The sequence below is a fragment of the Hemicordylus capensis genome, chromosome 4 (assembly GCF_027244095.1).
Source record: "Hemicordylus capensis ecotype Gifberg chromosome 4, rHemCap1.1.pri, whole genome shotgun sequence".
Lineage (NCBI taxonomy): Eukaryota > Metazoa > Chordata > Lepidosauria > Squamata > Cordylidae > Hemicordylus > Hemicordylus capensis.
The window spans coordinates 155,407,151-155,478,574 of NC_069660.1; the positions used below are offsets into that span (position 1 = coordinate 155,407,151).

A 71,424-nucleotide genomic window follows, 5' to 3' on the forward strand; every position below is an offset into this window, starting at 1 on the left:
GCTTCTCCAAGATAGGGCTGAGAGAGATTCCTGCCTGCAACCTTGGAGAAGCCGCTGCCAGTCTGTGAAGACAATACTGGACTAGATAGACCAATGGTCGGACTCAGTATATGGCAGCTTCCTGTGTTCCTGTATTCGCTACCTTTGCTTCAACAGAAATATACTCTCCCAGGATTCAAGGTGCTGCTAAATTCCAGACTAGTGTTGTAACTGCTGTCTTATCCATATCTCTTGTGTGTTTTTGCTGGTGATGACTAAGGCCCATATTTGATCCAGGGGCACTACTTGCTGACCCCAGTTGCTAGGATAGTCTTCTAGCCTCCACTATCTCTGCCCAGCTAAACCAAGAGAGTGTAGATTCCACCTTTTTCTAGGGATAGCAGGGGAAAAATACAATTTAACAGTGTCAAAATATTTAATACGTGTTACACACGTAAAGACTTACATTTTCATACAAAAACACAAGAGAAAAAACACTGTACAAAACCTCCAAGACAACCCTTCCTCCCAAGAGCCTTTATACAACAAAGACTGGGAGTTATGAGAAGCCCCAGGGAACTTTTGAACCATAAATCTGTAAACACAGTTAACACAACAGCACCATATAAATTCAATCTAGTGGTTTAGGATCTTATTATCCCTTCCCCTGCCCCCAAATGTAACCTTAGGGTTACAACAAACTTCCCAATGCTTTTTTTTTGTGTGTGAACATGCTCTGTGAGGCATGAGAACAAGGATATGACCTTCAGAACAGCTACCACTGCGAGTTGTTGGGATGGGGACAGAGAAGAGAAATAAGGAGGGGGAATTCTGTGCAGGATTCCTTTAGACAAGACGCCAACAAATTGAAATGCTTTCATCCAAGCCGCAAGACTTGCAGCCAAACGAGAGAAAGTACAATAGTTTAAGTGCCGGATCCTGCCCTGGTCCAGCCCCAGAGCAAAAAGACCCCCGCAGCTCCCACACACAACACAAAAACCTCATTGGGAGAAGAGGAGCAGTGCATGCAGAGTCTCCCTGCCTCTATCTGACATCAACCAAATCTGCCCAGAGCAGTCAAGTTGCTTGTAATTCGATGCTAGCCCGCCCCAATATCTCTGCGCCTACTCTGGATCAGCGTCCTGTTGTTGCCCTCTTGCTATGGTCCCAACATACGCAGGTGAGGAGGCCGGGTAAGTTCAGAAAGCCACGATGGCCGTGCTCCAGGGGCTGAGATTCCGTAGCATCGACTCGTCGCAGCAGATCTGCCCGGGCTCAGCCTCCGCTGGTACTGTTGCTTCTTCCTCGACCTCCTGCCGTCTCCGCCGCTGGCGACTGCCGCTCCTCCCGCCGCCCCCGCAAGAGGACTTTTTGGTGAGCAGTCCCGAGAAACTGGAGCCGAAGATGCTGATGAGGCTGGCCACGTTGCCCGTCTCCATGTCCTCCTCGGCCACGGCTTCTTCTCTGCGGGGCTTCTTCAGTGGAGAGCTCCCCGTCGTCGCCTCCGCCGCCTCCTCGGCTGCAAGACCGTGCTGCTCTGCAGCGCCCCGCTTTCTGGGGCAGTAAGGCGGGGAAAGAGCCTCCGCCGATCGGCCGCCAACAGCGCCTGCTAAAGAGGAGCAACAACAGCCGCAGCAGCGTTGCAACCTCTGGGTCTCCCAGTCCAGTGGGAGCCTGCGCGGCAAGAGAGAAGCTTGGGGCTCCGAAGGCGGCAGCAGCATCTGCGCGGGCTGCAAAAAAGCCCGGGGAGAAGGAAAGAGGGGCAGCGGGGCGTGCTCGCCTGCTCCATCCCGGAGTGGATCCACACCAGGGCCCGGCAGAGGTGGCGGCGAGAGCGCAGCATGCATGGGAGAGCAGTCCAGTTCACTCAGGTAGACTTGCCGGGCGCTGCGCAAAACAAGCGATACCAGAAGGTTCTTGTGCAGCTTCACGCCGCCGCGCTGGCCTCGTGCGCTGTACATCTTGCCTAGCGAAATACTGACGATGCGGTGGGCCTGAAGCTTACATTCCATATCGCCCGTTCCTCCCAATGCAACGCGCTGCACTTACAAGAAGCGACGGACGACCTGGCTGTTGCTAGTGGACGGCCACCAGGGCGAAGCAAGAGGAGAAAGGAAACAAGCCAGCCAACATCCAAAGCTCGGGGCGGAGAGTAGAAAAGGCGCGGGCGCGCACCCTTAAGCCTTTCCTCTCGATGAGCAGAGATAGCAACAAACCAAGAACACAGCCGAACCGCTCCCCATTCCGCCGCCAAATAAGAGGTGAGTGGCTGGAACGCGCGATTTTTATATTGCCACCCACCCCGCCTTGGCCAATCGGAATTCCAGGCGATACCCGGCTTTCTTGAACCATGTCTCCGCCCACCCGCTCTAGCCGCCGGCGCGCGCTCGGTCAGCCCCGCCCGTCTATTGCCCTTGGCCAATGAGGGGGTGAGGATAAGGGGGGGCGGGGCTCCAACGTTCCTTGCCTCCGCTCACAATTGGTCTTAAAAGAGGCAACACAGAACACACTCGTATCGTAGTGGGTTGTGTTTGTGGGAGGACGTGGGCTTCTCGTGGCGTTGCGGCGAGTAGAAATAAGTTTCAGGGGGTGACTCAAGTATTTACTCAGCTTGCTGAGTCCCACTTACTCCCTAAAATAGCACGGTTACTAGGTCGCTGGGGTGGACTTCGGCCAACGGAAAGCGGTTTTGTTTTTGTTTTGTGGGGGCACCCCAGGCCGTCGGGAGGTAATGGTTGTTGCTTTCTTTCCAGGTGCATTTTTACTTCTGCGTATTTAATGAGCGAATAATAAAGTCATAATATCACCTTCAATACCATTACAATATGTAGCCATCTAATGGCGGAGTGGGGAAATGACTTGACTAGCAAGCCAGAGGTTGCTGGTTTTAATCCCTGGCTATGGGAAACACCTATATTGGGCAGCAGTGATAGGAAGATGCTGAAAGGCATCATCTCATACTGCATGGGAGGAGGCAATGGGAAACCCCTCCTGTATTCTACCAAAAGACAACCACAGGGCTCTGTGGTTGCCAGGAGTCGACACTGACTCCACAGCACACTTTCCCTTTATTTTAAGGTGCTGAAATGGCACAGCGGGGAAGCAACCTGCCTAGAGAACAGGAGACTATTGGTTTGAATCCCTGCTGGTGTGTTTCCCAGAATATGAGAAACTCCTATATTGGGCAGCGGAAGGTGTCGAAAGGCATCATCTCACAATGGTAAACCCCTCCTATATTCTACCAAAGACAACCACAGATTGGGAAGGAAGGGAAGAACACAACAAAATAATGGATTTTGTAGAGAACTAGAGCTTCTGTATTTATTAGTAGAAAATCAGGGGGCATTTTATTCAACTTTATTTTTTGTTTGCTTTGCAACCAGCACCTTAAATTGCACCTGGAAACAAACTGGCAATCAGGGCAGATGGAACAAGAGCAAGGTGGCATGCTCCCAAGGACTAGCTGTAATCTGAACTCTGTACCAGCACTCTGCACTAGAATCAAACTTTTTTCAAGGGCAGCTCCATGCAGATCATGTTACAATAATCAGCCTTTTATTAAAAATGCTTTGCATGAATATGCACGAGTGTGTGTGAAAAAGAATGTTTGTACCTGCCTTGCTTCCTTTGGATCTGCAGGCAGCACAGTTTACACAGCACTCTGAGGTGTGTAGCTCAGAGTATAGCTACTATTAGCCAATAAAGTATGCAATCTTACCTGATCATGACTGGGGTGCTGCTCAGACCCCTCTCTCTGACCAGTCTTAGGAAGGGCTCTTACAATCTCTGCCGCCCCTTTTCTGAGTCTATGTGGGAAAGTCTTTCCTTTAGTTTAACCACTCCTCATTGTGCTACACAGGGAATAAAATCCAAGCATATTTTACAGAGTTCTAATGGGATTGTTTTTTACTGAAGTCTGAAGTATTGCTAATATGCAATAATCACAATCAAAATGTAAACAACATTTGTCTGATTTCTAGAGTATCAAAACCTCATTACATCCATCCGTGACTGGTAGAATGTGTAAAAGTTGCAACAACTTACTAGCAGAAAACCCTTACCCTCAATCATAGAGTTATAAACCAAGGCGTGCACACTGTTTTCTCCTGACAAAGGAAGTAAATAACATGCTAATTTTACCACTAAGGAAGCAGTCATGAGGAAGTTAAGTAACATTACATCCAAGGTCATGCTTATTGATTGAGTCAGCACAGTCATTACAGCTTAACAGTCAGGGCCAGTGGTGGCTGGTGGTTCCTTGGAGGGGGGGCGGGGTTGCACTAGACAGGGCAGTTGGTGGATGGAGCTACAGGTAGTGAGACATGGAGCCAATTGTGAGCAGTTGTGGAGGTGGAGCCAGGCGTAGGCGGGTGCCTTAGCAATAACTGGCAAAGTGTAGATTTGTAGCGGAGTGGGATCAAAATACAAACACATGCACAAGCACAGAATTCTCAATTGCTCATCAGCAGAAATACAGAGAAGTACATAAAACATCAGTTGCTTTATAGTGCTTAACAGGACTACAGTAGTGTGTAGATGTGTATCTAACACAGCAAGATCAAAACACACAGAGGAAAAGAACAGTACAGCCACAAGTAAAGAAAGACCAGCTACAAAAAGCTGCTTCCGTGAAGAGTAAATTTACTCCTAAGTCACCAGGGCAACTCTGTCTGCTTGATTATTCCAAAAATGAATACTACTAATAAACAACCACGACAACAAGAAGAATTCTGAGTGTGCTGAACTAGACTGGACAAATCTGTTCAAATCCCCATTCAGCCATGAAACTCACTGGGTGACTCTGGGACACTTATCTGTCAGCACAACCTTACTCATAGGGTTGTTGGGAGGATAAATGTAACTATGTGCCCCGTTCTGGGCTTCTTGGAGGCAGCATGGGCTATACATGTACAAGTAAACAGAGCCTGGCTACAAAAGTGGAGAACAAATCCATTCTGAAATTACAAGGGCAGATCTGCATGCCTATTTTAAAAATGCATCCATAAATAGAAAAATCCACAGGTTTTTCAATGATGCTTGCTGCAGCTATGAACCATCTCTTATAACATAGAGAACACCATGGGAAGCAAAGATGCATGGGTACACCCTCTCCCTACTCCATGTCTGCTGAACAGCTGTGTGCCACTCTGCACACCTTGGGTGCCCACCACTTAGCCTGGGTGTCCATCCTAGCTAGCAAGCAACAAGTGTTTGTAATAGGGATCACTTCCTTAATCATGTTGGGTTTTGTGTTTATTTAGCAAAGCACCAAAAGGAAGCTACGCACTCCAGTTACAAAGTAGAGTGCCGAGTTTAGTTGCTGCAGTTGTCTAAAGAACACACAATGAGATAGTTGTACTTCACCAATAAATCTATTTAGTTTAGATTTTACGTTTTGGATAGGTAAGTCCGAGTCCTATCTATCAGCTACATAATGGATAGGTATGGCGGGGGGGGGGGAGAGAGAGATGTTTCCATCTACTCTCCAAGAGGAAAGGAAGAGGATTGACTCTCTAGAGCAGGGATTCTCAAACTTGGGTCCTCAGGTGTTATTGGACTTCAGCTCCCATAATCCCCAGCCTCAGTGGCCTTTGGTTGGGGATTATGGGAGTTGAAGTCCAATAACACCTGAGGACCCAAGTTTGAGAATCACTGCTCTAGAGGAAGTACCTGAGAAGTCAAGGCAAGGATCATAGAGTAGAAGCAAAGCAGAGACCCTCACTAACTATCCAGGGATGTACTTAGATTATTTTGGGGTCCAGACCAGCCCTTCCATGATACACCCCCCACCAGCCCCCCCGCAACTGCCAGGCCCCCAAAACCTACTTTTGGGGGGCCTTCTGCTGCAGCTAACCTACATGCCTTTTTTTAAAAAAAAGCTGTTGCATGGCTGAGGGGTGGCTGCCGGGGGGGGGAGCTAAGTAATTGATCTCTTCCCCCCCTCAGCAGCTGCAGCTATGGGGGGAGCGACCACTGGGCACGTCCCCTCTGCCCAGCAGTTGCTGTGAACTGCACAGGCATGCCTCGCAGTTCACAGCAACTGCTGGGCAGAGGGGACATGCCCAGCGGTCGTCGTCGTCCCCCCCCCCGCCACAACCGCTGGGAGGGAGAGGTCACCTACTCGGCTCCCCCCACCGCAGCCACCCCTCGGGAGCACAGCAGCTTTGTTTGTTTTTAAAAGGCATATAGGTTAGCCATGGCGTGGCAGGCAGGCGCAGGGTAGGAGGGCCCCCCGGACCTTGGAGGTCACAGATTGGGGCCCCAAGGTCCGGGGGTTAGAGAGCCTCTGTAACTACCTCTACTCCCAATGCCCCTCGTGGTCATTAGGATAGTTGGTGCAAAAGGTCAATGCACTGGAACTCCATATCCAACAAATGGTTGCCCAATGAGCCATAACCCCCAGGGGACACAGGCACACTTACTCCTGGACTTCTGGGCTGAAATCTGAGGCTTCCACAGCCCCCGGGGGGCCCCAAATTCTCTAGTCCACTTGTCCCAGGTGGTATGTTCACCTGGCCAAGCATGACAATGCCTAATGAGGGGGAGGGCTCCAAAGGCCTTTAGGTCCAGGTTCCAAGAATTACCTAGGTGTACCTCTGAGCTGACATATTAATGTCCAAGATACTGGCTACACGCCAGAGAAAATGCTGATTAGCTCACTGCATAGCAAATGGATTTTTAGAAACTATTTTCCTTCCAACAGACTCCATTACTTCTCTGTACCACACCCACATGGAAAACCACTTTTGCAATTATTTGAAAAGCAGCTTGGACTCAGGAATTTATGCATATGCCCCAAAAGACCTTTCTGGCTTCTTATGCCAATTTCTGTTATAATGAGTCTAGACTTACAAATTGCTATTCCTTCCAATGTTTTATAGCATGTCATTTTGGGAATAGGCCCTAATGTTTTGCATTCAGATCAGAAGAGAAAGCAGAGATTACATTCCTTCCCTCCAAACAAAGAAGCTAGCAAAAGATCAGACTTACCAAGTCAGGCAGCCTACCTACTCTCTAACAAAAATGGTGATTGGAGTCTTCTGAGGAGCTAAAAGAAAAGGACTCCCCCATCCTCTGGACACTCCGATTGGCTGCCTGAAGAGTCAATTGGCCTAGCCCATCTCCAATTGGTGTATAGGGTGGTCCTAGGACCTGCCCCCACACTTTGCAAAAACAAAAGTGAGCATGCTTATTGGCTCCTGTCTAATTATTATTTTTTAATTATTTGTTCTTTGAGGTTGGTGCTGCTGTTGCCCACCTCACAACTCTTAAAGCCCCTGCAGGCAAAAGCAGCAGGGAACAAAAGAGAAAGCAGTAGATACACAAAATGGAGACAGAGACAACATGGCTGGATGAGAAATTTAAGGTGAGCACCACCCTATAGATAAGATTCACCAGTGGTAAGGACCCATTCAAAGATAGGCAAGTCTATGTCCACTAAAATAAATTATCTTCAGGACAACTCACTCTGCATAGGAATGTAGCCAACCAACCAAACCCACCCCCCAAAAATCCAGCACTTCTTGTTAGCACAATTTATATTCTGCTTTTCCCCAAAAAAAAGGGGGGGGCATTCAAAACTGCTCACAATAAAAATCATTATAAAATGCAATTAAAGCTATCATTAAAAACCATCAAAGGATGCCAGCATAATCAAACAAAACAACAATTCCCCAAAGAACTAACAATAATTGAACAGCAGGCAAGTCAAATGCCTACATACAGTAAATTAAAAAAGTCTTAACTGAAATGGCAGAAAACCAAAGGAGATGTTCTTACTGGGATATCTTGCAGGTAGGAAGCAGTGTTCCCTACAATTTTTCATCTGTGTGTGTAATGAGTTTCGTTTGGGTGGCTGTATCAAGGCAGTGTGTGGACATGTGCATTCATTGTTCATAATTCCTGATTCAGCCTGAGTAGGATTGAAAATTAACTGAGTGGACATAAAAAAACTTGTGTGGGCCTGCCTTAGAGAGAACATGTGTGGGGAGTTCTGCCATCTGGCCCTTCGCATGTTCCCACCAGCCTCAGCTCAGCGGGTGGTGGGGCATACAAAAGGACCTTTTCAGCTAACTGTAGGGAATAGGCAGTTCCACACAGCACAAGGCAGCCCTTAAAGGTATCCTGGACCTTTTTTAGGGCCTTAAAAGGTGACAACCAGCACCTTAATCTGCCCTTGGAAACAAAGCAGCAACCAGTGCAGATGGGACAGGTGTCATGCTCCGCAAAACTGTCTCTAGTCAGCAGCTTTGCAATCACATTCTGTAGCACAACCAAGTATTCTTTAAGGGCAGTCTCACAAAGAGTGTGTTTCAATAAAGCCTTGATGTAACTGAGGCATGCGCACCCATAACCAGATCCTCCTCCCTTTTCAGGAATGGGCATAGTTAGCATGCCAGCCAAAGCTAGACAAAGGTGTTCCTGGAGACCACGGCCACCCAAGAATCCAGGAGCACCGCCAGGTACAGCAGCCCCAGACTGTGATCCTGGTTTTTCAAGGAGAGTGCAGTTCCGTCCAAAACAAGCTGAATGCCTATTCTGGAGTAAATTGGTTTACTGATACAGAGCCCTCCTTTCTCACAACTGGTGAGAAAGGGCTACAGGGTCAGTCGGGAGGAAGCCTTAAAAAGCTTACCTCCCCAAAGACGATCGATTTCTGTTTCTTTGGCGGGCGGATTACTAGCTGGGCTGCCCAGAACTCCCATAATGCACTGCAAATAGGCATCCTTCCCCAGCCCAGCAGAGGAGCAGAAAAAATGGGGTTAAGAGAGCACTCACTCTCTTAACCCTGTTTAAGAGGGTGGCTCCAGAGGCAAGTTTGCGGTCAAGATGCCGACAGGATTGGGCAGGATTCTGGTGGTTATTATGAGCAGGCAAAACCAGGCTTGGCTTCATACTTCTGTTTTGGCTGAATTAAGCTTTGGTTATAAACTCGTCCACATTGACTATTATTGATTCCAGGCATCTGTTCAAAACGTCCATGACCTCCTTAACAGAAGAGGGAAAGGTTCACCACAATATTTCTGTTTCTCTTGAGGGTGCCAGAAGACTCTTAGTAGTTTTTTGCAACATACTCACATGACTGCCCCTTCAATAATTTGTTGCATCCCAACACAAATACTCTCTTGGTGTGTTTCCCCCCAGATAAGAACAAGAAGTTTAAAATGCACTGCTTTTCTTTTAAGCTTCTTGTTTTGTTTTGTAATGTTTGCAACTGGTGCCATTTCCCTCCCATCTCTGAGAGATGTAGCACTTTAGGCCATGGAAATGCATTGCTATATACGACAACAGTAATTACTGCCACAACTACTAATAATTGCTGTTGTGCTTGGTCATGTAAACACTTCTGACAAAACCTGACACCATTCCCAGCGGTACTGCAGCAACGTCATAACAACCATCAAGATGTTTGTATATATGACTCCTTAAATAGTTTATCAGGTTTTTCATCACCAGGTGACTCCTCCAAGTCTTCTTAGAACTATTTAGCATGAATCATTATCAGGCATGAACACACAGAAATACAATCAGTCATACAAAATCTTACTACAACCAATCAGGTCTAAAAAAGATGTGGGGGAGAGAATGGAACAGATTCAGAAGCAAATGGGAGCAGCAGGAAAGGTGAAGAACAGATAAGCAGGGAATACACCCATCTGGAGGAAGTGACATACTGTTAACTGCTTTAGAGGAGGAGCCTGAGAATCAGATAACTTTATTCTTAATGTTGGTCTCTTAGTTTGAGGAGGAGAGGCTGTAGTTTGGTGGTAGAGTAACTGCTTTGTATGCAGAAGGCTCCAGGGGTAGGCTTGGGAGAAGGAAAAAATCCTAGTGAACTCCTGCCAGTCAGTATAGAATAGATGGACTAAATGGCATCGTTCAATATAAGGTAGTTTCATATGCTTATGTTGACTGGGTGTGGCAAACCAGTGGTCATGGCCACCTTGGAAAATAATGGTGTGTGTGTGTGGTTTTAACCACTGTGTTTCTTTCTAGATTTCAAGATCACATACAGTCTGTCCAAAGAACATGGAGTGCCATAGAAGACTATATATTTGTAAAACACTTTGGGAACTCTGAAGATAATACAGTAAGTAACTTCTTTTCTAATGCCAGTTTTATCTGTCTCAAAAAGGATTAAGCAGTTTCATGGGGGGTGGATCTATTAAAAGCTAAATGGAACTTCCATGTACACAGGCAGTATACCTTTAAATACCAGATGCTGGTAACAAAGGACAGGAGATGGCTTTCACCTTCTGTGCCCTGCTTGTGTCATTCCTAGAAGCATCTGGCTGTCAACAGTTGTAAACAGAATGCTGGACTGGGTATACCTTGGCCTTATCCAGCAAGGCCATTCTTAATTCTTATGTTCTTATCTTTCAGCAGAATGTCAGAACTAGCCACTGCCATCCATACCTCTTGTTAGGCAAAAGAAACAAAAAAGAGAACAAGCAGAGAGAGACAAAAGGCCATCCTAAAAGGCATCCTGAATTGTGTTTGTATCAGCTTCAAAGAGGGAGGAGACTCAACAGTATTCACCTTAGGGATAATATGGAGGCTCCCCACCCCCACCCCAGACCCCCTGGAGCTGGAGTTATTCAGGGTGAGGCACAACAATAAAGGAAAGTAATTCAGGTTGATTGCCATTTTAGTTGTGCCTTCGAGTCCGGACCACAGAGCTATTTTACTAAAGCAAAAACCTCCCCATGACCCCCACAAAAAACTTATTTCTATCTTCAGCTGGGTAGCTCTAGGTGTGAACAGTGGGCATCTGTTGGATGATGAAAGGAAAGGTTTTGCAAAGCAGCCTACTGTGTTTGGAACTCCTTGAGCCGATCCTTTCCTTTCCAGTCTGTGCATTCATAAGGATTATTGGCCTTGCTCCTGGTAAGAAGACCAAACATTTCCTAGCACAAGATAAAGTGATGAGAGCCAGCCCAAGCCCCCAGCCCCAGCACCTGAGGCACCATTGCCCCACAGTGCCTTAACACATCAAGCCTGCCCAGCAGCACACTAGCCCTTCAGCCGACCACTCCTCCTCCTGTTCCTACTACCTGGATTTTAAAAAGGAAGAGAGAGAGAGAGGAAGGTCTCTAGCCGCCTCTACTCCTCTCTCCTTTGCTTCTTGTTTTGCTCTGGTGCACTGCTGGGTAAGAAAGGGAGTGGTGGGGGGCTGGGTGTGAAGGTTGGTCAGAGGCACGCTGAGGTGACTGAAAATGGATGTGGGGCACCAGTGGATCGCCTCTGCTAATCTGCTGCCCAAGACAACCACCTCAGTCAGTATCCTAGATGGGACCGCTCCAGGGGCGTAGCTATAATTGAGCAAAAGTGTTCAAAGAACACGGGCCCCCAGCTCCTGAGGGTCCTCCAGCTCCATCCCTCCCTATCTTCTTCATTGTCTGCCTCTCTTTGGGGGGCCGCCAGAGAGAGGGATGAACACGGGCCCTTCTCCCCTAGCTACGCCCCTGGACAGCCCTGAAAGAAATGGTGAAAGCTTCACTTGCTCAACTTCTGTGTCAAAACCTTTTGTTAAAGACACAGGAGCAGAGCTAGTCAAATTTTGGGGACCCTAATATAAATTTATTTCAACAGGCACCCTGCAAAGCTTTGTGCAAGTCACTTTATCTTTCAGCCCATTCTACCTCCAAGGATTGTTAAGAAAATAAGAACAGCCCTGCTAGATCAAGCCCAAGGCCCATCTAGTCCAGCATCCTGTCTCACACAGTGGCCCACCAGATGCCTCTGGGAAGCCCACAGGCAAGAGGGGAGGACATGCCCTCACTCCTGCTGTTACTCCCCTACAACTGGTATTGAGAGGCATCTGACTTCTCTGAGGCGGGAGGTAGCCTATAGCCCTCAAACTAGTTGTGCAACTAAAAATGCAGCTCTGAGCTCCTTGAAGGAAGCGTGAGATAATAAAACCAGAGCTAATGCTAAGAGAATAAACTGTGAGCCAAGAAGTCCCTGGCTGAAATTAGGGATGTGCACGAACTGGTTCGGAAGCCATTTTGGAGGCCTCCAAACCGGTTCAAACGCCAGGGAGGTTTGAAGTTCAAAGGCCCTGGGCTTGGCACTTTAAGGGCGGCGGGAGGTGCACTTACCCCTCCCACCTCATTTCCCCTGCAGTGTACCTTCAAGGCAGCAGCGTACCTCCCTGCCACTCCATTGCCCTCATCGGCCGGAACTACCAGGCATGCATGCGCCCGTTGCGTGCGTGTGCGCACATGCACGGCAGATGGGCACACGCACGCAAAGGGCACATGCGCACCCGTTACTTCCGGCCACTTCCAGCCGATGAGGGCAACGGGCAGCAGGGAGGTACACTGCTGTCCCAAAGGTTTTTGGAAATAAATGATGTCGGCGGAAGAAATGCAGCAGGAGGGATAAGTGCACCCTCCACCCACCCTTAAAGTGCCAAACCTGCCGCTTCCGGACTGCCCGGCCGTGGTTCCATGCACATCCCTAGCTGAAATTTTGTTTCTGCATGAACTTGCCTAGATGGCCTTGGACAAGCCACACTTGCTCAGCCTCAGCCCTTCATTTTCAGTACATGGATAATAGTGCTAATGTCTGAGGACCAAACTACCCATGGCATTGAATGTGTCATTAGCCCAGAAGCACTTAGGTCTTTTGGTGAAAAGCAGATGGATCAGGGGCCCTTGTAAACTGTCATGGTGAGGTCCCCTACTTGTCTGCAGCTTAACTTGGAAAAAACTCCCATTCATGCCAGTGAGGATTGTCTAAAGGATTACTTCAATCATGTATGTGGTGTGTTAGAGTTGTTTGATGAAGGAACAGTCTGTGCTGCCCAGTGATGGAGGGACTCATCTGCTGGCAGTTTCCAAACAGGCTGGATGGCCCATCTGTCAGGGATGCTGGACAGATTCCTGTACTGAGCAGGGAGTTGGACTAGAAGACCTCCAAAGTCCATTCTAAACATTTTAAACTCTAAAATTTTAAGAATGCCTTGTACACACTTCTCAAGTGCTAGATGCCCCCTTGTCTGAAGGAGGCAATGGTTAAACCACTCCTTAAGAAGCCTTCCCTGGATCCCTTAGCCATGGATAGTTACAGGCCAGTCTCCAATCTCCCTTGGTTGGGCAAGGTGATTGAGAGATTGGTGGCCAACTAGCTCCAGACAATTTTGGAGGAAACTGATTGTCTAGACCCATTTCAAACTGGCTTTAGAGCTGGCTATGGGGTTGAGTCTGCCTTGGTCAGCCTGATGGATTACCTTTACTAGGGAATCAACAGAGGGAGTGTCTCTCTGCTGTTTTTTTTAGATCACTTGGTGCTGTTCGATACCATTGACCATGGTATCCTTCTGGATCGCCTGGGGGATCTGGGGATAGGGGGCACTGCTTTGTAGCTCCTATCTCTCAAATATATTCCAGATGGTGGAGCTTGGTGACAGTTGCTCCTCATAACAGGAGCTGCTATCTGGTATTCCTCAGGGCTCCATTCTGTCACCAATGCTTTTCAATATCTACATGAAACCGCTAGATGAGGTCATCAGGAGATTTGGTGCAGGGTGCTGATGACACCCAAATCTATTTCTCCTTGACATCATCATCATCAGGAAATTGTATTCATTCCCTAAATCCCTGCCTACAGGCAGTAATGGGCTGGATGAGGGATAACAAATTGAAGCTGAATTCAAGCAAGACGGAGGTGCTCATTGCAGGGATTCAGAATTTGAGGGATGAGTTAGATCTTCCTGTCCTGGACAGGGTTACACTCCCCTGGAAGGAGCAGGTATGCAGCTTGGGAGTACTCTTGGACCCAGGCCTCACCCTCGTATCTTAGGTGGAGGCTATGGCCAGGAGCGCCTTCCATCAGCTTCGGCTGATTCAACAGCTGTGTCTATTCCTTGACAAGAACAATTTCAAAACAGTTGTGCATCAGCTGGTAACCTCCAGGCTTTATTGCAATGTGCTCTACGTGGAGCTGCCTTTGTACGTAGTTTGGAAACTTCAGTTATTCCAAAATGCGGCAGCCAGACTGGGCTCGGGGGTATCCCAGAGATACCATATTATGCCTGTACTTAAACAGTTGCACTGGCTGCCAATATGTTTCTGGGCAAAATACAAAGTGCTGGTTATTACCTTTAAAGCCCTCAACGACCTAGGCCTGTGTTGCCTTAGAGAACACCTTCTGCATGATCCCCACTGCACGTTAATATCATCTGAGGAGGTCCTTCTCCAGTTACCAACAGTACGTCTGGTGGATACTCAGAGGCGGGCCTTCTCTGTAGCTGCTCCTGGGCTGCGAAATGTACTTCTGGCAGAAATCCATGGCTTGGGTTCATTGCTGGCCTTCAAGAGAGACCTTAAAACCTATTTGTTTGGGCTGGCCTTTCAGGGTTTTTACATTGTTTTTATATGTTTTTAATTGTTTAATGGTTTTAAACTATTTATTTCATTTTGTATTGACTGTTTTTAAATGACCGAGTCGCGGGTTTTGTTTTGTCCTTGTGCACCGCCCAGAGTCTTTTGGATGGGGTGATATAAAAATGTAATAAGTAAAGGTTGCCATGAATTTGTGGGAAGAAGAGCAGAAAGCCCTGGGGAGATGGTTGCGAGATTGCCCTTTTAAGAAGGCCAGTGTTTTGGTTCTGCTTCCTCCACCCATCCCCCCCTCCCCCCTCCCCATTTCCTAGACTGATGTAATGCTTTAGTAAGTTTCAGATAGAGTCACATGATTGCTTGTGAGGTCAGAGTCCTCTTGGGTGGCTTTGTTGTCTGTCTGCCTCCTTGACTACCCCTTTGTGAGAGCCAGAGCCTGCTTTTGCTTTGAGTGTGCGTGTGTGAATGTGTCCTATATGGCAGGCTGACATGTGCCAGTGTTTCTTTTAGACAGAGCCTGTGATTGGTTCAGGGCTGTTTCTGTGATTCTGTGTTTCCCTGTCTCTGTGCAATGATTGGTTAGATTATATTACAGTTTGGTCTATGTGTCATCCCCCCCACCACACACACACACACGCTGGGAACGTGTGGCCATCTCTTTCTCCTAGATGAGATTTTTGAGTGGATTGGATTGATTTTCTCACTATATGGCTCTTTTAATGCCTCTGTTCTCCTGAAGGTGGCTTCCCCCCCCCCCTCGGGTCACAGAGGGACAAGAGGGGAAAGGAGGCGGAGGAAAGGGTGGTGTAACTATGCATGATAATCTCTCCATGTGATCTAACCAGTCTGAAAAGGTTTGACAAACAACTAACAATCCTCTCCAGCAGCTCAGCTGCTCTTTCCTAAAATAGCTCCTCGAGAGAGGGAGGGAGGGAGGGAGAAACTGAGACAAAGGTGGCTTTTTCCATTCTTTTTAATTAGATTTGATTTGTTGGTGACTGCAGAGCAGGTGACAGAAGGGGAAGACCTTTTTGCAGACGGAATAAATCAAATCAGCAGGGAGTTATAGCCCCACCTGGAAGGAAAAACAGACAGCAGCGTAAAAAAACTACGAACAGGAAACAGCTTGTGGTGGACATTCACAATTGCAGAAAGGTGTGCTCGTGACAGATTTGTTGTTCTAAATCTGGATTTGTCATCCGTTGGAGAAGTCCTTAGTGTAGTCCTCAGGGGTGAATATTGTTTATCAGGAATGTGTAACAGGGTATCCAGGCTGTCTGAAAATACACCATGGAACTTGCTCACACAGACAGGCAGTCAGCACAACCTTGTCTAGAATCCGTGCAAATGGACTGAAACAGCCTAGTATTAACGATTCTGATCAACAGTATTGTGGGTGTGCTGATGACCTATATACAAAGCTAGTGTGATGTAGTGGTTAGATTGTTAGGCTTGGACCAGGGAGATCTGTATTCAAGGGCCCTTCCGCACTAGGTATTTACTGTGGACACTCACTTCTACATGACATCATCAGAAATGAGTGTGGATGACCATCTTATTCACAATGCTATAAGTATTAACTCAACAAACAGTGCCATAGTCACTCTACAGCACCACAGGATAAAACAGCCCACGCAAGTGCTAGCCAATCTTCCCTCTAACAGGGATCCCCAGATGTTGTTGACTACAACTCCCAGAATCCCCAGTTGCAATGGCTTTGGCTTGGGGATTATGGCAGTTGTAGTCAACAACATCTGGGAATCCATGTTAGAGGGAACACTGGTGCCAGCAATATGCCAAACACCAAACCCTAGAATACAAGTATCCCACATACAACAGAAAACAGAAACCTCATACCATATGCTCAAAGACACACACACACACACGTACGTATACGTACCACAACCCTACTGATACATTACATAAAGGGAATTGCACCCTCAAACACTGGGGTGGAGCAGTGCACAAACAAAGAAAACTCAGAAGTACAGAGCAAACACATGGATCACAAATCCTGTCCCAGTGGTTGTAATGCATGGGGCTTTGTGGCCAGTACATAAATTGCTTTTGTAACTGTAGTTTTTCTCTTCTTCATGATGTTGCTGAAGGAGTAAGTCCTCTGTTTTTGTAGTCACCATCACATAGAAGCTGCAGCAGGAACACAAGATGTGCGCACAAGACTGTGATACTCCTCTCTTCTCCCTGTGAATCAGTCCTGACGCTGTTGCCCGTCAGTGCCCATCGCTAATCCTATGTGTGGCAGCTCTCGCAAGAGCACCTGCCTGGGAGATAGTGATGGGGTCGGGAGACAGTGGCTGCCGGTTGGCCGGAAGAGGTGGTGGTGTGCCGGCCTGGCCGCCAGGAGGAGGAGGAGGAGGAGGTTGGAGGTGGTGGCAGGCCAGCCTGGCCCTTGCCTGGACACCGGAGGAGGAGGTGACGGGCCAACTTGGCCCGGCCACCCGCCCGCTGGGAGGAGGGGGTGGGAGGAGGTGGCAGGCCGGCTTTCCATCTGGCCCGCAAGCCATAAAGCGTGGGGTGGGTGGGAGAGGAAGCAGGCTGGCCAGCTGGTCCGTCAGAAAGCATGGGGAGGGGGGCGAGAGGTGGGCAGCGGGGGGCAGGAGTGGCTGGCCAGAAAGCTGGGTATGGCGGGGTGGGGGAACAGCAGCAGTGGCTGGGCCGGCCGGATGCTCTGCGTCTGGCCAAGCTAGTTATTATTATTATTATTTTAAGAAGACTTTCTGAGTATAATCATTATAATTGTTAATATTCTCAACAGATTTTAACATTCAGTGCTCAGATCCATAATTCCAAAATGATATCATGCCCAAGAAAAGATCTTTCCCAGATTCAGATCTACTATTATTCAAATTTAGCAGTCAATAAAATGAATACTGTTTGAAGTTGAAATCCTACAAATGTTTGTTTCCTTCCCTTCTGCAAGTACATTAATTTAAAAATGCCATGACATATATAGGTGGCGCTCGAATAGTAGTTTCACTCTTTTGCAGGCCACCTCTCTGTATTACAGTGTAGTTATGGGGTGGGGTAGTTTTGGTTATTTGTGGTTTTCTACCCCATGAACTAGCCACCTAATGGAGCAGCGGGGAAATGACTTGATTAGGAAGCCAGAGGCTGCCGGTTCTAATCCCCGCTGGTATGTTTCCCAGACTATGGGAAACGGCCTATATCGGGCAGCAGCAATCTAGGAAGATGCTGAAAGGCATCATCTCATACTGCACTAGAGGAGGCAATGGTAAACCCCTCCTGTATTCTACCAAAGACAACCACAGGGCTCTGTGGTCACCAGGAGTCAACATTGACTCGATGGCACACTTTACTTTTACCCCCACCCACCGAATTAAATTGGTATACAGTTTAAATAGCCACTCTCCTTGCCTCTCAGCTGGCATGTGGGGAGATATAAAGAAGAACTGTGAGAGGCACAAGCTGCTCCATCCACTTCCAATTCTTTAAGCTTCCCCACGTGTCAGCTGAGAGAGCGGCTATTTAGGTTTATAGAGCTACTTTTCCTGTGTCGGCTGCTCCTTCCACTCTTGCTGTGAGAGTGGATTGTTAGCTAAGGAACCTAACCCCATTTGTGGGGTTAAGTCAAGCACTCCAGTATCACAATTTCCACAAACGTTGCCCCGGCCTTATTAGAGGGCCTCCTGGATTTCATTACTTTATCTTTCCTAGCAGTGTACTCTACCTAAAATGACTTTTGCCTGATCAACAATAGGCCTCACCTAGACGTTACTTATATTCCAAGGCACCCCATTCCCCCAGTACAGCAAAGACTGCTGAGCAATTCAAGTCTAGTGGCGATAAAGAAGGCAGATTCCTGAATAGGGAACTTATCTGAGACTATGGATATTCTGTCACATAGAGAGAAACATTTAAAAAACCCAGTTTAAACCATTGTTAGGGCAGAATCAGAAAATAGGAAGTACCATATAACAGAATAACAACATATTGTAGGCAAGGTGAAATATTTACTGATGTGAAAATATCCCCTATTTGTTGTCTAAGGCAATGGAAATCTTTGCTGCCTGAGGCAAACTTGCAAAGACAAGAAGCAGCCCCAGGGCTCTGTGCAAAAACCTAAGCCCAGCAAGCTTTATTAGGTTGATAGAAGTCATCACTCTGCAGAAAGCACCAGGGCAGAGGCCTCGTAATGAGCATCTTTGGCTGCTCAGATTTGATTGTGGAAACAAGTTTGAGATCCCAGGGTGTCTCTATGCAGATTAAAGAATCTCCTCCGCAAAAGGCTGACAACAAAGATGTCCCCCTAATAAGGCCTCTGCAATGAAAAAAGCATTTAGAAAAAAGATCAGAAGGGCCGATGGGATCATGAGACAGAAAGGGCTGCTTGAACTGCTGAGTATGGCTCTGCTGCTTCTGTGATCAGGTACCTGGTGCTATGGCTGGGCATCTTCACGGTTCTCTGCCTCCCTTGTGAGTGTGTCACAATAATGAGCAGAATCCCAACCACGGGAGACTGTCTTTGAAATATTCAGTGTGGCGCCAATTTATATATGTTTTTTTCTGAAGTGAAGAGAGGGAGGAGACAGACTCCCCATCCCCCGCCCGCCTTCCCTGGCCTTATTTAAAAGAAAGTCCTTGGTAATGCTTTAAATGTCTAATAACCTAGTGCTGGGTGACAATAGAACACCTGAGGGAGATGACAGTAGGCCAAGCTTCAGGAGTTCCACTTCAGTTCACAATGAAACCAAATAGGTCTGGCAAAAACCAAACCAAGGAAGCCAGGATGACAGAAGGTTCCATACAAAACAAAGCAAAGGCTCAGCAGTCTTGCTGTTTTGACAAAAAAGGAAACACAAAGCAACATTTTTCTTTTCTTTTGCAAAAGCTGTGGATGTGTGGCTGACTGTGACCAGGGGAAGTGGGCAACCTTAGATGGTGAAGAAGACCAGCACTTTGCGAGGGTGGTGGAAGAGAAGATCAAGCCAGAAAAGGGAAGAAAAAAGAAAGCAGGCCTGGCAGTTTGAATTGGGAGAAGAGGGCAATTTGGGAAGAAACCTGGGAGAGCAAGAGTTTGGCTGCACCTTGTTCTCTGGGAAACTGATGCAGGATTAACAGCAATGCTACCTTCTAAAAGAGTGTATTTCACTATGTTCTGCTTGTAGATTTATAAATATTACAAAGACATTGTAAGTATATAGTGCTCTCTGTTAGGTTTCTTTTCAAATGCTATACTGCCCTGGAGTGTCTTGCTGCTCAGGGAAATAAGGAGTATATAACAACATGATTCGGCATGGAAGCAGGCATGTGCATATGCAACTGATGCGGATATAAATGCACGTGTACATCTTCATCCATGGTGCTCATCCATGACCCACTGAGTAGAATGCTGCTGCTGCTATTATTATTATTATTATTTCTTGTTTACACAATCAGACAGGTGCTATTGACTGGTTTGTTTTATCCAGACATCAAGTCCTCCCCAAGGACCTGGGATAGCTAAATTTTACTATCAAATTGATTAATTATTATTATGAGGAGGAGGTGGAGGTATGTCTTTGGCTACATCTTTTGCTGTAAATGAGGATGTGCATCCCTCTCTGGAACTGCTAGTTGTTGTGCATGACTATGTGACTAGAGCTGGATCGGGGCCAATGCAGATAGAACTGAATAACTGCTGGTGTTTATATTTTCAAAGGGAGAGAAGTTGTCCTTCTATACCCCTGAGGCAGGGCTTTCAAACTTTTTTTGGGGGGGAGGCAAGTGCCACCTTTACAGTTACCACCTTTGTGAGTACTACTGCCACCAGACAGCTGCTTTGGCTGTGCAACAGGAACAGGTGCCTTAATGCACAGTAGAAAGGGAGGTGCTTCACCAGTTGCTACTGCCTCCTGATCTCTTCTTCACTCTGTCTGCACCCTCTTTTTCTGGCCTGTGCCTCTGTTGAAGGGGCAGGTCACAGCTACTTGCTGCCAGCATACCACTGCCCCAGCCATCTCCACATCTGGTGGGGATGGGTGGGTCAGGTGGAGCAGTGCCATGTGGTCACCATGGCAGGAGCCACTGGTGATACGCCCAGCAGGGACTCAAAAACCCTGGCCTGTAGCCTTTAGTGCACCTCTTTCCCCCCCTTTTTTTGTAACCAAGCGTAGTCTAACCTAATGAAGGCTGCATACCATGTCCCCCATTCCATTTTAAGACAATTATAAGCTGCAAAGTAGCTCTATGCAGTGACTCCCTCTAGAATTTCCTATCACTTGAGGAAGCAGTAAGTATTTTGAGTACAAAGATATGCAAGTGTAAGGGGACAAGCTGAAATTTGTTTATAGTACAGCAATGGTCAACAATTTTTGAGGAAGAGTACAGAAGGCAGTTCAAAGCATAGGCAGTGCACACTGCACCTGTAGTGCCACTTGTAGTGCTCACTGCAGGGATTTTGCCCTCCTCCCCAGAACTTTGCATGGTTTTGCCCGTAGTAGAAGGCAGCAACATCATGTGGGAGGGCTAGCAGCAGGACAGGTCTGCACCATAGCCAAAGCTTGTGACTCTTTGCCTCAGCACCCCACTTCTGATATCCATGACGCATACCCATGGTATGCTCCAGTAGTCTTCAAGTTTTTCAAACCCGGAACCCAGCCTGCAACATGATGGGTTCCAGCTTTCATGTTTAACTCATATGTCCCACATTTTTCTTTCCTCTCTCCTTCTTGTTCTGGAGGTAATCCTGATCTGTGTAATACATAATTTTACATAGCCACACACACCAACAGAATCATATTGTTGTTTATTTTATTTATTTGTCACATTTATAAAAAAAAGTTTGATTTGAAAAACACTTCACAATGTTTACTTTTCTCACAAGAAGTCTGTGAGGCAGGACACTACTATTGCAGATTTACAAATATGTTGCAGCAACTAAGGCTGAGTTTAGGCAATCAGAAGCGAATGAGGACAAGGCCCGAGTACATTTAATAGTTGTGTAAAAGCGGGGATTTTGGCAGGTACTGGTTGTCATGCAGGGGTGAGATTCTAGGCTGAGGGCCAAACTGGACATGACAATAACATCGTTTGGTCCTACATACTTTTTTTGTTTTTGTTTTGTTAAAATGCAGACATTGGGAGAGGAGGAATCAGGATTGGGACTGCAGCAGGGATGGGGAGAGGCTTTGACCTTTTCTCTCTGCCATGATGCCAGTCTGCATGGGGGCCCCGTGGCTGCTGATTAACAAAGAAAAATAAGCACACAATGAATAATGCCACGTCTAATTTGGCCATGAGACACAGTGTGACTTGCGCAAAGTAAACTCTTGGCAGAGGTGTGCTTTAAACTCACTTTCTGGCTCTAAATGTTCACGTTGAGCAGAGATGGGGATTTTCAGGAATCTTTTATGAGGAAAAAAATAAATTAAAATAGATTAAAGATTTGCCACCTTTTGTTTTCAAAAATTCTGACATCTCAGGCAGAGTGCCTGTCTGAAAATGCAGTGTGGAACTTTTATTTTAAAGGACTGAAGGGCAAAGTGCCTCTGAACATGTGCAAATGGCCTTCCTCCTTGAGAGAATGCAGGTTTAAATAAATCAGTCTAACAGAATGACTTTGATTACAGGCCAGTGCTCTCCTGCAAATGGTAACATCTGATTAATTTTTTAAAAATTGCTTATAGAGATTAGGGAAATGCCAACAATTTATACTAAGAATGTATAATGTGCGAACTAAGAATTGCACATAGGGAATGCTTCCTTGTGCATATAATGAAAGGGAGGGCTGATTTTCGACTATTCCTGCTTCTCCCTGCAGCCACTCACCATTTCTCCAAAATATACCGTATTTATCCAAACAGAACAAGACTCTGGGTTTTAGACTATCCCCTTAAAAAGTACAGGTTAAATACAGGTTATACCTCCATTTTCTTGAAAGGAATAGGACTCTGAATTTAAGATGACCTTCTGATTCCTAATATTAAAAAACTTGGTGAGGGGGGGACCTAGTCTTGGATTCAGGTAAATACCGGATGTCCCAAAACCCTTAGGGACATATTTGCAAAAGGCACAGGCAGCTCTAGTGGGGAAGAGGGATCACCAAAAATTGCCACTCTCTTCTGGGGACGAACAGAAGCATCTCTTGAGAGCAACTCTTCGTTTGGACATAGGCCACTAGGTGTAAATGTTTAAAAAAACATTTGAAACCCCATTTTTTTACCCAAGCTTTCTCAGGTTTTTAAAAAATACTGTTTGTTTGATTTTATGGTTTTTAAATTATTGCATTGTTTTAACTTTTATATGTGTTGATTATATGATGAACTGTTTTAACTTTTATATGTGTTTTAATTGTTGTTAGCTGCCCAGAGACGTAAGTTTGGGCGGGGTATAAATTTGATAAATAAATAAAATAAAGGTGCAACCCCCTCCCGGCTATTCTGCAAGCTGGCTTTTAGAATGAAATCCCGATTCCTGGCTGGGACAGTCACATTCTGTCCAATGGCAACACTATTAGGCTGTCTGCTCTCCTGGCCATATGAAGCTGCTGGGCTGAGTCGGATGTTGGGTCATCTAGCCTAGCAAGGTCTGCCTCCTCGCAGTGGCTCTCCAAGGACTCCGCTTAGCCCTGCAAACGGAAGCACCGCCCCGCTGGATCAGAGCAAGGGTCCAGGGGCCCAACAACATTCTGTTTCCCACAGTAGTCAGCCAGATGCTTCCAGCCATTCCTGCATGGTTTGTGTGCCATACTAATTAGCACAAACAATAGTACACGACCTCTGAATATGGAGCGTGCGATTAGCATGTCAAGCATGCAGTATGAGACTTCAGCCGCTAGCCCTCTTTCTCTGGGAGTAATAAATCCCCACAGATCTCAATAGTTTTCGCATCTAAATTAGTTATTCAGGATTTCAGCCTGAAAAGTTAAATGCTGGCTTAGAATGAGATAAGAAAGAGATTCCAAGTAGGGTAGGGGGCGGTCCCACCGCGACGCCCTTTTCACGTGACGTGAGGTCCTTGTCTTCTCCAATAGGGAGTCTTGAGTCACGTGAGAGGGGCGCCTATGGCCGAGCGGGCTGAAGCCCGGTGGGCGGAAAGGAAAAAAGAGAAAAAACGGGGGGCGGCTGTGCAGTGACTGCTGCGTGTGCCGGTGAGGGGTAAAGAGCGAGGGCTGGAGAGCTGCGGAAGCTGCAGGGAACGGGCAGCCCAGCGGGTCCTCGTCACCGTGCAGGGGGAAACCTCGAGCGGAGCCGGCGCGGCGAGGGGCGCCCAGCGTCATGTCAATGGAGGACCCCTTCTTTGTGGTGAAAGGGTGGGTGTCCCGCGGGCGAGGAGGGCGGCGGCGGCGGCCTTCGCAGTGGGCTGGGCGGGGGGGGTTGCCTTCGTCCTGATTCTCACCGAGGTGGTCAGCCTGTTTCCGGACTGAACCACTTCAGGCTGCAGAGGAGCATACGGAACTACCCGACAGGCGATCTCCACGCCACACAGGACGAAGTGGGGCGCTTCTTAGACCGTATCACTCCAGACGGGGATCAGGGGTCTCGTTCCTCAATACTTTCTTCGCAAAAACAAAAACAGCTCCTTCTGCTCTTCCCTGTGCTGGTTAAGTATGGCCAAAGAGGGGTGGTGATGTGGGCGGGGGGGGGAGCGTTGAATGGGCGGCGAACATTACAAAAGTGACCCCTGCAGTCTGAAGTAGTGTGCAGTTCATCATTCTGCCACCTCACCTTTGCCTAACGTGAAGCTCGGCTCTTAATATCGAGTCGGGCCCTTGGTTTTTCTAGCTGTTGTCTACTCTGACTGACCGTAACTCTCCAAGGTATTTGAGAAGGGTGGTCCCCACCAGCCCTAGTACTCCAGCTTCGTTACCGGCGATGACCTAAGATATGAAAAGTCTGTACTTAATCCGATGAGCCCGGGCCCCCTGCCCTACTTTTAATGGTGCTCACATATGGGAATGCTTCTTCACTCAAAAAATATGCTGCACAAACTGGACCAGACTTCTTCCTGATCTGCTAGAGAACTAAACATGAGAGAGAGGATGGAAAGAGGATTTGAGAACTACTAAAATTAATTGTTAGTCCTGGAAAGTACTGTTTTATGTTGAGCATGTAATCAATTTATGGAATTCACAATTTTCTGCCAGCAAGCGGGAATGGTGGTAGTAGACTTAGACTTAATTGCCTCTTCTTTTGAAAAGGGGTTGGACTAGTAAGTCTATCATTGACTCTTAGCTATGACAGAGGAATGGATCTTCCATTTCCAGAAGTAGTGTACCCTTCCATACTAATTGTTGAGAGAGATAGCCAACAACAGGATAGCTGTTGCTTTCAAGCTGTACTTGTGGGTTTTCCAGAAGTATTTGGCTACCCACTGCTTGAAACAGCATTTGGGACTAGGTGGACCTTGGTTCAGAGCGAGCAGATCTCTTCATATGAGGTGGGAAGGGAATGAAGGAAGAGTAGCTGTGTGGTGGAGGGAAAGGGACCAGAAGAGACTAGTGGATTTATTAATTATCTTTTAGCACTTAGTGGCACTACTCAGCTATAGAGAAGCACATTTGAAGCTCATCTTTTTCAGTGGAAGATACTTGAGTGTTCTCAGAAGTATTTTATTGAAATTGATTGGACTTTAAGAAGCTTAACTATGGCAAAAGTGTGCACACTAGGTGTTGTAGGAAATTTGACACTTAGTGTGCTCACAAAATAGACAAATTAGTATATACTAACTGAACCCGCACAGAGCATCTGTGTGGCAGTACACTCCCCCCACCTTCTGTCCACTTCCCCCACCCGTTGCCTCTCGCCCCCGCCCCCTTCTGCCCCAGTTGCCTCTCGCCCCCTTCTGCCCCAGTTGCCTCTCGCCCCCTTCTGCCCCAGTTGCCTCTCGCCCACTCAGCCACCATTATTTCTCGCCCACCCGCTCCTCTCCCTCCACCCCCTTCTGCCCCAGTCTCCACACACCCCGCCTTCTGGCCCATTCTCATCTGCTTTCTCGCCACCGCCGCCATTATTTATCTTCTGCCTGTCTGCTCGCCCACCATTATTTCTTGCCCACCCGCTCCTCTCCTCCCTCCCCCTTCTGCCCCAGTCTCCTCTCCTCCCTCCCCCTTCTCCCCCAGTCTCCGTGGCCCCCCACCTTCTGGCCCATTCGCCTCTGCTTTCTTGCCACCGCCACCATTATCCCGCCTGTGCCACTCCTTATCCTCTCTCCCCCGCCCCTTCTGCCCCAGTCTCCTTTCTTCCCCGCCCCAGGCTTGCATCCAAGCCTGAGCCTTGGCATCTTGGGGGACGGGGGGGGGGATTAAGCACTGGCACAATATGACAGCGTCCTGAACCTTCTTTAAGTGACACTAAGCATCTTAGTCCTATGTATAGGACTGAAGTATTAGCTCATACTTAACAGGACGATACCCATAGCTTTTCCAAAGGAAAGACACTCTTTAGTGGTAGGAGGGTACAGTTGTTATCTATCTGTTGATGCCATGCAATTGTTTTCCCACAAAGTTATGACTGCTGTGAGGTGGTATTTTCCCAATACTGAATGCATTGTGTAATTTGTTGTTTTATTACAGTTCTATCTCAACTTTCTTCTGTCATGGAATTCAAGTTGGTGGTGTACATTGTTATATATTAAGAAGCATATATTGCTTCTAAACAAACCAGTTCACAAAGGTGTTTTACATAGCAAAAAGAATAAGAAAATAGTTCCCTGTTCTAGAGATGTCAAATTTTCAGAAATTTTGAAGTGATGAAAAAAACAATTTCCCCCCAGTTTTTTAAAACAGGAATTTAGGGGGAAAGTGAAATATAAGCAATAAAGCAACCTTTACAGGTCTGAAGTCACATTGTTTCCTTAGGAGTATTTATTATGTATAACCTGCTTTGCTCATACCATTGATCATATTTGGTATATTGCATTTAGAAGTATAGTTTAATCAGAAAGTTAGTCCAAATGTTGTAGTTTACTTTTAAATGTTGTTTAATTTTTGTTACAAATGGACTGCAGTCTACTGAACTCCAAATAATCCAGTATCTCTCTAAGCCAGTTTCTTCAATTTTCAACATCAACTTTTGATGTTTGGAGGAATCTGAAGCAAGCAAGAAGCTTAGGAGAGTAAAGGCCAGAACACACATGAATATATTTGAACACCTTTTATAAAATATTCATATTTCCAAAAGAAAATATCCATTTTTTAGAGGAAAACGTGTGGGTGGGTGGGGCAGTTCCTGAATTTTCCCAGATTTTTTCACATCTCTACCCTGTTCTAAAATGGCTCACAATCTAAAAAGGGTCATACCAACAGCAGCCATTGGAGGAATGCTGTGCTGGGTTGGGGGATAGAGAGAGAGAGAGAGAGAGAGAGAGAGAGTATATCCTGCTTTTTCTCTGATGAGCGACAGTTGATCTGCCATTGCTAAATATGAGAGCCACTACTTGAAAAGGAGCCTCTGCTGAATTGGGAGGGGTTACACAGTTTCCCCAGGCAGTCACCTAGCCAGATCAGTCTTCCTAGCCATGCATCTGGTCGCCATTGGTGACCTGATTTTTATGTCCAGGTGACAGGGCTTCTCTCTCTCTCTCTCTCTCTCAAAATAATGGTGTCTCTCTGGCCTGCAGCAGATTGAGCAGCTTTTGCAGTGATAGTGTTCCCAGCAGCTAGCTGATTCTGATTGCCATCTTTTTTTTAGTGTAGAATGCAAAAGGAAATGACCTACTGTCATTTCCTGCTTTATAGATTTGGAAAGGTTAGTACCAGCAGCAGCCGCCATCTGCCCAAAACAGAACTACCGCTTCAAACTAAATCTGCTGCTGCCCAGAGAGAGAGAGCGCACACTCACACACACACGATAAAAGTGAGGTAAGCACTACCACATCTAAGCCCCGCATCCAAAAGCAGGCACTGTTTAAAAAAAAAAAGGAGATTACATTGGGGGAGACCAGAACAGACAAGACCAGATCTAAGCCTACTTAAATTCAGCAAGGTGGTTGTAGCATGGGTCTTCAGACCATGACCTGGGATATGTTTTGCCTGGGGAAAACACAAGTTTATCTCTCCTCTTCCTTCCCATACTGCATCCATGGTTTTATTCCTTGATTAGGTAGAAATTCTGTGGCTGTAGGCACTTTTGCTTAATAGAATGTGGTTTAGGTCATGGGTGAACCTACTCATATATGGTTTGTGACAAAATTAGTGATCCTTTTAAGAAAGGTATTAATAAGCTGGAATGGATTCAGAAGAGGGCATAGATAGTGAGGGATCTGAAAACCCAAGTCCTATGAGGAACAGTTGATGGAACTGAATGTGTTTAGCCTGAAGAAAAGAAAACTAAAGGGATATAAGATGACAGCTATCTTCAAATATCTGAAGGATTATCACTTAGAGAAAGGAGTGGACTTGTTCTCTTTTGTTCCTGAGGCCAGGACTAAAACCAGTGGATGGAAATTACAAGGAAGCAGATTTAGACTAGACATTAGGATGAATTTCCTAAATATAATAGCTGTTTGACAGTAGAACAGTCTGTCTCATGCCGTGGTAGAGGATCTCCTTCTCTGGAGACTAGAGATCTGTCAGAGATGCTGTAGTCGTTTACTGCCCTGAACAGGGATGGACTAGAAAACCTCCAAAGTCCCTTCCAATTCTAAAAATCTATGATTCTATGAAATAGCGGCATGAAGCTAAATTATTTAATGAATCTAGGATTATCCTCTTCACCTCTTCATTCTAGCAAGGGTCAAATTCCTTTTATTTTTTTAAAAAAGGCAAAATTAGGCTAACCTTTCGACATGAATACACTGAGGCGTTTCACACGACCCGTGTGAAGTGCCAGGTGGGGTTTGGTAGGGAAAGCGGGCTTAGCCCACTCTCCCCACACATGAGCAGTTGCGGCTGACACATGATCGAAAGGACGAGGTTAACGGAGCGCTCCCTTCATTAAACTCATTTAGGGGTAGGGGTTTCTAGGCAGGCTAGCCACCAGAGAACCACCGGGCTTGCCCACAAGCTCGGTGGTTCTCACGGCCACGCAAAAGTGGGCTAATGCAGCCCAGCCCGCTTTTGCGCAGATGTGAATAATTTCACTGTATGAACAGTTTGCTAACTTTTGAATGGGTGCTTGTCGAGACTCTAATACTCAGGCTCCAGAAAACTACTAGTCTGATGAGTTAAAAATGATGCCTGAAAAATGAAAAAAGTCCTGATGAGTAATGTACCAATATAGCTCAAAGAACCATCTGATGAGTAAAATATTTTTGCCTGGCTCATGAACTGAGCCAGCATTTCTTGACCCCTGTTGGTAGGTTAGTGATATCTGCTGACTAAGAGCTCCTCCACCCTTCTGCTTGCCACTCAGTCAAGATAATGCTTAACTGCTCCAAAAATTGGCTGGTGCCCAAATTTTTAGTAATCTTAATTCTCAGTGAGTGTGTTACAGTCTGTCACTAGAAAACTGACTTAGAAGAGATGGTCCGTAAAGGGTGTTTGTTTTAATTTAGGTCTTACCCTCAGTTCTGAGGAGCCAAAACCAAAGTTCTTTTGTAAATTGTATACAAACAGCTTGGTGCCATGAATTTCCACCAAACTGATGTTTGATATTTCTTTGAAATTTTGCAGATTATTGCAAAATAGCTTAGAGGGTTAGTTGCCAGGAAAGGGTTTTTTCTATCTGAATAGTTGGTTTTAAAATAAGTGTTCAGAGATGCTTAAATGTATCGGAAAATAGGGGGAAAGACAGTTTTATATGACGGAAGGAACAATGAGGTGAAGTTAATGAATGGGGAAACTCCCCTTCTAACAGAAATGAAGTTTTGAACACATAATAAAATGAGTGCCTGAAGAATACTAACCATACCCACACTTTCCAAGTGGTATCTCTAAGGCCATACTTCTTACAGGTCTTTCCAACACAGAATAGGCTGGTTCTCATGACCAGCAATAGGATACAACAAGCTTCCTACCTGGGTTTGGGAGCTGTGCACACTCCCACTTTGCAATCATGCACTCATAAAAAGCAGGGTAGGATGTGTGTGTGTGGGGGGGGGGGGGTCATAGTCTGCAAGGTTCCCACTGACTAGGGGGACTTTGTCCTACTCAACAGCTGTACCCAGCTGTTTAATAAGGTAGGAGGAAAAGCCTTGCAAGTGATCACTTCCCCCACCTTCTACCTTGCAAAATGGGAGTCCCCTTCGCACACCTGCCAAACCTGAGTAGTATGCTGTCCTGTCCAAATAATCCAACTAGATTAGATGTAGGCTGTAATTAAAATGTTATCTGAAATAAAAGAATCTAGTTGGCGTCCCCCACAACCAATCTGGCCTCCAACTTGGACGACGGCTAGAACGACGCTGGAGGAAGAGCCGTGCCGAATCTGATCGAACACGGGCTAGAGCCCATCTTAGGGACTACTCCGTGGCGGTGGGGGCGGCAAAGAAATGTTTTTTCTCCGCCTCCATTGCATCTGCTCAGTGCAGACAAACAGAGCTGTTTCGTGTGGTAAAAACATTTCTCCACAGTACATCCCCCCCAGGTAATGGGGGAGGAATCATCCACAGCTCATTGTGATCAGTTTGCTTGCCACTTTGCAGATAAAGTTGCTCGCATCCGTGCTGACCTGGACTCCAGAGTTTTGGCAGTTACGGCAGATGTGCCTTTGGTACCATCTGGTCCAGTTGTGTTGGATTCTTTTCAGTTAGTGCAGCCTGAGGATGTGGACAAGATCCTGGGCAGTGTGCGGGCGACATCATGCGCTCTTGACTCTTGCCCTTCATGGCTAATAAAAGCTGCCAGGGAGGATACAGGTTGGAGGTGATCATTAATGCTTCATTAAGGGAGGGCAGGATGTCATTGTGCCTCAAGGAGGCGGTGGTAAGACCACTATTAAAAAAGCCCTCCCTTGATCCCTCCAACCTGGACAACTATAGACCTACATCTAACCTTCCCTTTTTGGGCAAGGTGATAGAGCTTGTGGTGGCGTCCCAGCTGCAGAAGGTCTTGGATGATATGGATTATCTGGACCCTTTTCAATCTGGCATCCGCCCCGGATATGGGACTGAGACTGCCTTGGTCGCTCTAGTGGGTGACCTTCGCTGGGAGCTAGACAGGGGGAGTGCATCCCTGTTGGTTCTACTGGACCTCTCGGCATTCGATACCATCGACCATGGTATCCTTCTGGACCGCCTCTTGAGTATGGGAATTGGAGGTACTGTGTTGGAGTGGCTCCGTTCCTTTCTTGGGGGGAGGGTCCAGAAGGTGGTGCTGGGTTCTGCTCGGTTCCATGGCCATTGGCCTGTGGGATCCTGCAGGGTTCGATTTTGTCCCCCATGCTATTTAACATCTACATGAAGCTGCTGGGAGAGGTCATCCGGAGACTTGGACTGAGTTGTCAGCAATATGCAGATGACACTCAGCTTTATTCCTCCTTGTCACCAGATCCTAGGGAGGCGGTGGATGTCCTGAATTGGGGATTGGAGGCCGTGATGGGCTGGATGTGGGCTAATAAACTGAGACTGAATCCAGACAAGACGGAGGTAATGCTGGTCAGTAGGAGAGCCAATTGGGATGAGGAGATTTTACCAGTTCTGGATGGGGTTGCACTTCCCTTGAAGGAGCAAGTACGCAGCTTGGGGGTACTACTGGATCCGGCCCTGCTTTTGGAAGCTCAAGTGGAGGCGGTGGCCAGGGGTGCCTTTGCACGGCTTCGGCTAGTGTGCCAGCTGCGTCCCTTTCTCAAGAAGGCAGATCTGGCCACAGTTACCCATGCCTTAGTCACATCACGGCTGGATTACTGCAATGCGCTCTACGTGGGGCTGCCCCTAAAGAATATCCAGAAACTGCAGCTTGTACAAAATGCGGCAGCTAGGGTTCTATCTGGAGCTGCCCGGTGTGATCACATCACAGCTATTTTGAAAGAGCTCCACTGGTTACCAGTGTGTTTCCAGATCCAATTCAAGGTGCTGGTTTTGACCTTTAAAGCCCTTAACGGTTTGTGCCCGGGATACCTGAGGGACCGCCTGCTCCCAAGGGTTGCTGCCCGCTTAATGAGATCATCTGAGCGGGCTCTGCTCCAGGTGCTGACAATGAGGGAGGCTAGGTTGTCATGCACTCGGGACAGGGCCTTCTCTCTTGCTGCCCCCAGACTTTGGAATGCTCTCCCAGTGGCCATTCGCTTCTCAGACTCAGTCACAGTTTTTAGAAAGCTGGTTAAATCTTGGCTTTTTATCCAGGCCTCTTTACATGATTGTTTTATTGCTGCTTCTGTGTGTTTTTATCCATGTATAGTTTTCTGTATTTGTATATTATATATTTTAATATCAGATTGTTTTTATATTTTTAGCTAAATACTTTTAATTCATTTTTATTATGTGTTTTAACTTTTGTAAACCGCCTTGAGATTGTTTTTAATGAAAGGCAGTATATAAATCTAACAATAAATAAATAAGGACAGCCTCTAAGAATAGCCTTTTATCTTATGTGCAACATAAGGGTTTTTCCCCCTATGTGCTATTGTTAATCTGGATGTTAATTAATTTCCCCCCAAATACTCTTAGAGGCATAGTAGAGATGTAATTTACTTGCAGCAAGGAGGATAATTTGTAACATACATGTAGACTTAATTACCTCATCTGTTCCCCCTCCCCCTGTTCCCAAGGGCAAAAAACTATGTGTATACTGTGCATGCAACTATGCATGCAACTGTATGCATGTAGCCCTCAGATCACATGATTGTATGTGCACAGTGAAGTGGGGTGTATGTCAGAGAGCTGTGCATGTACACCCCCCCCACACACACACCCCTCTCTGCCATACAAAGAGAATCTGGCTGGGTAAGAGTGGAAACTAGCTCATGCTTTCTGAATCTACCCATCAGTAAAGTCAAGCTCATCATATTTGGGTTCAGGTATATAAGAACTATATACTATAAGTGGGACCTGAAACAAAATATTGCAGTGCATCACCAGCCCTTAAGAGGACTTCCCTCAAGCCTGGAGCAGGAGTCTTAGTACTGTTCATGCCTTGAAGGGTGAGGTCCATGGGGGGAAGGAAAAAGACATCTTTTTCTTTTTCATCCTCTTGAGTGTTTACTGCTTTGCTATATAGTGCTAGGTTTCCTGCTTGCCTTGAACCTCAGCATTTTATTGCTGTGTAGCAGGGAGGCAGTTTAGGAAAGGGAAAATGTGGTGTTCCCCCGCCCCTTTCCTTCTGCCTGAAACATTCCTATATCGTGCAGGTGGTTTGGGGTCATTTTGCATCATGGTACACATACAGACATACACTCATCTTTCCCGCTCCAGGATCCTGGGTTGCATAATAACCTTTCACGCAGAGGTGCTCTGTGGCCACAAACTCCTTATACTCCTATATACAGTTGCACTCATACAAAAAGTTCTTTTGGAATTTTTCTGCAATACAACTGCCCTTTCATTCATGGAAGGAGCTTGCAGCCATGGAGCACCTCAGTGTGAAAGTTTAGGACACAACCCACTTACTATAAGCTGTTAAGGGCTTAAGCAGGCCAGTTTCTTCTCCCCACCCTGCCCTTCATTTTCATGGTGGGGTTTTTTGGTTGGTTTGTTTGTTTGTGGGTTTTTTTGCATTGTAAACATTCCATCTCTGCTACTCTCAGCCATAGACTTAATTGATTGATAGACTCACATCATCTGCATGACTTCCAATTCATTTAGACAGGAATGGAAGTGACTGCTTCCTTTATAAAACAATGGAAAATTCAAGTTCTCAATGTAGCTGTGATTGGGCAACAGCAGTATGACCAGTGTTCTCTCTAATTTTTTTCATTTGTGCGGAATGGGTTATGTTCTGAGCGGCTGTATCAAGGCAGTGTGTGCACACATGGATTCAGATTGGGACCTTCCTGATTCAACCTGAGTGGGATCTAAAATTAACTGAATGGACATCCAAAAACGTGTGAGCATGCGCACATGCACACGCCTCAGAGGGAACTCTGAGCATAACCATCTTTCCCCTCACAAACAAAAAGTAGAAGGTGATCTCCTCCCACCTTCCAGACAATGAAATGAATTTGTTGGGTTTACATTGTTTTTGTATGCCAATAACATCCTCTGAGGTCCTAGAAGCTCTCAGAGCAGTTCTAGGAGTTGTTTTGTTTTCCTTAACACTTAATTTTCAAATGTGTACAGTCTGTACTTCTATATGTATCTGTTAGACCATATTCACCTATATTAGGGCTGCTCAACTTTGGCTCTCCTGCAGATGTTGGCCTACAACTCCCATAATCCCTGGCTATTGTCCACTGTGGCTGGGGATTATAGCAATAGCAATAGCACTTACATTTATATACCGCTTTATAGCTGGAGCTCTCTAAGCAGTTTACAATGATTTAGCATATTGCCCCCAACATTCTGGGTACTCATTTTACCGACCTCGGAAGGATGGAAGGCTGAGTCAACCTTGAGCCCCTGGTCAGGATCGAACTTGTAACCTTCTGGTTACAGGGCGGCAGTTTTACCACTGCGCCACCAGGGGCTTATGGGAGTTGTAGTCCAATAACAGCTGGAGATATAAGCCAGGATCCTTCATTCTTCCTTGCAGGCCCTGTTCTTGGCTGTACTGCTGGCAAGATTCAGTTGGAGAGGACCAGGGAGAGGGCCTTCTCAGTAGTGGCCCCTGTTTTTGGAACACCATCCCAGAGGAGCTTTGCCAGTCTCCCTAATGAGTTTTTAAAAGAGCTCAAAAACCATCCTCTTTCAAGGGATGTGTTTAAATCTGGTTTTAATTGGCTTTCCAGTAATCAACTTTAGTTTCTGTGGTGTTGCTCTTAATTTTGTTGCTCTTTGTCATATTTTTATTGTATTTTCCTTTTTGTTGTAAGCAGCCTCAAGTAGCAGTGTGCTGGAGGGGTGGGATAGAAGTATTTTAAATACATACCTTTGCCTACCTAGGGAATACTTCCAGTATGTAAAAACCACTTTTTTATGTTGGAGTAGTCCTGTTTCACTTCCACTGATAGTGAATTCAGAGTATTTGAGTTCCTATGGGGGGTGGGGCGGGGTGAGAGAGAGATAGAAATAGAAAATGCTCACAGATTGTATTGGCATCTTCCATGATGATGATGATGAAAAAATATATTTCTTGTATCAAAGAAATGAGTTTTTTCCTTCACTTCCAGGGAGGTTCAGAAAGCAGTGAACACTGCTCAGGGGCTGTTCCAAAGATGGACAGAGCTCCTGCAAGATCCATGCACAGCTACAAGAGAGGAAATTGACTGGACCACTAATGAACTGAGGAACAATCTAAGGAGCATAGAGTGGGATCTTGAAGACTTAGATGAAACTATTAATATCCTTTGGGTTGTCAGTCAATTAACTTTACCCAGGAGACCATATGGTTTTGAAACAGAGTTATTCAGTCTAATAAATCAGAAGTCTTCATATACTGTAATTTGTCACATTGGAGTACTGTTTAGACCAAAATGTTTGTTTAGAATCTTACATGGCAAGTTATTCCTTAAGATTAAAAGGTGCATGTTTGTTCTCGTTTGTCTAGTTCAGCATACATTCAGCTAAGTGACTGTGAGGGCTGGCCCTCTGTTTAAGCACCTGTTGCCACCAGTGTGGGATTTTTAGCTTTTTTGACTGGTTCCACATCCAGTCACTGAAACCCCTGTCTCTCAGTTATAACACAAACTCAGTAATGTGGTAAATCAGTAGAGCAAGTAGGTGGGAGGTGGGAACAAAACAACAGATGGAGACAATACAAAAATAGTGAACAACAAGAATAGGTTTACTGGAATATAATCTTCAAAAATAAACAGATTACAGGAACAAACGGAACAATTCAGTTAAACAAGAGTATAATTTTAAAACTATTGGACAGACAAGCTTGCTAGCCATCTAAACTAAGGCCTAGCGGGTTCCAGTAGACCCAGCTCCCTCACTGCTAATTCCCCAGCAGCTTCAGCCCAACCCTACCCAGCTAGTCTACCAACCTTCCAGCCTCTCAGCTCACACAGCAGTCTGCTGTCCCTTTTCTTCAACTCTGATCTCTCCTTTTATTTACTTCTCCCCCTGCCGCCCCCGCAAGAGGTGTACACCGTGATTCCTACCACAGGCAACCAGAACCAGTGGTTTCTTTACATAAGGAAAAACCAGAAGAAATGCATTCTATAGCTTATTTTTAGAATGTATTTTGAAACCCTCTCTAGATTTTTGTACTGCTTTAATTTAGTTATAAATTGAGCAATTCTAATGGTCTCTGTGAAGGAATGAGTCTTTCCCTATCTATTTTGTAAATTATTTTCTTTGTATTAGTTTGTTCTATGTTCCTTCTGGTTCTATAAAGCTCTGCAGGGGTTAAAAGGTTGCAGCCTCCAAATGACAGCGATGTCCAAGGTAAAAAGTTGTTTTGCTGCTGGGTTTTGGAGGGAATGCATCTAATTGTTCTGGTTGGTTGTGTCCAGGCAGAAACCCATTAAAGGCCCCATTAATAATGGTTAGAAGCTATGTAGGAATGTTTCCTTAACTGACTATTCTCAACGCATTGTTGAAGCAAATCCCCGAAAATTCAACCTTGATGCAACAGAACTGAGTGTAAGAAAAGCTTTTATCACAAGCACACGACAAGTTGTCAGGGTAAGTAATTTGAGTTTGTTTGGGGAGGTACTCTGTAATATAGAACAAGAAATTCTAGCCATTTCATAGATCAGTTGGATGGGGGAAATTCAGTTTTCCTAAGAGCAAGTGAGATATAAACATAGTTTGCAATACTTGATTCTGTTCCCCCCCCCAAACCCTGATAAGTGTTTGAAATTGAATTATTTGTTCAATTTTTTAAAAATTAAAGCAGAATTATATTCAAAATATAAGTTGCAAAAAACCCAAGGGCAGGCCCTGATCCAGAGAACTGCACAACTTGTTCCATGCACACAATAAGGCTTTCGACTATTTTTGGTAACAGCAGTCCTTCACTTCCATCTGCACTGCAGGGCAAAACTTGGTGAGCTACAAAAGTTATTAGCAGGCAAGTTTGCTTTTTTTTTTAAAGGACAAAAGTCCTTCTAAATGTCTGCAAAGAAGTTCTCTGAATTGTGGTCAAAATGCATGTATGAAGTATTGGGGGAACAGCAGTGCTAGGTTAGGAAGAAAAAGAGGAGCATTTGGTTAGTTGTGAAATAACTGGAATGCATTGCCTTTAACAGTCTTACGATAAGAAGTACAACTAAGTGAGTAAAGTTACAATCTATGCTCCAGGGAGCATTCCTATTAAATTTCTTGCTGTAGAATAAATTGGCTATGGATTGTAGCATTTATTTTAGCTTCACCGTCCTTTGAGGAATGGCTTGGTATGGTAGTAAACCATCAAACTAGGTTACCTGGGGTTGGAGCCCAGAGATTCTTCCTGTACCTTTAAATTTGTTGGTGAGTTAGCAGACAAGGTAGGAGGACCAAATGACCGCCCTGAGCCATTTTGGAAGGGCGGTATACAATTATAAATAAATAAATAAATAAATAAATTCCCCTGCTCCTTGTTTCCACTTGCTGAGTAGCACACTGTTCATTGCAGTGTGCAAGGGTAGACAAAAGGATCAGGGGAGAAATCAGCAAACACTACCACTGCATCATCTCCCTATTCAGCTGAAGATATAAAAGAGTACAGGGGGAATCTCTGGATCACAACCTGGCAGCCAAAGCAGGCATATTTAGAAATTCAACAACTGCTGGACTCAAACATTTTTCATAGCCAAACGTAAAGAAACCATTGAATTCTTGATCGATACTTCAGCATTTCGTTCCCAATGTACATTGGCATCCTTTTGCTACAGCTGCCTTGATAAAAGTAGAACACAGCCTGTTTTTGATGCAGAAACCTACACTTGCTTCTGTATGGCTGCCTAATGGAGCCTCTCTATTACTTCAGGAGTTGATCAGTGACTACCATGGTTGGTTTTGTTTTTTTAGCCTACTTTCCAAAAGGAAGTGAGATAAGTGCGCTCACATAGGGTATTTTTTGGGATCTGCCATGTTGGAAGCTACTCAAAGTACAGACATCTTCACTTTGTAACCCACGTGCTGATGACAGTCAGGTATAAACTAAATTCACAGCGCACTCTTCATTCATTCATTCATTAGATTTCTATACCGCCCTTCCAAAAATGGCTCAGGGCGTTTTACATAGAGAAATAATAAATAAATAAGATGGATCCCTGTCCCCCAAAGGGCTCAAAATCTAAAAAGAAACATAGGATAGAGACCAGCAACAGTCAGTGGAGGTAATGTGCTGGGTGTGGATAGGGCCAGCTACTTTCCCCCTGCTAAATAAAGAGAATCACCACGCTTACCTAGGATCCCCTCCCATGTGCTGTGAATTTAGTTTATACCAGACTGTCAGCACATGAGTTACAAAGTGGTGTTGCTATGTTAAAAAGCAGTTTAAAAAATAGGCTCCCTTAGTTCTACTTATCATTCACAGTGCCTACTGATCAAAAATACACAAGCAGCCATACTTTATCTTTCTATTTTTCTAAATTAAAAAAAAAGAGAGAGAGAGAAGAGATTTTACAGTGTAGCAAAAAATACATAAGGACAGTAGTTACAGTTCCAGAGCATTATGAAAAATATCATTTTCTCTATAAATGTGTCCCTTTAGCACAGCTCCTCATATATAAGTTAGTTGGCATTTTGACAGTAGTTAAAGTCCTCATAAACCTGTTTGAAGCAGCAGGTGGCTCTGGTTTTTTCCTCGTTATCTGCAATACATTTCCCCCCAGTTATTAATAAATTCATTATATCTAAGTCTTTTTCCCCCCATTAACAGTATTTGAGAGAGCATAGAGGAATTGTTTTAGGGTCTAAAGGTAAAAAGTACCTTGTTGCCTCGTTAATTTTAAATTGTAATTCTCCAAAAATCTTGTTTGATAGTCAAGATACAAATCAAAATGTGTGTTGCCCTATACCACCACCACCAACATAAATGCAGTGGCAAACTTAGAACATAAGAACAGCCCTGCTGGATCAGGTCCAAGGCCCATCTAGTCCAGAATCCTGTTTCACACAGTGGCCTACCACTTGTTCTGTTTGTGCCATACCAGGGATTGTTCTGACAAGAATGCTCAAGTATTCATTATCTCCTAAATTAGATAGCATTATTTAGATTTGCTAATATAACTGGCACAAGTGTCCATACAAATACCTACCTACTCTTGAATTGAGTAGTTGACCACCAAAAGCTTGTGTGAATAGATTCCTTTTTTTAAAAAGGCACTGAAGTTGGGCTACCCAATATGATGTAAAGTCTGTGATAGACTATAGAACTACTTTATTTAAAAACTATGTCTAATTATGCTAACTTATGAATGTTGTTTTTTGTCTGAATAGGATATGAAGGATCAAATGTCAAATACTTCTGTTCAAGCACTGACTGAAAGGAAAAACAGGCAGGTCAGTTCTGTTGCTAGATTGTCTTCTGCCTTGCCATAGAATTTCTTGGATGCAGCTGAGGCATTTGTATCGGTTATTTAGTATTTCAGTATTGTTCATAAAGTCAAGCTTCTGAAAGGAAATCGCCTTATTTCAGAAAGGGCATAACAAGTCTGCAGTAATTAGGAGAATACTTTATTGTATTGCTTGCCATCTTAAGCTTAGTACATTGATTGATTGATTGGTTAAGTGCCGTCAAGTCGGTGTTGACTCTTAGCGACCACATAGATAGATTCTCTCCAGGATGATCTGTCTTCAACTTGGCCTTTAAGGACTATCAGTGGTGCATTCATTGCTGTTGTAATCGAGTCCATCCACCTTGCTGCTGGTTATCCTCTTCTCTTTCCTTCAACTTTTCCCAATATTATGGACTTCTCAAGGGAGCTGGGTTTTCGCATAATGTGTCCAAAGTATGATAGTTTGAGCCTGGTCATTTGTGCCTCATGTGAAAATTCTGGATTGATTTGTTCTGTGATCCATTTGTTGGTTTTCCTGGCTGTCCATGGTATCCTCAAAAGTCCTCTCCAGCACCAGAGCCCCCAACCACTGACGGTGCTATATGTGCAGTGTGTGTTCTCCGGCTTTCCCCAGACACACCAGCTCTGCTGCACCATTTAGTACTAAAGGGGGGGAAAGCATTTTAAAATTTAAAAAAAATCTTATCCCCTCGCCCCCCAATTCATTTTTAAAAATCTCTCGCCTACCGCCCACCCCCACCTGAAGCCAGCCGGTTTGGTATAAACCAGATCTCACCTGGTGAAGCTCTCACCCAGTGAAGCGAAGTCCCGGGCCCGGTGCAGTTGGGAGGAGACCCGCCCAAACCAGCAGCAGCAGGAAGACGACAAGGAAGAAGAACCTCCAGTAGCAGCAGCTCCCTCTCCTCCTCCTGCCAGCACCAGTGAGAGCTCAAGCAAGCCAAGGCCAACTCTCACCAACTGCTTTTGCAGAGCCGTTAAGTTTGGAACTTGCCGGCTGGTCGCAGCTTCAGCATTTGCGAGTCTGCCCTGCCCCCCCCCCGTCCCTTTAAACATCCCTTCAAACATGTAGGAAGGAGTTTTTGTGTTACTCAGGTTGGAGAGGAGAGCTGGTCTTGTGGTAGCAAGCATGACTTGTCCCCTTAGCTAAGCAGAGTCTGCCCTGGTTGCATATGAAAGGGAGACTAGAAGTGTGAGCACTGTAAGATATTCCGCTCAGGGGATGGAGCCGCTCTGGGAAGAGCATCTAGGCTCCGAGTTCCCTCCCTGGCAGCATCTCCAAGATAGGGCTGAGAGAGGTTCCTGCCTATAACCTTGAGAAGCCTCTGCCAGTCTGTGTAGACAATACTGAGCTAGATGGACCAATGGTCTGACTCAGTATATGACAGCTTCCTATGTTCCTATGATCTTCCCTGAATAGGCAAATGTAGCAGGCCCAAGGAAATAAGTTTGTGAGAGGCAGAAGTGGTGACTTCTCCTCTTTTATCCTCTTGTCAGAGTGGGGACAAAACAGTGACAAGCCAGTCAGTCTCCAGAGCCTCTCCTGCACTTGCTGCCTGCTCAGGACAGTGGTGGATCAGAGCCTCCTCGCCCTACCCCCACCCCCAAAATTCCAGCAGACAGAGGCTTCCTGTCCATGCATTTTTTGAGGGATGTATGAACGGCACCCTAGTCTTAACTAAGTTTTGCTTTCACATGTGAAATCCTTCTATGACCCCCTTTAGCAAATTGCATCTACATCCTCTGTGTTCATTATGTCCTAGATCTCCCTTAGCTTTGAACCAGCAAGTTACACCTCAGAACATAGCCCATTTTTGTTAGCCTACTTTCCAGTAGACTTATGAGATCACCTCCATCAATGCCCAGACTGATATTAACGAAATAATGCCCAGACTGATATTAACCAAATCAGGTATAGTTGTAGGGACACCTCATCTACCCTGATTCAAGATGGCGGATGCATGCACTTTTTGAGGTGCAAGTGGGCTAAATTGTGGACTGCCTAACCGATTTGAACCAATTTAGGTATTGTGTAGTGAGTGACACACAGGGATACCACAATGGCATAGTTTGATGATGTCATCCACACTGATTCAAGATGGTGGATGTGTAAACATTTGAGGCACAAGAGGTCTAACTTGTGGACCACCTAACTGATTTGAACCAAATTTGATAAGTGAAAGGAAAGTAGGCAGACTAGTTCTTGTTTTCCATAGTGCCCACATTCCATCTCACTGACACCCATCTTTCTAACTGGAACTTTATTGCTGGAGTTGCTGTACTTCAGGATCTCTAACAATCCATCTTAAATTGCTACAAACCTTTTCATTGCCGGCATCCTGTCTGTTTTCCTTTATGTAGGAAAAGCTCACTGCCATAACAGTTTGCTTGAAAACAGACAGTGAAATAGGCAGAACAGCCTATAAGGTACACAGTATCAAAAGCAGAAAAGTGATAGCATGTTACTTGGCATTCCTTTAAAGTGTCATTTTAGGAATGTGTCAGGATTGCTATTGTATATGCACAGACTGCTAAGTTAATTCCTTTTTATTCATGGATGTGCAGGTGCTGCTGGGAGAAAGTGGAAGTCATAGTTGGAGTTCTGGGGCTGACAAGTATGTCCGCTTAGATCAAGAAATGCAGTTGGCAAATTCACATTTCATTGAGGAGCATCAGGCACAGCAGCAGGTAGGATATTTCCTGTGGCCAACTTTTACAGTCCTCCTTGACACCGGGTGTGGGTGTGGCAGGACAGCAGTCATGGGGGCCTGGAAGATCAGAAGCCAGAGCATGCAGTAACAGTTCAACAACTAGATGATCAGATATGTGGAAAAAAATAGCCAAGTCTGGCTGGGGGGCAGTCAGCCGCTAATGTGTCTTTCAGATAAGATTTGGCCTTGAGAATGTTGATATCTCCAGGCCGCTAGTGGGATTCTCAGGCATGCACAATCTCTGTTTGAGGAAACAAGGATGGCCTAGGTTGTTTAGAGGAAAGCAGCAGGAAGTAGTTCAATAGATTGTAATGAGGAAGTCCAATGATCCTTGGGTGCGAACTTGTGGAATTCACAGAGCAACAAAGGGAGTGAACATCAAACCTCTTTCCAGAATTCCAGGCTTACTCAATTTAGACACACATACCCCAGCTGTTTTTGAACTATAATCCACATAATCCCCATCCACAGTGACCAATAGCCAGGGATTATGGGAACTGAAGGCCAAAACTGAGCAGCTTTGCTCTATTCTGAGGCTTGGAGAAGCAGGAATCTAGGAGGGAAAATCTCAACCCATGTGAAATGAGACCCCGCCTCTCTTGTGCCAGCTCTGAGATCCCAATTCTCAAACTTTTATTTTTGTATGCATTCAGATACAAGGTTAAATACCAACCAGTGTTACCAAATAAGAATATTGTTCTGTGATTGTATAGCTATTGCATAATAAGAATTATCTAATTTTCAAAAACATATTTTTTCCCCTACTCTGGACTCCCAAGCCAGTTCTAGCTGGATGCATGATTAACTAAATACATTTATTTCTCTCACTTTCTGGGTACCAGTTTATTATTGAACAGCAGGATGAACAGTTGGAGTTGGTCTCTGGCAGCATTGGGGTACTAAAGAACATGTCCCAGCGCATCGGAGGGGAGCTGGATGAACAAGCAGTGTGAGTCTTGAACAGATTTTAGTCTCTCTAGTCGTACATGCCTAATAATTAGCAGTTAATAATTTAGTTCTTTGATAACATCATACCTGCTTGTGGGTTTCCCCGAGACAAAGGGCTGGCCTTTGTTGGAAACAGAATACTAGATGAGGTGAATCTTTGGTCTGATCAAGCGGGTCTCTCAGCCAGCGTCTCAAGCAATCAATTTAGATAGCTCCGCTGAGGTGACTAAAAGTAATTTGCCCTCAAGTATAATTACTGTTTTATCTAGTCCGAAGTCCTCCAGATTGTTTGGTATTTACTGAGAAATCTGAGTATTTAGTCCTGTTTAGTTTTCCTGTGCTGTAGCAGGTAGTGGGTTATAAGATATGTTTCTAGAGTTGCACATGTAGTACTTGTGCTGAAAGTAGGATGGCACAGTCATCTTGGCTTGTGCTTAATCAAGCAAGCTTTTGATTAAAATAGTGAAGCCTAAAACTGTTTCAGTTTGAAACCTTATCTGGTGTTGCCAACAGTGTTTTTAAAAAGTGTGTATATATAGCAAATGCTGGCATTTAAAAGGGAAGGAATCAATGATGACTGCTCACACCCATTGACAAATAAACTATTCCTTTCCTGGGGATACTGTGTCTCAAAATGAAACGGGGGGTGGTAGAGTAAGGTTCAGAGCAGAGTAGATGTTGCAAAAGTACAAACATTGATCTGCCATATAGCATTTGAAGAGCCCACTCTCAAGTTTCACAAGTCAAGAAGAGCCATTCTCTCCCTGAATGCCTGCTCTCCCCGCAGACCCGACAGAAGCTCTTCTCACGGATTGTGAGAAGAGCTTCATTGAGCCGACATATCTTTTCCCCTGCAGAGAGAGAAACATGCGTAGGGTATTTTTTAACAAATAACCCATTGGGAAAGAGTTAAACACACACACACCCCAAAATTTTGGTGCCCCTTGCAGTTGCAGTAAAATTGTAATTTTTTTTTTTAAACTCCAAACATGAGACTCACTCTTTGTGTGCTTCATGTCTTACCTACTTTCAAATGTAGCTACCAAAGTTTTTATAAGAAACTTCCCCCTACCCCAAGTGTTGTTTCAAAGCCAGTCTACAACTGCAGCTACTTTTGTCTGTTTATATTAAGCTCTTTTATATTATTTTGTTAGTTTTATGTTATATTAAGCTCCTGTTTATATTAAGTTCTTAGTCCTGTTTTCCTGTGGTTCCAGTATGTTGGATGACTTTTCTCATGAGCTGGACAGCACTCAGTCACGGTTAGATAACGTTATGAAAAAGCTTGCAAAAGTGTCACATATGACCAGTGGTAAGTAGCCTAGATTCTAATGTTAGTCTTCTCTCACTGAAGGGGGTCAAATTTCTTTATTTTGATCAGCGACCAGCATGAGATTAAAACAAGTGTAGAAGAGAAAACAATCAAACTTCTACTACAAACAATAAAACCAAATAAGTTTTAAAAATCCTCCTGAACATGAATCAAGATACTGAAAGTGGACCCACCAGAACTTCTAAAAATACATAACTAAGAATAAAAGGAGACAGCAGAATTTCATACTTATGCGATTATTACATAGAGATCAAAATTTAAACAGTTGCCTTCCTGAATCTGAGAGGGGTTAAACAATTCAGGAGCTCGGGGAAATTTTGTTGTTAGACTTACTGAAGATATACAAGTGATCCCAATACCTGCGTGCCCACCAGCAGTTAGCCACACTGGAGCTGCAAAAGTTGCTCTGGCCTTAAATCCATCACCTATTTTCCCGTTACTAAACTCTTACACAAACGAAGGGCTGCGCTACAAAATTTAGCTACCTGTCTGGTGGTGCTGCAATTGCTTCCTTTCAATAGCCTGCCAGTCATCTGAGAAGAATGAAGACCTGGGCATTTAGCCATCAAAGGGTAAATGAGATCCCGACACAGATCTCTATAGAACAAGCATTCCAACAGCACATGGGTAACCGTTTCCACTTGACCCTCCCCACATGGTCAGAGCCTCTCCCCATAGGGAATCCCTCTATATCTGCCCTCTAAGAGGGCTGAAGGCAGGGCATTGCATCTTGCCAGAGTAAAAACTCTTCTAAGTGGGGGCACCTCCAAGATAGTGAGATAGGATGCTGGGGCCAAACTATACCTGACTGATTCCTGGCTCTGAAAGTCAGATACCCTCGCTATATCCATTTGTCTCTCAATATCCTCTGTTCTCTGTTTAATGAGCTTCCTAGCTGTCTCCAAACTTTGAGTAAGCAAGGCAGACTGATCAGGGCCCAAGGCAATCATCTTTTGGTTCAGAGCACACTTCCAGGTCGACTGATAGGAATCCTCTAATACTAAGCGGCTCAGCCCGGTGTCTGAGGAAAAAACCCTCAGCCAATAAAACAGCGCCATTTGCCAACATCTGGCCTCAACTTTAATGAGACCCACCTCCAATCTGAGCCTCGCATTAGAGGTGCACTTGGGTGTCTGAAATATTGCTCTCAAGAACTTAGACTGCACCACTTCTAGTGCGGACAGATCTGGGTAAGGACCTAATTAGGCACCATACAGTAACCGTGCCAATGGTTTTGCTTGAAAAAGTTTTAGGGTCGCGGGGATAAAATGCCCTCCCCTGGTTCTGTAGAACCACAAAATAGCTCGGGCATTGTTTTGGGCAGTCTGGGCCCACTGAAGGGGGTTAAAATAGAATATGATTAACAAGAGGCTTCTGAGCCCCTGCAAGCAGGAACGCAAATACTCACTGGTGCCATCCCAGCAAATAACTAGTCACAGAGCTTTAAAGGTGGGAGAGAAGGGCAACTAGTGGAAGCCTGGGTACTCAAAACAGTACAGCAGTGAGTTTTATTGCAAGCAGCAGTGTGCTGAAGAGGCAGGGCAGGAATATTTTAAGTAAATGTGATTAGAGAGAAGCAAATCTATTTAAAGACGATATCATGTGGTACATTTATTTATTTTTATTTTTGCACTTGGATCCTGCTCTTCCGAGGAGCTCAGAGGTGTTGTGTTGTGTTATTTATATATTTATATATATATAATATTATATATAAACAATTTTATACTCAGAGGAGTACATGGTTATTTTTATGCAGTAGGGAGAAACTGTTTTTCTATCAAGGGACTGGGAGAGAGAGCACATTAGATATCTGTACTGGCCATACAAAATGTAGTCTCCTGTGATCAAATGTTCCTTGCATGAAACATCTATGGCTCCTGCTCATAATGGTTTGAATTGCATACCCCTACTACTGTAGAATTTTTCATTCCTTTGACATCTTCCCTATTTGAAAATGAGATTGGCACTAGATACATATGCAAAGTAAACTTATGAACATAAGGGTGGCTTTTAACTTATCTGCTTCTCAGATTGTGGGTTTGATGACTGATATAACCTAGTGTAACCTAGTTACAGTAGAAACTAGAGTAATCCAAATGGGCGTGTATTAGTCAGCTTAGTCTCTGGCAGCTTTTACCTTCTGCTTTTCCAACTGCTTCAGTAGGCAAAATAGTTTTTTATTATCCTATTTATACTGCCTGATAGGTGCATTTCTAGGCAGTATACACACATGAGAGCACTTTCAAATGCTCATCCCACAAAGTCTTCCAAGGTTCTCCTTTCACCCTCCTTTGAGGGATACTAAGAGCATGGTAGAATGAGGATGTGGCCATAGCTCAGTGGTAGAGTATCTGCTTTGCATGCTGGAGGTCCCAGGTACAATCCCTGGAATCTTCAGGTAAGGTTGGGAAAGATGTCTGCCTGAAACCAAGTTAGGCATTGTCTGTCTAGTCCTTTTAATTTTAATTGGAACTGTTGAGTAACTTTCCTTGTCAGCCAGTGTAGACTCATCTGAGCTAGATGGACCAGTGGTCTGATTCAGTATAAGGCAGCTTCTGTGTTCCTATGTAACAGAAGCAGCTCAAGTGTTGTCACCCAGACCCTTCTGGAAATCTTAATCTTCGAACACAAGGGTTCCCAACAAGGGGGTACTATAGTATTCCAGGAGTCCCGCTTCCCTACACCATAGCCACAATATTTGTTCCCCAGCTGAAGATCACCAGATTGAAGTTGACACATGCTCAGTGATGTGTTCACTTCAGATGGGGAGGGTGAAGACCCTCTTCCTGATTGGCTAGTAATGTGCTAAAGCTCAATGTACCCTTTCCCTGAGTCTGACTGACAGGCTTCAGAAAATGAACGCACTGCACTCCTGTTGAAATTAATTAAGAGCCATAGCAGTGGGAAAGCTACCATTTGGAGTATCGCTCATCTTGCCATTGAAGTTCTCCTCTTAAACTTCAAAGGAGCCCTAAGCCCCTACACCAGAGCACAAGCGCTCCGTTAACCTCATTTTTTTGGTCATTTGTTGCCATGGCGTGCGGCGACAGATGAGTAGACCCCCCCGGGCTCGGAGGTCTGTCCAGGTATTTAGAAGATACTGTGCTCTCCTAAAGTAAATTTGTCCCATTATTTTCAAGAAGACTGCTTATGGGTAAGTGTGGATGTGAGCCAGTGACTGTAATAGCCTCTTCCCCTAATTGTAACACTTAAATTAGTGTTTTAATGTATACTAGCTGGGCCGGGTGCAGAGCATCTGCGCCTCTAGCTGCCTGCCCTGCCGCTGCCTTCCCCACCACCCACCACCCCACTTGCCCAGCTTCTTCCTTCTCCTCCTACTGGCCTGCTTGCCGGCTGGCAGCCATCACCACCTCCTTCCCGGCCGCTGTCACTGCCGTTTTGTCCGCACGGCACACAGCCCACCGCCATTTTGTCGTCTTGCTTGTCCTGCCACCAGCCAGCCGGCCACAGTTTTCTTTGGCCATCGCTGCCACCACCACTTTTTTCTGTCCCACCCAGCCCGTGGCTAGCCTATCCCAGCGTTTCTCAATGTTTTTGGAGTCATGGACTGGTACATTATTCATGTGCAGTTTCCTGGACCAGCAGTTAGTAAGGGGGCTGCCCCCCTCACCCCCATCCCCAGGCACCCCCCAAAAAACTATTTCAGGCAGCTCTCCGGAGCTCATTTCCAGGCAGTCCTCGCTGCTGGATAATGTTCATTTCGAGGAAGTGAAATGAACATTATCCAGCAGCGAGGGCTGCCTGGAAACGAGCTCTGGAGAGCTCCCAGTGGCCCCTGCCGGCCCGAAATTTTTTATTGGGGGTGTGTTATTTTTATTAGTGATGCCTCACGGACTGGTACCCAATGCCGTGCGGACCGGTGGTTGAGAAACACTGTTCTATCTGGCAGCTCTCCAAACTCTCGCAAGAGCCACCACACGTGGGATTAGCCACAGGTATGCCTTAGAGAATTAAGTATATAGAAGATGCTAGTAAAATGGCCTTGCTGTTTGCAGGCAAGTTTTACTACTAAGTCCAGACTTTGTGTTTGTGTAAAAGTACCTGAGAAAACTACAAAACCCCAGCCCTGCCCTACCCAGCACTAACCCTAACGCTATCACTATCCCATGCCTTTCCAGTGGGAGAGTTTCCCCACATTTTCTGGGAACTTAATGAATTTTTCTGAGGCTTTCCATTTTTTTGGAGGTCTGGGCAAGGTCTGGAATCTGCCTGCTAAAACAGCATGTTTCTATCTTTTGTGGTTTGGTTTGTGAGTTTCATGTCAGTCAGTTGCCCAGATGTATATACATAAAGACAAACTTAAATGGTAGCGTTAGGGAGACAGGCTACCCTAGTCACTGGCTTACATCCAGATGGTTGCTCATAAACAGTCTTATTGAAATTAATGGGACATGTTTACATGTGTTTGTGTGTTTATATAGTAAGTAATCTTTAGTAAGTAAGTTACAGACCAGAAAAATCACAAGTGTATTTATATATTCACTCAATAGAGTACCTGAGCTGAAGGTGTGTGCAGCATAAGGGGCACACTGTTAAAACAGGAGCTCTCAACCCTTTAACAAGAGTGGGCGGAAAGGATTTAGCTGAAGAAATGTTGAGGCGCTTCACACGATTGCTGTGAAGCACCTCAGTGTGGTCTGCGGGGAGAGCGGGCTTAGCCTTCTCTCCCTGCAGACGAGCAGCTGCTCTTAGCTGGGCGGCCAAACAGCTGCCAGCTCCATCACGGAGCCGGCAGGGGCTGTGGGGATCAGGAGCCACACAGCCCCCAGAAGTTCCAGGATGCCCCGCACGCTCGCGCGGGGCATCTTGGACAGATCCCCGAGCCCCCTTCCTGTCGGGGGTCTACTCATGTGTTTGTCATTTGTCGCACCGCGGCGACAAATGAGCAAAAAAATGAGGTTAACGGAGCGCTTGTGCTCTGGCGTAGGGGCTTAGGGCTCCTTTGAAGCTTGAGAGGAGAACTTCAGTGGCAAGAGGAGCAATAGTCCAAATGATAGCTTTCCCACCACTATGGCTCTTAAAGTGCTAGATGTGTTCTAGGGCATATTTGCAGCTCACATGAAGTGATGGTGAAGCTGTGAAACTTCACAAGCTGTGAAACTTGTGTAACCTAGAATATGCCTTGGAATCCTCTACAATACCTAGAGATTCCGCAGCAAACTCAGAAGTGGCAGCAAATGTAAAAAATATTTCCTGAGTGGAAAGCATTTGAAAACTATTGCTATAGACCAAAAGAAAAGTACAGACTAAAAATAGGGATGTGCATGGAACCAATTTGGAGGCCCTTTATGGGCCTCCGAACCGATCCAAACGACCGGCGGTTCTGCCGGTTCAAAGGTGGGAGGGCACACCTTTAAGGACAGGGAAGGGTGCCCTTACCCCTCCCGCCGTGTTTCCCCTGCCGGCACTCAATTTAAAAAGTCTCCCATCAGGGTGGCAGCATACCTCCCTGCCACCTTGGTGTCCTTGGCTGATAGTAAGAGGAAGCAACCAGTGTGCATGCGAACGTGACCAACGTGTACCGGGTACTTCCTTTTATTTCCGGCTGAGGACGACACGGGGGTGGCAGGGAGGTACGCTACCGCCCCAACGGAGACTTTTTAAATGGAGCTGGGTGGGGGGATAAGAGCACCCTCCCCCACCCTTAAAGGTATGCCCCCTCTTCGAACCACCCCCAGCAGGTTCTGTGAACATCCCTAACTAAAAATACTCAAGTTTTCTAAGACTAAGTAACATTTTGTTTAAATGATGGCAGAGAGTGCATATATACCAAACCCTCTAGAACTAACACCAGCTACAAGGAACCCAGGATCCATTGCTTTGTCAGTCAGGGACTTTTCAGAACCAACTGTTGGTACACATCTGGCCAATTGTTCCAAATTATTACTGTCCTTAAAAAGGCCTCCCATGCCATGCCCCTTCTCTGTGCTTGCTTTCCTGGTCTTAGTTTAGGAGCTCAACAATCATTATACTGAAAACGTTTTTCCTCCGCCTTTCTGGGAGGCAAAAGTCTAATCTATACATGTTTCTTTGCAGATCGGCGACAGTGGTGTGCAATTATAATTCTTTTCGTCATCCTGCTGGTGGTGCTTATCCTGTTTTTTGTGCTGTGACAGAGTGGAGCTCAGATACTCTCCTAACTCTCCTAACTCCCTTCTTTTTGAAAGCCCAGACACTGTTTTGTCCATCAGAGAGAATTCCCATCATAGAAAGCCTGTCCTGTGCGCTTGATACTGTGATCTACTATGGACGGACACCTGTGGCATGATGCGCTCTCTCTCTCTCTTTCTCTCATGGCTCTTCTGCTTATTATCCTCATCAACTGCCAGAGGAAAAAAAGGAAGACTAACAAATGCCCAAACTCTGCTGTAATAGAAAGCAACTCCTGTGGAATTCAGCTGTTGTTGTTTTGTGCTTCTCTGTAAGAGAGGAGATTTAGAATGGAAGAAACTAACATCTGGTCACATTTTGATCCTGTGCAGGTATGAACCACATTCAGGAAGCCAGCCAGAATCTTTTCTTCTGCTTGTCAAAACAGGACTCTTGGCAATGTTAAAAACCAGCATGCATGCGCGCACACACCTCTCCCAGGAAAGTATTCTGCCTACAGGATTCCTTTCACAGGCCAGCTATTCAGCTGCCCTGCACCTAATTGTGGATCCTTAAAATAATAGAAAGGGCTAGCAAAGGCAGCCCCTAAATTTACACTGCAGATCTTTCAATTTTCCTCCAGAATAGCATTGTTCAATTGAACTGCCCAGGGTAAATGCCTCTGTGCACCCCGCAGCTAAAATGCTAAATAACTACATAGAAAAATGCATGGAAGGGGGAGAGTTGTTCAAACAAAATAATGTGAATCTCTGTGAATCTTGAGAGCACAGACCATTGCAAATGCAAACACAACACACCCTTGTTTTGCTCTAGTCTTGCTCCTGGGCTGGTAGTATTGATATCCATTCAGTAAAGCAGACCTGGCTCTAATATGCTTGGATGAACTTTGAGCAAATCTTGCTGTGTGTGGTTGGACTGGAATCATACAGCGTTGTCCTACCTCAGGCAGCGTTATCATTGGACTCCGATTTTCAGAGCTTTAACCTTTATTTTACTGCACTGCAAAGCAGGAAGCTAGCAAACACACTGTAGCTAAAGTCTTGACTGCTTTATTTTTGTTGTTGTTAAATATGTTTGGCTTCTGAGAAGAGAAGCTCACCCATAGGGGATTTGTTCCTCTCATTTTCTGCTGCTTCTGTTTGAGCTGGCATCATCAGATCTAACGAGTTGAGGCTTCTGGTCCTATATGTATGTTCTGTGCATATTAAAGGAACATGATGCACTTCACTTGATGCACAAACATAATATAGGAGGTCTTGAGTGGTGCTGTCCCTTTAACATGCTAGAAATGTTAAATAATGGTGCAAAGTCACAACAGAATATGGAAGCCAATAATTCATAATCATTCCAACCCTGTGATAAACTAGAATAGCTTTTCAACTGTTTTAAGTCTGACTTGTCACTTTGATAGTGTGATGAAATTATGTGCTAATAAACAGAACCCTGCTTTGCCCTGGAAACCTGACCCACAACTCTGAGGGAGCTGTCAAAGGGTTGTAGAGGAAGTCCCCCAAGCCCTCTACTGTAGCATATAGGAGGCTTGTCTTGATCTCTGCTGAAAGCCAGCTTCTCTTATGAGAGAGATTTCACATCCCGTGTTGTGTGGGGTAGACTTTAAGGTGACCCATTGTGGACTCTTCCTCTTTAATGAAGGTTTATTAAGCCATGTGGGTTCCACTAGGTTCCAGCTTTCCAGCTGTTGAAGAAGTACAGTAAGTACGGTTTACCACTGAAATCATTGAGCTGAAGTATCTCTTAGTTTGGATATAAAAGTCTCTGAACCAATGTTGGCACTGGAGAAAGGTCTTCTCCATTTGAATCAGGCTGTTCACATAATGTTTGGAGCTATCACACCATCGCCTGGTTATTTTGAAAAAACCAGATACCATCTTTTAAGGCAGAGCATTTAAGGAAACATGCCAGTGATAATCTCTGTGTGATTCCATATTACCAACTCTTTGGTAATTATTCTCCTTGTGGGGAAACTAGCAAGAGTTCCTGGTTTACTTCAAAAGACTCTTTTAAAGGGATGATTACTAACATTTCATCCAGATACTTTAGCCTGAAAGTTGAAACAGCTGCTATTCAGTTGTAGCATACATAAGCAAAACAAGCTACGTGGATTTCTTCTCCCAATTTCTTACAGCCAGAGAGAGACTGTGCTTCACCCCTCCACCCTGTCCTTGATAAAAGCCCCCCCAAAGCAGAAGCCAATCAGGGCCCAGAATCAGGCTGAGCCTTGGATCTGAGGGAGGGGAGTCGGGGCATTTGGCTTGCAAAGCACTTCACTGCTTATACTCTCTAGTTTTGCAAGGCCCCTTGATGTGAGATTGTTTTTAATGATGTTGTCTTTGCTCAACTGACGATGTGGGGAGGCCTAGACCCGAGGTTCCCAGTTGTTTATGCCAGATCTTGAGTGGAGGCCCTCCCATCCCCCGCACTATTTACTTCCAAGATGGAAACCTTGATTTTCCACACCCTGCTGGGTGTAGCCTGCTTGCACAGCTGGGATCAATTTAGGTCCCCTGCTTTTCATCTCTTGTTGAAACTGTTGGTTCACAGGCATGTGAAGGAGCCAGACTTCTGCAGTTTCCTCCCAAACATATGGCTCTTCTCTCCCCTTCCCTCCCTCTAGGGCTTTTTAGATGGACTAGTCCTAGGCAAAGGGCCTCTGGCCTCTCTTCAGCTCCGATTTGTTTACACATTTAAGAAGGGAATCCAAAGCTGACAGAATTGGACCTTGGCAAAGCTAGAGTATCTTGACTCGCCTATCTCAACTGGAGCTGTGCTCGTGTAAATATCAGGGTTGGTCATCTGTGGTGGGTAGCGTATACACAGTGATGAGTGATCTAAGATATAACTGAGCTATCCAGCAATTCCTTCTTTGGCTCTACAAGGGTGGTGGTCCTCTTAGGGAAAGCTCTGATTCTTTAGTGTAATCATTTTCAAACTGTCCTGGGATTCCTTGAAAGTTTAGAAGAGGCTCTTCAATTAAAAGATCAGTAATGGATGACAAGGTCAGATTAAAGAGTTGGATCACCATTACTACTCTTCCCCAGCAATACACAATTATAGGGGGAGTGGCCTAGGGCCTACTTTTAGTTCATATAGCTGGCCATAAAGTTTAGCAAGCCTGACTTGTACCCCACATTCTCTGAATGTGTGCCTTAGCAACTTCTACCATGTGGCAACTTCCACCTTGACACAAAAGTTTATGTAGGAAGGGATTTCCTGAAGGCAGAAATTTTGAAAACCATGGCTTCACCGTGAAGGCATGCTTTTTTTCATCCCCCCCTTAACATCTCGGCCCACCCAAGAGAGGGAGATCAAGCTCTCCACTCCAACTGCTTCCATTTTACAGAAAAGCTGCTTTGTACACGACACTTTTAAATACCTGATGTTGAAAGCCTGGCAGGGCCCTCAGTGCTTTGGCTTTAAAGCCAAAGTGTGCTTAGCTATCCTTTACTTACAATTTCACTCTTTAGGTAAAATGTTTGTTCACTAGTAAAGATTTTACCCAGGATTTTATTTTAGCTGACTATAGCATAGATCCTCTTAAGTGTATTTTAAAATGTTCTATAAATATTTTTAATATTTTCAGTGAACTCCCTACACTCCACTTCCTAAGAGTGTCAATACTGTAGTGCTCTCAAGTGAATTGTACGGTTTCCCCTCTTAAGTCTTGCTTTTATTTAATCCACCCCCAACTCACCAATGTTGCTAAGTGTTGAACTAACAAAAGCCTCTGTGGCTGTGAATGACTGGCTTTTTAGTAACAAAGGGGACTTTTGTATGTGTGGACAATTCTGGCGTGGCTGCTACTTCAGAACAAGCAAAGCTTTTGTTTTGAACTAAATTCCATGAAACAATTAATTTTTGACATGGAGCTTGAAACTTGCTTTCAGAAACAAAAGGTAGCCTTTTCCCCTCCATGGCCACTGCAGAGGAAGGAAAACGCTTCATTGCTGCAGGTGTTTCCAGCATAGGTCAGTCATCGACTTAAAAAAAATTTAGAAATGACAGAACAGCTGACCCATCCCCCTTTCATACGAAGCTGTTGGTTTTAGTATCCTGCCAAGTTTTGTATGTGCCTTATTGAGAGTTGAGCAACGTATTGCTAGTGAAATGATTTTGGTAAAATTGAGGGAGTTCTAGGGATAGTCATCTATTTCCAAACGGTGTGTCGAGGCACACATCTGATAACAAGCAGGCAGCTGCCCTTCCATTCGGTCTTGTTTTCTCCTCTCACACTGTTGTCCTTATTCATCTCAAACACTGTACCATTGTTCTGCAGTATTCCTTTACATGTATCAAGGAACTCCAGCAGCCATAGACCTATGTGCTAGCAGCATTAGTGGGCAGCATCTGCTGATACTTGTAACAAACAGCAGAGCAAGCCTGTTCCTAGCTGTATCTAAGCATTCTGTGGTCGTCTTATAAAGATGAAGTTTATAAACTTCTGAATGAATGAATGAATGAATGAATAAATGTATAAAAATTCTAGCCAAATTACTTTCTTTTCTACAGCTATTCCTGTTTAAGTAGTCAATTCTGTCCTCTCTTCATGAAGGCCTTTTAAAATGCCCTGAAAGAAAAGCAGTCTAAACTCAAGTCAACTGGACTCAATCAGAATTGACCAGGTTCTAGGAACAACTGGAAAAAGGAGGAGGATGCTGAGAATTCCCTCCTCCTCAACTCCCAAGTTCTAGGAGCAGCTGTACCTATGTGGTGACGACACACAGACTGGGCTGCCCAGGGTAAAGAAGTTGCTTATGAGTAGGGACAGAAAGATAGAGAAGGGGCTCACGCACTTATAGTCATATATAGGAGGGAATTTTGACAGGTGCAACTTGTCTTGCAGAGATGAGAAAAGCAGTACCTCTTGAGAGCTGGTGTGGTATAATGGCTAAGCACAGAAATCGTGAAGTCTCCAGCTCAAATATCTAAGCCACAAATACACTAGATGGCCTTAAACCAACCACAGCCTCAGCCTCCCATCTCTGCAATTTGGAGATTGCAAGGAAAAGTGCTGCTCTTCCCCACTCACCCACCTCTACATCTGCCTGATCAGTATCTTCTAGATGAAGAGAAGCAAACTTAAAGCAGTCAGAGGCTTGGTCCTCTTTCCCCTCCCCCCTCACCTGAAAAGGGGTGGGGGTCACTATTTGTACTCGTCCATTTATTTCCTGTGTAGATTTTCTGGGAGTCTATTATTTGGGCATTAATATTCTCTTACATTTATATGGCAAATTAATTAGTTATGGTGGTTATGGAACCTGGATGTGGTGCTGTTTAATCTAACTCGTATACTGTCTGACTCATGTACCATTTAGCCTGATTGATCTATTTCAGATCTGCTAATCCAAATGGAAAAATAACCACAGTAAACATATACTGTGCTTACTATTTTAGTTGCAACAAGAATTCATTCTCCTCCCAAAAGATATGTGGGGAAGAGGTCCCTTCTTCTGGAAAGAGAACTCTTTAGGCAGTTACCTGTCTACATCATTTGGGCATCAGGTTATGAATTGGTTAGCAGTGAATTTAAACCTTGAATAAGAAATATCTGCAGTCCATCTCTGAAATTTACTGTGAAGGTAATTTGTAGCCAACATTTTTAATGAAACAATGTGGTGGTGATTTGAATAGAAGACTAGTCATGGGACCACAACACAGATCCTAGGTGAAAACAAACATCAAGGGATGGGGAATGAATTTAGCAGTGCAACTAAAGTAGTGCCATTCTGAAATGTTGTAAATTGCTGCTTCCTATTCTTGCTGTTGGAATCATGTTACGGCTGTATATAAAAAAGGGTATTGTTACAAGTATTAAAAGTGAAGATTGACTTACCGTCTGTGGAGTTTTGCTTGTGTTTCACCTGGTGAGGCTTTTGCAGCTACTGTAAAGGCTTGAGAATAAGCTTCCTTTGGTTCACTTTTGCTCCAAATCCAAACACTTAAGGGGACAGACTATAAGCACTCATACTCCTATCTGCAGTACTATCACAGTTTATACCCACACTTATTCTGGAAAATAATATTTTTATCCGACTCTTTTGTAACGTGTATGCTTCTCCTCGCTCCACCATAGTTTTGTTCTTACAACCATTTTGTGGGCTAGATCAGACTGAGCTGGGCCTGAGATCTGCTCCCCATTAGTTTATGGTTGAATCTGGATTTGAACGTCTTTTCCCAGACCAAACAGAAGTGAATTGCATTAGAAGATTATTAGTTCCAGTGAGCTCAAGGACACAGGAAATATAATCATTGAGAGAAAACACACATTGGACCTTATTAAGCCCATCCACCCATTGCTTTATATCACAGCAGGGTCCCTATCAAGTAGGATCCTATCAGTGTGGCCATCTAGGTGGCAGAACTGGGAGCCACTGTGGTGTAGTGCTGGACTAGGACTGGGGAGACCCGAGTTCAGATTCCCATTCAGCCATGATGCTAGCTGGGTGACTCTGGGCCAGTCACTTCTCTTTCAGCCTAACCTACTTCACAGAGTTGTTGTGAGGAGAAACTTAAGCATGTAGTACACCACTCTGGGCTCCTTAGAGTAAGAGCGGGATATAAAATGTAAATAATAACTGCTACACGGCAAGGGAAGAAGCAGCTGGGAGCAGAAACCCATTGCCACCTGCAGCTCCTGGAAGCTATGTCAGGTTTGTGTCACCAGGTTTCCCATGGAGCATGCTGCAGGGGAGAGAAATGGAGGACAGGAGTGTCATTGTTCTGAACATGGGCAGAGCAATGTAGGCTGGGGTCCCTCTCAAAACACTTCAGAGCTGCTCCACATTTTACACAGCACCGTGAGTATATCGATGGTTGACTGACATGAAGGAGGAATCACATTATAAATACTTATTGATCTATGTACAACCCACACCAAGGAGCCCATAACTGGCTGTAATTCCTTGATGCATTTCCACTCTGGGTTGGTGGTGGTTATGGTGAACTTGGGTGAAGAAGCTATATCTTGTCAAACACCAATGTACCCATGGTACCACAGAGTGAGCAAAAACCTGCCAAGGTGATCCACCCTTGCCTGAAGGAGGCAGGCATTAGGCCCCTCCTTAAAAAGCCCTCATTGGATCCAGATGACTTAAGTAACTTTCGACCAGTTTCAAGCCTCCCCTTCTTGGGCAAGGTGTTGAAGAGTGTTGTGTTGTCTCAGCTCCAGGCAGTCCTGGATGAAGCTGATTACTTAGATCCTTTCCAGTCTGGCTTCCAACCTGGATATGGGACTGAAACTGCCTTGGTCATCCTGGTGGATGACCTACACCGGGAGAGTGATTCTGTTGATCCTCCTGGACCTCTCAGGAGCTTTTGATACCATTGATCATGGTATCCTTCTGGGATGTCTGTCTCTCTGGGTTGGGACTTAGAGGCACAGTCATACGGTGGCTACTTGGAGAGTCTTACTCAGAAGGTGGTGCTGGTGTGTGTGGGGGGGGTGCCTGCTGCACCCCTTGGTCTATGGGGTGGCACAGGGATCTATTTTGTCCCCCATTCTGTTTAACATTTACATGAAACCCCTGGAAGAGGTCATCCGTGGGTGTGGGCTGCAGTGCCATCAATATGCTGATAACATCCAGCTCTACCTATCTGTAGTCAGTAGACACCAGGGAAGCAGTGGATGTTCTGAACCAGGGCTTGGTGGCTGTTCTGAACTGGACAAGCTGAAACGTAACCTAGATAAGTCGGAAGTGTTATGGGTCAGTAAAACTGATCATCCAAGTAATGAGCTAAATCTGGTCTTGGACAGGGTCACACTCCCTCTGAAAGACAAAGTCTGCAGCTTGGGGGTGCTTCTGGACCCAACATTGTCCTTGGAGGTGCAGGTGATGGCTGTGTGCAGAACTGCCTCTTACCAACTATGGCTGGTACGCCAGCAGCGATCCTACTTGGAGAAGTTGGACCTGACCTCAATCACTCACAGGACTAGGAATGGAGGTCATCCTACACCTTCATACCTTTTTCACACAGCGCACAATTAATCTCTGGAATTATTTGCCATGGGATGTGACGACGGCCACTAGGTTGAATGGCTTTAAAAGGGGTTTAGTCACATGATCAGAGGCTAGGTCTATCAATAGCTATGAGTCTGATGGTTATAGGCCACCTCCAGCCTGAGGCACGATGCCTCTCAACACCAGTTGCAGGGGAGCAACAGCAGGAGAGAGGGCGCACACATACTGCCTGTGGGCTCCCCAGAGGCATCTGGTGGGCCACCCTGTGAAACAGGATACTGGACTAGATAGGCCTTAGGCCTGATCCAGCAGGGCTTTTCTTATGTACGTACTGGGTGGTTAAGGATGGTGGCAGTTGTACAAAATGGGAAGCCACAGTTGGGAACCACTGTTACAAGCAATTACACGAGCCGATGTGCAAGGTCAAGGTGAGTGAGCGAAATGCATCTCTTTTCTTTTAAAAGTGTCTTTGTTTCTGTGCGCATGCACACACCTCCAGGTTTCTACTGCTTGCATTGCGCCAGCTGTTGCGGCGTTTTAAAAACAACAACAATCTCTCCTTAAAATATCCTGGTCCGTTGCTATTCCACCTGGAACATATCAGATATCCAAGGGTGAGGCTTTAAAGCGTCGTTGCTGCCGCAAATCTGACATGGCAGCGCTGCCCTTGCATCGGCCTGTGATTTCTTCAAGGGCAGTGAGCCAGCGCCTGCATTTGAGCAGGGCCACCCCCTCCTCGCAGGGCTTGGTTCGGCAGAAGCAGAGCGCCATTCAAGGGAAGAGGGAGTGGGAGGCATTTTTGTTCTAGTTCACAGGCTCTTTCCCGAGAAGAAAAGCTCCACAAGCAGCCAGGAGTGCGCCCTCCCCCCCCGCTCTCTTCTGGGAACAGCCGGGCAATCTGTCCAGACACCCTGGAGTCATTAGCATTGGAATATGCGCTTCTGGGGGCAAGAGAGAACAAAAGCCAAAGTTACTCATCCAGGGAGCAGGAGCAGCGCTGGGCGGCGCGGCGGGGCGGGGGAGGGGGCAGCTGGAAGAGCCGAGGCCAAGCTCGGGCTGGGCAGGTGGCTTCTTGGCTTGGCTGCCAGCCCAGAATGGTTTGGCAGAGAGAAGCCTGCTCCCCCTCCTGCTGCTGCTGCGCCCCTGCTCGCTTTTGTGCGGAGGGAAGCGGCTGGCAATTGGAGTCAGAAGCCTGCTCTCCTGCCCCCCTCAGGCCTTGACTGGCTCGGTGGAAAGGCTATGGGAAAAGCGAGCAAACGGGATGGAAGCGTCAGAGTGAAGCCGGAGGAGCAGCAAAACCCATCAGCCGCAAGGAACGGGTCAGTGCGACGTGACGGAAGAGAGAAGTCTCAAGACCCGTCTTCTTGACGGGAGGAACAGCGAGTGCTGGGGGGGCAAACCCTCCTGCATATGGCGAAGGGGTAGCCTTGTAGCCCTGTTCTCCTTTAAGGCGGGGGGGGGGAGCAGCTATAATTGAGCAGATGGGTTCAAAGAACCTGGGCACCCCAGCTCCACCCCTTCCTGTTTTCTTCCTCACTCCCCCTCACTCCAAGGGGCCGCTGGAGAGGATGAACAGGGGCCCCCTCTCCCCTCGCTATGCCCCTGCCTATAACCTTGCCTAACTTGCTCCCCCCCCCCCAAACAAACAAACAAAAACCCAGCAGCAACCAAAAAAGCCCAAACTACAGAGCAAGTAGCATGGTCGACCGTACAATTTGCACCAGATCGTCCTCCAGTGGTGTTTTCAGTACTAGGGCTGAGCCCTGGAAGACTTGGATAAAATAAGGTGGGGACAATGTTTTGTTCCTAACAGCACAGGCTCAACTAACCCCTACTGTGTTTGGTAGATGTGTTGTGCTTCCAGACTTATAGGCACAGAAACACCCAGTTCTGTATTAAGGTTATGCTGCTGAGCAAAATATTTATTTATTTGTTATTGTTGTTCAATTTCTACATCGCCCTTCCAAAAATGGCTCAGAGAAATAATAAATAAATAAGATGGATCCCTATCCTCAAAAGGCTCACACTCTAAAAAAGAAACACAAGATAAGACACCAGCAACAGTCACTGGAGGTACTGTGCTGGGGGTGGAGAGGGCCAAATACAGAATTCACTTCCCTGTGCACTGAGAAAATGCAACCTAGCCCCTCTAAACAACCTCTGAGGAAAGGAAAAAGGTCATGGCATTTTCCATGGTACTATATTGGTACTACTGTACCATTGTTAAAGTTTGTGCTAGTCCTCAGTATTAGACAGTGCCTCCTGAGAGCTGGCATAACAAGTCCTGCTAATCAGGACATCCCCAGTTCGAATGTCTGCCATGAACTGACTCAGTGGGGTCTTAGGCAAGTGGCATTGTATTTATCTATTGTTAAATTTTTATACCTCTTTTCATTAAAATCATCTCAAGGTGGTTTACAAAACATGTAAAACAATAAGACTATAAAACAGTTACACAATAAAAATATTAAATTGGAATATAAAAAAAACATACACTAGGGATTGCACGAACTGCAGTTCGAGTACTTTTTTGAGACATGGGACAGAGAACTTTAAGAAAAAGCATGATGCGCATTACTGCACATGTGCAGATGCCATGTGCGTGCTGGCACTGCATGGGGATTTATTGGGATGTGTGCTGCCTCAGCAGGAAGTGGCATGGGGCGGTGAAGAGCAGGTAGAGACATGCTCTCCTTAGAGTTCTCTGTCGCATTTCCCAAAAAATGCTTGAACTTTTTCTTCATGCACCTCCCTAACTTACCCAATAGGACCATAAAATACATAGCAGCAGCTACAACAAAAACAACACTCATATAAAAGCCTGGGTAAAAAGCCAAGATTTCACTTGCTTTCTAAAAACTGTGATGGAGATTTATTGTACCATGTATTTCTTTTCTGATGGTTCCTGCTATGTAAATCACTTTGGGAAATTCTGTTGTTGAAAAGCAATATCTAATCTAAATAAATGAACAACAACAACAATAATCTACAGTTATTATTATTTTACTACTACTACTACTACTACTACTACTATTACTACTAAGCAGCAGTAGCAGCTCAGAGGTACTCCTAAAATACTGCTTTGTCTTTGTTTTTTTAAAAAGGGACATGGGAACAAATGAGGGAGTAGTTGCTACAAGATTGAAGAGATTTTCCCCCAAAGCCTTACACCTCCGATGTGTGTTTACTTACTTCCTCAATGGGTTTTCCTATTTACATCACACCATCTATGTGAGTAAAGTGTTCATGTTTTTCAAATTGGTTGATGATGCCGTAGAGCTTATACGATCTCTTTTTATAGGGAATCCAACAACACCACACCATTGCCTTACAGAAGTGCCCTAACATGATGCAATGAAAAAGTGGGGGAATCAATTATTCAGCACAGAAACTCCATATCCCCCAGTTCTTGCTTGGTTTTGCTTTATGAGAACTGGTAAACCTTAGAAGAATCACAAGGAAATTTCTTCCAAGGGGAAACTGAGGACCAAATTAAACATCATGTTCGCCCCCTGGATACATCAATAGTTCTTGCTCATGACCTTCCATGTGGTGGGCATAAGTCACTTGGTTTTTAAAAAAATTATTGTCTCTCCTAGCCTGTCCGTTTAAAAGCCTCTTCTCCTATTCACTGGGCCTTATGCCTGCAGCATTGTTCATCTGTGCTGTATATCCCTGGCAGAAGCTGCAGATAGACCTGCCTGCTTATGGACTGATGCACAGAGTGAGACTGATTTAAAACATTAAATCCACCAGAGCACCAATCCAAGTAAACACACTAATTGGTGATATTCATTTGAGGGACTGGTGTGCTGAAATCCTTCCTTGTGCTATACACTCACCTTTGCGATCACTGCTGAATGAAGGCCAGGAGAAATAGTCACTTTTGATGGATCCAGTGCTACCATGCTGCAAACTTGCACCAAGCATCAGACTGCTCTAAACCAGGGATTCTCAATGTTGGGTCCCCAGATGTTGTTGGACTTCAGCTCCCATCATCCCCAACCAAAGGTACTGGGGCTGGGGATTATGGGAGTTGAAGTCCAATAACATCTGGGGACCCAACGTTGAGAATCCCTGCTCTAAACAATAGGCCTCTTCAGTCAACCATCAATTTTGCTGCAAAGTTGTCAGGTGCAGAGGAAAATAAAATCATATTTATTTACTCAAATGTTTTATACCATATAAAGCTATAAGAACTTCTTCCAAACAATGCTGGGAATTTTAATTTGGTGAAGGTGCTAATTCTCAGAGAACCTGAGCTTCCATCACTGAGCTACAATTCCCAAGGTTCTCAGAGAAGAGAATGACTGTTAAAACCAGTCCAAAGTGTTGGCAAAAAGACCCCAAGTCTCAGCTCAGTTAGTTACCTTTTCTACTCCTAGCTAAATAAATCCTATCTTCTCCCTTCAAGACAGGCTATTACACTGAATTAGGATACCTGGATCACATTCTTTCTGTTTTCATGGACTGGGCATAGCCTGGTTTTGCAGGGTGATGATCACACTTGTCTTGTGCTTCCTGGAGTAATTATTACTCCAGCATTCACACCTGCAATGCTGTTTTACAGCTAACTTGTCTAGATGCTGTAGTTTCCCCTGTTCTGCTTTCCTTCTGGTTTTCCCGATTCTGTTCTGCAGGCTGGAAATCCCTTACACTCTCTCAGTGAGCAAGTATGGAGGACACAGCCTTTCCTAAGACCAACTCTTTCCATCCTAAATGAGAACAGGGATGACAAAGGGCTGCAGTGCAGTGATCAGGTTAACAGATGAAGCACACTCAAAGGGTGTCTAGAATTAATCAGGCAGATTTTAAAAATCAAATTTAATTTATAACAACAACGATGATGATGATGATGATTGATGATGATGTAAATACTTACCAAAATCATTGGTGGTAGGCACCATCACATCACTCTCCCTCCTCAGAAAAGAATACCTCTTTCTAAGAGGCTGCCTACTGTGCATGACACATAGATGCATCAACTTAAAAAAGAACTTCACTCTCTTTGGAGATATTGCTTTATTTAAATACAGGCTGATTGATAGTTACCAGGGGCATAACTACCATTAGGCAAGGGGAGGCGGCTGCCTGGGAGCCCCCACGCCTCGAGGGGCCCCCCAGAGGCAAGTCACATGACTATATATTGTGAAGTCTGTGTGTGTGTGTGTGTGTGTGTGTGTGTGTGTGTGTGTGTGTGTGTGTGTGTATCAGTGAGGGGCCCATTTTAAAATTTTGTCTCTGGGCCCACTCCAGCCTTGTTACGCCCCTGTAAATTACTACTTGGAATTGCTTCTAGTTCTTTTGGATGCTTTCAATTTGAAAGTTATTTCAAATCACAGGTGATTGCTCTGTGCTAAAAAAAAATGTCTGCACCAAGGCTGCAGAAGGAAGGGAGATTGGCGGAACCACCCCTTCCTCACTGTGCACATGGAACATTTTTCAGTACTCTCTCTGCTAGTTTGCATGTCAGCCAGAGAGCCTTTACACCTTCTCACCATGGAGAGCTTTTCACTGAATCCTAACCTCCCCCTTATTTGTCTAAGTTTTTAGGACACTCTGATGATTTTTATTTGAAGTTTTTATTACATAACCCAGATGAAAAATTTATTAATATAGTGGCCAGGTTTTGTTTTATAATCTGCAAAACTCGATGTGATCTTTAGCAATGCATTTCATAAGTAGTTTATATATTTTTCTCTTCTTTTTAAATTTTATTTACACAATGCATTGTTTGTATTTCTTGTATATTGGTCTATGACCGTAATAAAGTTTTGTTCTGTATCCTAATTATCTTGTCGGCTGTTTTGAACAGTGTTGCTCTTTGATTGTTGTTCTTGTTTAAAGGCCGCCTCCTCCCACCCCAACTTTTGTTTATATTGGTTGTGCTATTCTGTAACCTTTCGAAATGCATTTCACATTGATTTATTTATTACTTATCAAATTTGTATACCACCCCAAACTTTCGTCTCTGCCAATGGTCGTCCTCCCTTCTGCAGTCTTCAAGTGTGGGACATGGAAGAGGGCGGGGAAGCAAACCATAAATAAATACAGATCTCAAAGACTACATTTGTGCATGTAGAGGGTTCCAAGTTCCCTCCCTGGCATCTCCAGATAGGGCTGGGAGAGACTCCTGCTTGTTACCTTGGAGAAGCTGCTCTACTTCTGTGTAGACAGTTCTGAGCTAGATGGACCAATGGTCTGACACAATATAAGTCAGCTTCCTATGTTCCTGTGCACACAGATACAGCATACATAGACAATAAGAACAGGAAGGATCTGTCATTTATTGTTATCTTCTCTCACCATTTTTAATTAAAATATTTATATATTGCCTTTCTGCCCAATATCAAGCCTCCAAAGCAGCTAACAACATTTAACATAATTTACCACAATTAAAAACTTGGTAGAATTACAATAAAGTACAACCAATTACTGTTCTACCAACCTGAGAATAACTTTATATCAAAATATCTGTAGTATAAGACAATAGCCCCCATTCACAGTACAACATAAATAGCTACCTTTCCCCACTCATCTCCAAAGATTTTACTTTAAAAGGAACTTTTTTGGTACTTTCCTTCAGAAAGCAGCAATAGAAAAGGCCACATGAATTTCCCTGGAAAGATAATTCCTCAGCTGGGGTGCCAACAAGAAAAAGGCCCCAACTTTAGTACCTGGCTCACTTCAGAAAGTGGAAGAACCTAGAGTGGGTCCTCTGATTATGACCAAAGCATCCAGGATGTGATCATACAAAGCTGCCTTTTACTGGGTTAGACCATCAGTCAATCAGCCTAGTTCCTCTCCGATTGGTAATAGGGCGGTCCTAGGACCTCCCACATCGCAAAAACAAAAGCGAGCATGCTTATTGGCTCCTGCCTTATTAATATTTTAAATTATTTGTTCTTTGAGGTTGGTGCTACTGTCACCCACCTCACAACTCTTAAAGCACCTGCAGGCAAGAGCAGCGGGGAACAACAACGGGAGGCAGTAGACACACAAAATGGAGGCAGAGACAACATAACTGAATGAGAAATTTAAGGTGAGCACTGCCCACTTTGCCCACAGATAAGATTCACCCGTGGTCAGTACCCATTCAGAGTTAGGCAATTCTATGTCCACTAAAATCAGTTATCTTCAGGACAACTCACTCTGCATAGGAATGTAACCAACCAACCAACGCCCCCCCCGCCCCCCCAAAATCCAGCACTTCTTGTTGGCACAATTTATATTCTGCCTTTCCACCAAAAAAAAAAGGGGCATTCAAAACTGCTCACAATAAAAATCATTATAAAATGCAATTAAAGCTATCATAAAAGACAATCAAAGGATGCCAGCATAATCAAACAAAATAACAATTCCTCAAAGAGCTAACAATAATTGAACAACAGGCAAATCAAATGCCTACCTAAATAGAAAAGTCTTAACTGAAATGGCAGAAAACCAAAGGAGATGTTGTTGTTGTTGTTATTGTTATTGTTGTTGTTATTATTAAAACTTTTATACTGCCCTTCCAAAAGGCTCAGGGCGGTTTACATTAAAACACCATTAAAATCAATTAATAATTAAAACAAAAATTATAAAGCATAAAAAATAATTAACAATTTAAAACATCGTAAAACAACAATTAAATAATCAGGAGAATTTAAAAACAAGTTTTAAAAAGCTGAGAAAGCCTGGTTGAAGAGATTTTTTTTCAGGTGTTTTTTTGAAAATGCCAGAGATGGGGAGGATCGTATCTCAGCAGCGAGCACATTCCACAATCTCGGGGCAGCAGCCGAGAAGGCCCGTCTCTGTGTGGCCACCAAACGAGTTGGTGGCAACTGGAGACGGACCTCCTCAAGTGACCTCAATGGGCGGTGGGGCTCATAGCGGAGAAGACGCTCTCTTAAATACCCAGGGCCTAAGCTATTTAGGGCTTTATAAGTTATAACTAGCACTTTGTATTTTGCCCGGAAAACTATTGGCAGCCAGTGTAACTCCATCAACAAAGGAGTAATGTGGTTTCTCCGAGATGACCCAGAGACCAACCTGGCTGCTGCATTCTGAACCAACTGAAGTTTCCGGACTACGTACAAAGGCAGCCCCACTTAGAGTGCATTACAGAAGTCAAGTCTGGAGGTTACCAACAAATGTACCACTGTTTTGAGGTCATTGATCTCGAGAAACGGGCGCAGCTGGCGTATCAGCCGGAGCTGATAGAAAGCACCCCTGGCCACCGCCTCAACTTGAGAAACCAAGGAGAGACGTGGATCCAGAAGTACTCCCAGACTGCGAACCTGTTCCTTTTGGCGAAGTGTGACCCCATCTAGAACAGGCAGATCAAAACCGTCTCTAGAGTTCCGATCCCGCACAATAAGTACCTCTGTCTTATCTAGATTCAGCTTCAGTTTATTCTCCCTCATCCAGCCCATTACTGCTTCCAGGCAGGCAATTAGGGAGGATATGTCATCTCCTGAAGAAGTTGACATGGAGAAGTAGATATGGGTGTCACCAGCATACTGGTAACACCCAGCTCCAAATCTCTTGATAATCTCTCCCAGCGGTTTCATGTAGATGTTAAAAAGCATTGGAGAAAGTATGGAGCCTTGAGGGACACCATACTTAAGCTCAGATTTTGAAGAGCAACAATCTCCAATCAACACCATCTGGAATCTGTCCAAGAGGTAGGAGCGGAACCACTGTAAAACAGTGCCTCCCACTCCCAACACTCTCAGATGTTCCAGAAGGATACTATGGTCGATAGTATCGAAAGCTGCTGAGGGATCCAAGAGGACCAACAGAGTCACACTTCCTCTGTCCATTGCCAATTGGAGATCATCCATCAGGCCGACCAAGGCAGTCTCCACCCCATAGCCCGCTCGAAAGTCAGTTTGAAATGGGTCCAGATAATCAGTTTCCTCCAAGACAACCTGGAGCTGAGAGGCCACCACCCTCTCAATTACCTTGCCCAACCATGGGAGATTGGAAACAGGCCTATAATTGCTCAGCTCTGAGGGATCTAATGCTGGCTTCTTTAGAAGAGGTCTAATGATTGCCTCCTTAAGACATGGAGGCATCCTGCCCTCCCTCAGAGAAGCATTTATGATTTCTACCAGGCCGCCTGCAACAGCCTCCCTGCTAGATAGAACAAGCCATGTTGGACAAGGGTCAAGAGAACAAGTGGTAGGCCTCACCGCTCCAAGCAGCTTGTCCACATCATCAGGAGTCACAAACTGAAATTGATCCAGTCGAATCGTATAAGAGGAGTTGTCTGGCACCTCCAGTTCAGACATCAAATTAATTGTGGAGTCTCCATCTAAGTCGGCCCGAATCCGAGAGATTTTGTCTGCGAAAAATTCATTAAACACACCACAGCGGGTAACTGATGCTTCCGAATTCTGGTTCAAGGGAGAGGGAGCAGATACTAGTCCCCTCACAACCCTGAACAACTCCGCTGGACGTGAACTCGCAGAGGCAATATGGGCAGAAAAGACCCGCTTCTTTGCCGCATGTATCGCCTGAGCATAGATCTTTAAATGTGCTTCATGTCGTAATCTGTCGGATTCGAGTCGAATTTTTCTCCACTTGCGCTCCAGTTGCCTACCTTGCCGCTTCAGCCCCCGTAGATCTTCCGTAAACCAAGGGGCCAATTTTGAAGCAGGTCGGAGGGGACGCTTAGGAGCAATCGTGTCTACTGCCCTGGTGAGCAGGTTGTTCCAGTTCTCAACCAGGGCATCAACAGGATCACCAGCAGAGCCAACATTAAATCCCTCCAAGGCTTCTTGGAATCCTACCAGATTCAGTAACCTCTTTGGGCGGACCATTCTAATAGGCCCCTCGCCCCTGCGAAAGTGGAAAGTGGTTGTAAGCCTAACCTTAACCAGATGGTGGTCCGTCCATGACAACGGGGAGATCGTAGGAGTCCCCACCCACGGAACACCATCCTGATCAGAATAAAAGACCAAATCAAGCGTGTGACCTGCAATATACGTCGATCCAGAGACCGCTTGGGATAGGCCCAGTCGTCATGGCTGCTATGAACTCCTGAGCTGCCCTGGACAAATTGGTCCCAAAATAAACATTGAAGTCCCCCAGCACCAAAAGTCTGGGAGACTCCAACGCAAGTTCTGCGACCAAGTCCGTGAGCTCAGTAAGGGATTCCGTTGGGCAGTGGGGCAATCGGTACACCAACAGAAGTCCCAATCTATCCCTGGTCCCCAAACTCATGTACACACATTCAATATGGTCCAATACCTTGACAGGGACCCAGGTAAGGGAGATGTTATCCTTATAGACCACAGCCACTCCATCTCCCTGCCAACGTCCCTTCACCTGCTCCTCTACAGAATATCCTAGAGGGAGGAGCTGGGACCAAACTGCGCCACTAGCCTCCCCCAGCCAAGTCTCAGTAATACACATCAGGTCGGCCCCTTCATCCATGATCAAATCATGATGAGTTCAGATTTATTTTGGACCGACCTGGCATTGCAGAGGAGCAAGGTAAGGTTATGTGGGATGTTGGCAGTGCTCCCTGAGGTCAAAGAGCATTTTACCAGGTAGGTAGCAGTGTTCCTTATAATTTTTTTCATCTGTGTGTGGAATAAGTTTTATTCTGGGTAGCGGTAGGCAGTGTGTGCACATGTGCATTCATAAGAACATAACATAAGAACAGCCCTGCTGGATCAGGCACAAGGCCCATCTAGTCTACCATCCTGTTTCACACAGCGGCCCGCCAGATGCCCCTGGGGAGCCCACAGGCAAGAGGTATGTGCATGCCCTTTCTCCTGCTGTTGCTCCCCTGCAACTGGTATTGAGAGGCATCGTGCCTCTGAGGCTGGTGATAGCCCACAGCCACCAGAATAGTAGCCATTGATAGACCTGTCCACCAGGCATCTGTCTAAGTCCTTTTTAAAGCCATCCTAGCCACATTCCATGGCAAAGAACCACATTCCATGGCAAAGAATTCCACAGATTAATTATGCAGTGTGTGAAAAAGTACTTCCTCTTGTTGGTCCTAAATTTCCCAACCTTCATTTTCATGGCATTACCCTAGTGTTGTGAGAGAGGGAGAAAAATTTCTCTCTGTCCACCCTCTCCACTCCATGCATAATTTTATACACTTTGATCAAGTCTCCCCTTAGTCACCTCTTTTCCAAGGTAAAGAGCCCCAGATGCTGTATCCTAGCCTCATATGGAAGGTGCTCCAGGCCCCTGATCATCTTGGTTGCCCTCTTCTGCACCTTTTCCAGTTCTACAATATCCTTCTTAAGATACGGTATGCAGTATTCCAGATGTGGCCGCACCATAGATTTGTATAAGGGCATTATAATATTAGCATTTTTATTTTCAGTCCTCTTCCAAATGCTTCCTAGCATGGCATTAGCCTTTTTCAAAGCTGCCGTGCACTGAGACAACACTTTCAATGAGCTATCCACCACGACCCCAAGATATCTCTCCTGGTACGTCAACAATAGCTCAGATCCCATCAGCGAATATGTGAAGTTGGTGTTTTTTGCTCCAGTGTGCATCACTTTACACTTGCTTATATTGAACTGTATTTGCCATTTTGTCTCCCAGTCCTCCAGTTTGGTGATATCTTTTTTGGAGTTCCTCACACTCCGTTGTGGATTTCACTACCCTAAATAGCTTAGTGTCATCTGCAAATTTGGACACTTCACTGGTCACCCGAACTTCTAGATCGTTTATGAACAAGTTAAAGAGCACTGGTCCCAGTACCAGTCCCTGGGGGGGACCCCACTTCCTACCTACCTCCATTGTGAAAACTGTCCATTTATTCCTACTCTCTGTTTCTGTCCTTCAACCCGTTACTGATCCACACATGAACTGTCCCCTTATTCCATGACTGCTACGTTTTCTCAAGAGCCTTTGGTGGGGAACTTTGTCAAAGGCTTTTTGGAAGTCCAAGTATACTATGCCAACTGGATCACCTTTATCTACATGCCTGTTGACACTCTCAAAGAACTCCACAAGGTTAGTGAGGCAAGACTTTCCCTTGCAGAAGCCATGCTGGTTCTCCTTCAACAATGCTCTATATGCTTAACAATTTTGACCTTAAGTATGCTTTTCATCAATTTACCCGGCACCAAACTTAAGCTGACCGGCCTGTAATTTCCCGGATCACCCCTGGATCCCTTCTTGAAATCTGGAGTCACATTGCCTACTTTCCAGTCCTCTGGTACAGAGCCTGATTGTAGGGACAAGTTATATATTTTTGCTAGAAGATCAGCAGTTTCACATTTGAGTTCCTTCAGAATTCTTGGGTGGATGCCATCTGGCCCTGGCGATTTGTTAATTTTTAGCTTTTTCAAGACAGTTTTTTCTTCCCTTGTCACTCCAAATTGGCCCAGCTCCTCAGCTGCTAAACCTGAAAAGCTCAATTCTGGAGAGGGTATATGGTCAGTATCCTCCGCTGTGAAGATGCAAAGAATTCATTCAGCTTCTCTGCAATCTCCTTATCCTCCTTAATAATCCCTTTCACACCCTCATCATCTAAGTATCTAACCTCCTCCCTGGCAGGTTTTCTACTTCTAATATATTTAAAGAAGTTTTTGTTATTCCCCGTGACGCTTCTACCTATAGCTCCTCAGACTCTCTCTTTGCATCCCTTATTGTCTCCTTGCATTTCTTTTGCCAGAAAGAAATGTTCTTGTTCCTTCCTGTTCTCTTCATTTGGGCAGGACTTCCATTTTCTGAAGGAAGTCTTCTTCCGTTTATAGCTTCCCTGACTCTACCTGTTTGCCATGCTGACGTCCTCTTGAACTTGGTGGTACCTTTCCTCCTTCCAGGTATGCATTTCAACTGTACTTCTAGTACTGTGGTTTTAAATAAGTTCCATGCTTTCTGGAGTGATTTGACCCTCCTGACTTTTCCTTTCAGTTTCCTTCTTACCAGTCCCCTCATTTTTGAGAAGTTTCCTCTTCTGAAGTCCAACGCATCTGTGTTGGACTTCCTTGACAATTCTCCACTCGCATATATGCTGAATTGGATCACTCTATGGTCACTGCTACCCAATGGTTCTGCAACTTTGACATCTCACACCAGGTCCTGGGCACCACCCAGGATTAAATCTAAAGTTGCCGTCTGTCTGATTGGTTCCATAACTAACTGTTCTAAGGCACAGTCATTTAGCATGTCTAGAAATTTGGCCTCTCTGTCATTACCTGAATGTGAATTTACCGTCTTTGTGTGGGTAGTTGAAGTCACCCATTATTACTGCCCCGTCTCTCTTTGAAGCCTCTCGTTTCAAAAGGGCCTTTTCAGCTAACTGTAGGGAATAGGCAGCTCTGCACAGCACAAGGCAGCCCTTAAAGGTATCCTGGAGCTTTTTTAGGGCCTTAAAAGGTGACAACCAGCACCTTAATCTGCCCTTGGAAACAAAGCAGCAACCAGTGCAGATGGGACAGGTGTCATGCTCCGCAAAACTGTCTCTAGTCAGCAGCTTTGCAATCACATTCTGTAGCACAACCAAGTATTCTTTAAGGGCAGTCTCACAAAGAGTGTGTTTCAATAAAGCCTTGATGTAACTGAGGCATGCGCACCCATAACCAGATCCTCCTCCCTTTTCAGGAATGGGCATAGTTAGCATGCCAGCCAAAGCTAGACAAAGGTGTTCCT

General features: G+C 45.2%; 2 protein-coding genes and 1 long non-coding RNA gene across 4 annotated transcripts; 2 read left to right on the forward strand and 1 right to left on the reverse strand.

The window, feature by feature from the left end:
• Positions 1-396: 396 nt before the first annotated feature.
• Positions 397-2,281, reverse strand: IER5 (immediate early response 5). The gene has a single exon (XM_053313472.1). It carries the CDS (start codon positions 1,989-1,991, stop codon positions 1,179-1,181), a length of 813 nt encoding a protein of 270 aa, XP_053169447.1. The 5' UTR covers positions 1,992-2,281; the 3' UTR covers positions 397-1,178.
• A 7,402-nt stretch (positions 2,282-9,683) lies between these two features.
• LOC128323666 (uncharacterized) lies at positions 9,684-19,452 on the forward strand. Its single transcript, XR_008306417.1, has 3 exons — positions 9,684-9,868; positions 9,976-10,069; positions 19,195-19,452. It is a non-coding gene; the product is annotated as an uncharacterized LOC128323666 (long non-coding RNA).
• Positions 19,453-23,329: 3,877 nt separating this feature from the next.
• On the forward strand, positions 23,330-55,682 carry STX6 (syntaxin 6). Of its 2 annotated transcripts, XM_053247205.1 has the most exons (8): positions 23,330-23,595; positions 34,427-34,596; positions 35,794-35,888; positions 38,631-38,693; positions 41,273-41,395; positions 42,261-42,367; positions 43,584-43,678; positions 49,757-49,969. In XM_053247205.1, the coding sequence occupies exons 1-8, from the start codon at positions 23,561-23,563 to the stop codon at positions 49,831-49,833; spliced, it is 765 nt and encodes a 254-aa protein (XP_053103180.1). In that variant the 5' UTR covers positions 23,330-23,560; the 3' UTR covers positions 49,834-49,969. The 2 variants fall into 2 exon arrangements, with proteins under 2 accessions (XP_053103180.1, XP_053103179.1); XM_053247204.1 differs by lacking the exon at positions 43,584-43,678 and having other exon boundaries at positions 49,757-55,682.
• The last annotated feature ends 15,742 nt before the right edge of the window (positions 55,683-71,424 follow it).

Excerpts from the sequence above, each read along its gene's own strand:
- IER5 (XM_053313472.1), bottom strand. The coding sequence starts at position 1,991 with ATGGAATGTAAGCTTCAGGCCCACCGCATCGTCAGTATTTCGCTAGGC.
- STX6 (XM_053247204.1), top strand. The coding sequence starts at position 23,561 with ATGTCAATGGAGGACCCCTTCTTTGTGGTGAAAGG. Across the intron at positions 38,694-41,272 it reads CTGAAAGGAAAAACAGGCAG|GTGCTGCTGGGAGAAAGTGG; the intron begins GTCAGTTCTGTT and ends ATGGATGTGCAG. Across the intron at positions 41,396-42,260 it reads AGCATCAGGCACAGCAGCAG|TTTATTATTGAACAGCAGGA; the intron begins GTAGGATATTTC and ends TCTGGGTACCAG.